Source organism: Melanerpes formicivorus, unplaced genomic scaffold (assembly GCF_026170545.1).
Source record: "Melanerpes formicivorus ecotype bairdi unplaced genomic scaffold, bMelFor1.0.p_v2 SCAF_2, whole genome shotgun sequence".
In the NCBI taxonomy this organism is placed as follows: Eukaryota; Metazoa; Chordata; class Aves; order Piciformes; family Picidae; genus Melanerpes; species Melanerpes formicivorus.
This window is the reverse complement of record NW_027142354.1, coordinates 40,157,543-40,218,490: the sequence shown is the minus strand read 5'-3', so window position 1 is coordinate 40,218,490 and position 60,948 is coordinate 40,157,543. Positions and strand designations below refer to the sequence as shown.

The following is a 60,948-nucleotide window of genomic DNA, read 5'->3' as shown; positions in this document are numbered from 1 at the left end:
TCAACCGGCCACAGTCCACCCCTTCTAAACAATTTCATTGGCTGTTCATACTGTCCATCCAATCCAAAACGATATTTACAGTTCGTGAGTAAAGTTCATAGTCCATTCCGGCTATGCTCAGATGTAGATGATTCAAAAGTCCAAGAAAATCAGAAAATGAGAAAAATGGAAAACAGTTCATTTCTTCACCGACGAAGCGAAGAAAAGGGAAACAGGGATTCTCAGGGTCTCTTAGTTGACTCAGGGCTTTCAGGGATCTCAGGGTTCGTGCACCGTAGATTCCTCGTTGATTCTTCCTCTGGACGCGATGTAGCTGTACAACAGTTCAAAGTTAACCTCTTTCAGCTAAAGTTAAATTTCTTTGTGGAATACACTGAATTTCACCATTCTCTTGCATCACCCAATAAGTGTGACCCGGACCTTCAGCTGAAACCACCCCTCGGACAGGTTTAGCCTCTCCTGAGGGTGAAAATACCCAAACAGTTTTACCTAACAGATTCTTTTCTCTAACAACAGGAACTCTATCACCTTCTACTTTCCGTAGCAAATCTGAATGTGCAGGTCCAGCTCGGTTCACTGAACCTCTACTATTTACCAGCCAGGTTGCTTGTGCTAAATGTTTTTCCCAGTTTTTCAAAGATCCACCTCCCATGGCTTTGAGAGTGGTCTTCAACAAACCGTTGTAGCGTTCAATCTTCCCTGAAGCTGGTGCATAGTAGGGAATGTGGAATATCCACTCAATACCGTGCTCTTTTGCCCAGTTCTTTACAAGGTTGTTCTTGAAATGAGTTCCGTTGTCTGACTCAATCCTCTCTGGAGTTCCGTGTCTCCACAGGATCTGTCTCTCCAGACCGAGAATGGTATTGCGTGCAGTTCCATGTGGAACTGGATAAGTTTCCAACCACCCAGTGTTTGCCTCTACCATAGTAAGCACGTATTGCTTACCAGAACGAGAACGTGGTAGAGTGATGTAGTCAATCTGCCAAGCTTCACCATACTTGTACTTGGACCATCTGTCACCATACCACAAGGGCTTAAGTCGTTTTGCCTGCTTAATAGCAGCACAAATGTCACAGTCATGGATGACTTGCGTGATAGCATCCATGGAAATGTCTATGGATCTGTCACGAGCCCATTGGTATGTTGCATCTCTGCCTTGATGTCCTGACGAATCGTGAGCCCACCGAGCTAAGAATATCTCACCTCGGTGTTTCCAGTCGAGATCAAGATTAGAGTCCATGTCTACTTGAGAAACTCTTGCAGCTAGATCTGCCTGATGGTTGTGTTGCTGTTCCTCAGTAGCTTTGCTCTTAGGAATGTGAGCATCGATGTGTCTCACTTTCACTGGAATTCTCTCGATTCGATCAGCAATGTCCTGCCACAGGTTGGCTGCCCAAATGGGTTTTCCTTTCCTCTGCCAACCACTCTTTTTCCAGTTCTTTAGCCAACCCCATAGAGCGTTGGCTACCATCCATGAGTCGGTGTAGAGATAAAGCTTTGGCCATCTCTCACGTTCAGCTACGTCGAGAGCTAGCTGGACAGCTTTTACCTCTGCAAACTGACTGGATTCTCCTTCTCCATCTTTCGCCTCTGCAACTCGGCGTGTTGGACTCCACACTGCAGACTTCCACCTTCGCTTGTTTCCAACAAGACGACAGGAACCGTCTGTAAACAAAGCATATTTCTTTTCATCATCAGAGAGGTCATTGTAAGGAGGAGCTTCCTCAGCACGAGTCACTTTCTCCTCTGGAGGTTTAGCACAGTTGATACCTTCAGGCCAACTTGAGATCACCTCCACTAGACCAGGTCTTTCAAGATTTCCCATTCGAGCTCTCTGTGTTATCAGAGCCATCCATTTAGACCAGGTTGAGTCTGTGGCATGATGTGGTGTGGATCCTTTGCCTTTGAACATCCAATTCAAAACTGGTAATCTAGGAGCTAAGAGAAGTTGTGATTCAGTTCCAATCACTTCAGAAGATGCTTTTACTCCTTCATAGGCAGCTAAGATTTCTTTCTCTGTTGGAGTATAGTTAGCCTCTGAACCTCTGTAACCTCGACTCCAGAAACCAAGAGGTCGTCCACGTGTCTCACCTGGAGCTTTTTGCCACAAGCACCAGGTTGGACCATTGTCACTTGCAGCCGTGTACAAAATGTTCTTAATGTCTGGACCATCTCGGACTGGTCCCAGACCCATTGCTTGAACTACCTCTTGCTTTATCTGGTCAAAGGCTGCTTGTTGCTCAGGTCCCCAGTGGAAATGGTTTCTCTTTCGAGTCACATCATACAGAGGTTTCACAATCTGACTATATCCAGGAATGTGCAGTCTCCAAAATCCCACTATCCCCAAGAAACGTAGGGTCTCTTGCTTGTTTGTGGGACTTGCCATGGTAGAGACTCTATTCACCACATCCACTGGAATGTGTCGGCGTCCATCCTGCCACTGCACTCCTAGAAACTGAATCTCTGTGGTAGGTCCTTTCACTTTGTCTCGCTTGATGGCAAAACCTGCATTCAGAAGAATGTCAATGATTTTGTTACCTTTCTTGAAGACTTCCTCAGCAGTTTTACCCCAGACGATGATATCATCGATGAACTGGATGTGTTCTGGAGCACCGCCTTTCTCCAGAGCATCGTGGATCACTGCATGACAGATGCTTGAGCTGTGGATCCAGCCCATTGGCAGCCTGTTGAAAGTGTACTGGATTCCTCTCCAGGTGAAAGCAAACTGAGGCCTGCATTCTTCTGCTATGGGAATAGAGAAAAATGCATTAGCAATGTCTATGGTAGCATACCATTTGGCCTCTTTGGATTCCAGCTCATACTGTAGTTCCATCATGTCTGGTACTGCTGCACTCATAGGTGGTGTCACTTCATTCAGGGCTCGGTAGTCTACCGTCAGACGCCAGTCTCCATTCTGCTTCCGCACAGGCCACACTGGACTGTTGAAAGGTGAATGAGTTTTGCTGATGACTTTCTGACTCTCCAGCTGACGAATCAGATTCTGAATGGGCAACAAAGAGTCACGGTTGGTTCTGTATTGTCTGTGATGCACAGTCTGAGAAGCAACCGGCAATTTAATGTCCTGTATCTTATGTTGTCCCACAACTGCAGATTCATCAGAAAGTTCAGGTCTGGCAGATAGCTTCAATTTTTGTCCATCAATTTCTATTGAAGCTACTCCAAAAGCCCATTTGTAACCTCTAGGGTCTTTGAAACGCCCTTCTCTCAGAAAATCAATTCCCAAAATACAAGGTGCATCAGGTCCGGTCACAACTGTATGCTTCCTCCATTGTTTACCAGTTAGACTTATATTAACCTCTACCTTACTTAACTCTTGAGATCCACCAGTGACTCCCAGAATAGTTATAGACTCTGATCCCTGATAATTTGATGGTATTATGGTGCACTGAGCTCCTGTGTCAACCAAGGCCCTGTACTTCCGAAATTGTGAAGTGCCAGGCCACTGGATGTACACATCCCAATAGATTCTGTTATCTCTGTTATCCCTCTCCTCCCCCTGGCGGGAGGCAGGGCACCCCTAGTTATGGGGAACATGCGCACATGTGCATTGCACATATTGTGCAGGGTTATAACTTTGCATGTTATAACTGGAGCCACTGTTGGAGCCATAAGAGTCGTTCTGGGGAACTGTGGAAGTAACAGCTACCCTTCTGGTATTGCTACCTTGGGTTCTGCCACTTTGCAATTCCCTCAGTCTCCTGAAAAGATTAGAAGTTGGTTGGCCATCCCAGCGGTTCATGTTCTCACCAAACTGATCACGCAGAGTTATCCAAATAGTTCTACGTGATTGTCTTGGTGGTCTGTTTTGGAATGACCTGTTTTGGAATGTCCTGTTTTGGAATGACCTCCTTGGAGGACATGTATTCCTCACAGATGAGACTTGTACCCACCTGGAGGAAGAATTGAAATTATCCTTCTGTGCCAATTGGGATATGGAATTTCTAAATTCATCTTTTAACTCTCTCATGCAATTCTCAATCTTTCCAGACAGAGTTTCAATGGCTGAAACCAAAGAACCACGTGTCATGCTATCCTCCAATTGTCTCATTTGATCACTGAATTGGCCAACCGTAGGAGAAGCTCCACCATAACTTCTTGACACAATTCTGCTTGCCAGAATGTTTGCATAATTGGAAGGAGCAAGTTTGATGATCTTTTTAGCAAGACCAATACCCACAGGAATGTCATCAGGATTCAGAGTTTCATGTTCACCATAGAGTAGCTCTCTAACAGCAAATTCTCTCAAGCGCTTAATTCCCTCATCTATGGTAGTCCAGGGTTTAGGATTCCAGGGAAGATCATCTCGGGAAGGGTATCTCAGGGCAACCGCTATTAAAAGGCGTATCCACAGATTAACCTTACCGAGAGCTTCGCCTAGATGTCTATCTATTCCATTGTCCCTTGAGAGAGTTCCTAACTGAGCTGCTGACTTGTCTCCAACTGTTAGAGCTGAAGCACCTGTATCATAACACCTACTAAGCCAAGCTAGAACTGGCTCCTTATCTGCCCTGGTGAAATCTTTACGGACATTTCTCAATTCCTCCCGTGGTGACGAACAGTCTGTAATATCATCTTGATCTTCATCTCCCTGAATTCTTTGCCCGTAAAATCCTGCTGTCATCCTCCTAAGGATCTCTTTAAGCTGAGAACCACCTTTGCCAGCTGCCTTCCTAGCTTCATCTCTATCCTGCTTTGATCTCACTAGGTTAGCTAGATCTTTAAAACAAACCTTCTCTTCCTCCTGAGCAGGATCTTTTAGAGTAGAGGGCCCCTCACCAGGATCAGTCTCCTCCTCTTCTTCTCCATCTTTGCCCTTTCCAGCTCTAGTCTTTAAAGGAGCCACCTTAACTGGAGCTGTGTTTGAATTTACAGCCACCTTAATGGAAGCTGACAGGTCCTGAGATAAATCAGCTGCTGGGGCAGTGACTTCCGGTCCCACTGAGGGAGTGGGTGGAAGTGACGTTGCTCCATTAATGGCCGACGGAGAAGAAGAAGGAGAAGGAGTAGGAGAAGGAGTAGGTGCCATGTTGATACCAGCCGATGCCCTTGGCTGCTTGCTAGAATCAGCAGAAAAGTCATTTAGAGCTGCTTTACCAATTAACTTTTTAGCCTTCTTTTTAACTGACACGGGTTCTCCACAGTCCTCATCACTAGATGACTCTGGGACTGATCGAGAGCCACGGCGTTTTCTTTTTGATCTAGTTTTAATAACAAAACACGCCCTGGACACCTTTCTCTCTCGCCGTAAAGAAATCAGGAGATACACGATAATTATCACCAGCAGCAGAATTATAGACATGAAATAAATCACCTTTGGATCCCAGGCATCACCTAAAGTTACTGTCTCCTCAGGCGGAATCTTAAAACCCTTTATCTCAATTGGGAGAGTGGTGGAGGTAACATTCCTGTATCTCACTGGCCATAATAAATTAATACATTTTCCATACCATAATTTAACTCTATACATAACCCACATATAAATTGTCCGCACCAAATATTTACCCAGGTAATCCAGAATCAAACCCAAACAATATCTGTAAATCAGAGCCCCAAAAATTGAAAAGAATAATCGCTCCACAAACCACAATACCTTCATGTTTGCTAATTCAGCTAGAAAACACTAAATCAATCAAATAATAAATTGAACTAATTATCTGCCCCACGTTGGGCGCCAATAAAAAAAAATGTGGTGGGATGGAAGGGGTAAGGCTGAGAAGCCTCCTCCCTTCCCCCTTGTAAAGTAAAGGGGAAAAAAAAAATTGAAGGGAAAGGAAAAAAAAACTCGCAAGCTGAATTAGCAAAGCAGTGGAGCTATATTTACAAAGCAATGTAGGGTTTGCAGGGAGATATTTACAAATTTACAATATCTACAATATATACAAAGATATACAACAGAGTAACACAGAAATGAGAGTGACCCCCCTCTGGACAGAGGGGGTTCCCCACCTCCGCTCTCCCCTCTCTCCCCCCTTTCCCCAGAGTGGGATAGGAAGAGAGAGAAAAGAGAGGAAAGAAAAAAAAAATGTTAGAAGCAGTTTGTGTTAATTGGAAAGGAGTTAATACAGGCCTTATCAGTTTTTTTCTCAAGGCCGGAGCCTTGGCAGAAAGCCCAGCACAGGGACAGAGAGCAGCCGCACCGTAGAAAGGCGGAAGCAAGACTGAAAATAAAATGCCAGACTGCCCAAGATATCTTTCCTACACTCCCAGTTCAGAGGGTGCTTCCTCCCACTTTACCAATGAAATAGTTTAGACTATTCCTTCCGTTTACCAACTTCCGTCCACCATATTCCCTTTCTTAAGGGGGCAACGTCAACCGGCCACAAGCTGCTAGCAGCTAGTAGCAGCTCAATTGTAGAAGCAGAAAAAAAAAAAAATAGAATAGTTTATGCTACCACTTTTATCCCTATTAGCAAGGCAATGGAATTATTTAGACCTTATAATTACTTTCCTTTTACATCCAATGGGAATTTATTTGCATGTCTACTATTTTCTCCAGAATTTTCCTAGGCATCAGCCTATAACTGTGAGAGATAGCAAGGAGCTTGGATTGCTTTCACTCTGGTGCAGAAAATTTCTCATGTTCCTGATACTGATTTTGCAAAGTAGCAGCATGTTGAGACATTCTTCTGAATTTCTTGCTACTGCTCTTTTTAGTAAGGCTGAGAGTAGCTACAGCAGTTCTCAAGCTGCCTTGTCAGAAAACTGAAAAACATGCTTTAAGTCAAGCATATGACCATGTTGGGACAGAAAAGAGAGAGAGATGGAGGACCTCTCCAGTGTTACACATGACAGAAATTTCTTGCTCACCCTGTGAGCTTAGTTATTCAAGATCCTGAAGAGATCTTAAAGGTCATGCACATCTGTAATCAGTTACTTGGAGATGTCTACTGGAAGCACTGACCCTGTTCTTGAGCACAGATGGATCGAGCACTTTCTAGTACCCATCCTCTAACAAAAATAAAAGCAAGAAGTATTGACTGAACAGCTAAGAAAAATAATATGACAGAACACCAGTCACAGTATTAACAGATGAAGGTCAAGCAACTGACATCATTTACCTGGACCTGAGCAAAGCCTTCAGCACTGTCCCACATGACATCCTGGTCTCCAAGTATGGGTTTGATGGATGGACCATTCAGTGGATAAAGAGCTGGCCTGATGGCTGCACCCAAAGGGTGGCTGTCAGTGGGTCCATGTCCAAATGGAGGCCAGTGACAGTGGCCCTGAGTGCACCCTCAGCAGGTTTGCTGAGAACACCAAGCTGTGTGGTGCAGCAGACAGACAGGAGGGAAGGGATCCATCCAGATAGACCTTGACAGGCTGGAGAGGCCCATGACAACCTCATGAGGTTCAACAAGACCAAATGCAAGGTCCTGCATTTGGGTTGGGGCAATCCCAGGCACTGATATAGGCTGGGCAGTGACTGGCTTGAGAGCAGCCCTGAAGAAAAGGACTTGGGGGTGCTGGTGAATGAGAAGCTCATGAGCCACCAGTGTGCACCCAGAAAGCCAATCATATCCTGGGCTGCATCAACAGAAGTGTGGCCAGCAGGTCGAGGGAAGTGATTCTTCCCCTGAGCTCCACTCTGGTGAGGCCCCACCAGAGTACTCCATCTGGTTCTGAAACCCCTGTTACAAGAAGGATGTGGACATGCTGGAATGTGGCCAGAGAATGGCCATGAAGATGATCAGAGGGCTGGAGCACTTCTCCTGTGAAAGACAGATTGAGAGACTGCGAGGGCTATTCAGTCTGGAGAAGGCGGCTCCAGGGAGACCTTATTGTAGGCCTGAAGAAAGCTGGTGAGGGACTTTTTAGGGTGTCAGGTAGTGATAGGACCAGGGGGAATGGAGCAAAACTAGAAATAGTAGATTCAGATTGGATGTTAGGAAGAAATTCTTCGCCATGAGGGCAGTGAGACACTAAAACAGGTTGCCCAGGGAGGTGGTGGAAGCCTCATTCCTGGACATTTTGAAGGCCCGTCTGGATGTGGTTCTGAGCAACCTGATCTAGTGTGAGTTGTCCCTGCCCAGGGGGTTTGGAAGTAGATGATCCTTGAGGTCTCTTCCAACCCTAACAATTCTATAATTCTATGAACTGTGATATCACAAGGGCTTACTATGATCCAAAACAGTGCACAAAAGGGACTCTTCCGCTCTTTTAATAACTTGTTTTACCAGTGGAGCAATCCTGCACAGAATGGAGACCACACAACCTGCTTGGCTCAGATGCATGGAAAATAGCACTTCTGAAGCCTCTGACTCTATAGCCTGTGGCAGAAGCAATAGCCCTGTGATGTGGAAAAGTAGCACATTGTCCTGAGCAGCAATCCAGCGCAGGACCAGAAGCTGATACAATGAAAAAGACCAAACTTAACTCAGTTGGGTGATAGGTTGGACTTGATGATCTCAAAGGTCTTTTCCAACCTGGTTAATTCTATTCTATCCTATTAACAGCCAAGGCTGTTAAGTTGGCATTCTTCAATCATTTATGAACAGTGCAGGACGCACAAGGGATATTTCCTCCTAAGGTATGCACCTGAACACAAGTTTTACAGAGTTAAGATACAGTCATTTGCATTCAGCTCCTCTTGTCCATACGTGGCAGTGTCTTTTGGTGGTGGACTGGGAGGGTGCTCCTCTTAGTGGCGTTTTTACTCTCCACATCTGCTCTTTTAGTTGTTTCTTCCTATTCTTCTGCTCACATCTGCAGGAGCAAACTGCTCCGTTCCTGGCCTATTTTCCTGTTATCTATACATTGTCTTAAATACAAACATTCCAAAGATTTACCTTCATCTAAACAGTGCACTGTTGTGTGACAGCTTTCTTCCTGTACAGTAAACAGGCCTTGAGCATCTAAATACAAAGTCCAAGATTCATGTCTTCCCTTCTTTCAATTCACAAATTAGAAGCACATCGCAGTATATGGTCATCCCGTCCCTCAAACATTCTGGTTTCCATACATTCATTTAGTTCCTGTTATTCTGACTTCCATACGTTGGTTTAGTTCTTGTTATTCTGGCTTCCATACACTGGTTTAGGATAGGTAAATGTGCTCTAAACAGATTAACATAAAAACTCTCCTTCACAGCAAATGTCCCTCCAGGCTTATACTTACCCTTTAAACCTATACAGCAAGCCCTTCCTCATCATCAGATGTATCAGTATCTTCCAGGCAACACCACAATATCACCTGCAAATATTTGAGCCATTCTTTCTGGAGATGTAAATAGAAAGTTGACACAAGTGACATTTCTAGCAATAGTCTAGAAAATCAGCTATGGTTCTGTGAAGATTTGTTGTGTACCTTGATCTCTTCTGTTCCTTGTCAAATAACTTATAGCAAGTATGTGCTTCACATCCTGGGTTTTCAGTCTTGCATGTAGTTGCCAACTTTAGTATAAATATTAAATGCTCTATGCTTAGGTCTGTAATGTTTTGGCATGATTATACTCAGTGTGTTTTGTATCAATTATTTGATTTCAATGCAGTTAAAACATCAACATGTAGCTCAGATGTGTGTATTTCCTGACCTATACTACACCATCTATATTCTTTTTCTCTATGCCATCTACCCTTTTTTTCCCCCTGTGTCTTTGCATCTTTTCTCTCTCTCTCTTTCTCCTGACAAAAGACCAAAAAATAAAAAAAAGACAAAAAACCCACCCCAAAACCAACAACAACCAAACAAAAAACCCACACCAGAGCAGTGTGAGAAGATACTGCCCTCTGACAATGTATATAGGCATCCCAGTCAGATATTTAGTGGAGTTATTCATCGTCTATTCTGCAATAAACCTGAAAATTACAAACTTTTTATATACCCACAATGGTTTGATTGTTTTTTCCACCAGTGAGAGAGGGATATTTGATGTAGTCCTATACAAGAAAGTAATTAATCAAACAGGTCTTGGGAGCTACCTAATGGAGAAAGCAGTCACATCTTCACTAGAAAAGCCAAACCCAAGGAAGACTCCGGTAAGCCTGCTACTTTCACACCTGTTTACATCAAGGAGTCATCACTGCCTTTTAAATTAACATACCAGCTGTGGGAAAGAGGAAACTATATTTACACAAGCTACTGGTATAGTCATCTATAACTGATACCAACTGGTTAGATAAGCAATTGCCACTGTTAAGATAGTAGTTGGGTAGCATCTCTCCAAAGGGCAAACATGTCTCGATGCCCAACTTTGTGCAGACGTATGTAACACAGAGAAGGGTGCCGCGGCGCGATTCTGCGCTCCGAAGAAGACAGGTGAGAGGCGGAGTGAAGGAAAAGGATGAGGAGGGCGAAGATGGCAGGGCAGGTGTATGGGCTGCCTGGGGGAATGCTGCAGAAACAGCTCCCCGACTCGGCATAGCGCCGCGCTGGACTTTCTTCCGCGCCGCAGAGCGGGGCAAAGGGAAGACTGGGGAACACGCTGGGAGACAGGCCCGGGGGAGGTGCTGGGGGCCGTCGGAGTACCCTGCCTGGCGCAGCCCTCCTCCGGCGGGCTGCCGCGCTCCCGCCCCCGGCGCGGCAGCTTTTTCAGCGCTGGGGGCAGTGGCAGCAGCAAGGCTGATGGTTGTGGCGAGGAGGCGGCAGCAGCGGTGCTGGCGGGTGCCGGTGCTGCTTGCGGCTTACTTGAGCTATGTGGGGCTGGGCGCCGGTGTGCTACAGGCGCTGGAGCGGCCGGCCGAGGTGCAGGCGGCCCAGGAACTCCTGCAGCAGCACTGGGAGCTGCTCGGCAACCACACCTGCCTGCAGGGGCCCGCCTTGCAGCGGCTCATCGAGGTGAGCCCAGGGCTCCGCTGCCCTCTCCCCAAAACGAAGCAGCCGTCTGATGGGAGCTGCTAGGGTCGATGGTGCCTTCGTCCTGCGGGGTGGGAGCTGCGTGGCAGCAACCTCGCCTGCCGCCCGCGACTAACTCAAAGCCAAACTCTTTTCTTTTTTCTGGCTGCGCACGGACAATTCTGTCCCGGGGAACCTGCCCGGGCAGCGGGGACAGCTTTCCTCGGAGGCGGAGCGCCGCTCTGTAACTGCGGGCATGACGGGCTGCCCGCAGGTTGTCACCCGCTGCTGCCGCCACTTTTTCCTCCTCATAAAGGGTTTCTGGGGTTCTCCGCTCTCCGACACCCCTTCCCCTCCAAGGTGTGGAGTTCGCGAGTGTTGAAGCGATGCGTTCTGACAGAGAGTGGCGGTGTCCTATTATGCGATTATTACCTGGGGTTAAGTGCAGATGGCTTTTGTTTTCTCTGTTGAACTCATTAAGAAAGAGTTACAGCGTGTGACATTTTGCAAGTGGTAAACTCGAATGGAAAGGCTTTGTCGTGGTAAGTTTGGGTTTTACTATAGTTTAAAACTTTTTTCCAGCTTTTCTTGTTTAAAGGGGAAAAAAAAAAATCCTTCTAACATAACTTAAGATGTCCTTAAAAATTACACTGAGGATGCTTCCAAGATGGTGCAAGTGGATGCACTTGATATGGATGTGAGCAATGTGGGATAAAAGGCCTTTATCCTTGCTCAATTTTTGCCTGAAAAACTTAACAATATTGAAATGATTTGAATATTTACCCAAATAATTCTAGTTCAGTAGATGCTGGTGGTTGAATGCATATTGCTTGCTTTTATCTCTCTGTATCAAATGGCTGTTGCCAAATGACAAGGAAAACTTGGTGGGTTTTTTTATAAACATAGTGTTTGGTGGCAGAAACTGTAGCAGCTATTCACCAAAATTCAAAGGACTTGACAGAGACCTGGGTATTCCATGTTTTAGGGTTTTTTCAAGCAGAGAGAAAAACCCAGTAACCATCAAACAGTTAATTTTGTGAAGAGTTTCAGCAAGGCCTTGGAAGATGAAATTAAGCTTGTAACTGATTTCAGGATCTCATTCCTTGACTTTCTTTGTGGTAAGTTTTCAGTGGGTGTCAATAGTAATACTGAATATGTGATATGAATTTGGGCCTTGTAAGCTACCATGGTATCTACTCTTAGCACTGTGTACTGTGCTACATATGAAATATAAATAGAGAAAAGTGAGAAATAGGGAAGTCTAGCACTTCATAAAAGCAGGTCCAAACTGAGCTTCACTTAGTGCTGGTGTATTGAACAGCGATTGCTAGGTGTGACTCTTTCCCAGGGTTTGATAATGACTAATGAGATTATAGTAGTGGAGATATGATGATGATAATAACTGAACAGGTAAAAAGGTCTTTTTAATGTCATTCTGATGGTTGGTTTTACTGTAAGGTGACTTCTACTAGTTCTTGAAGGGTTTGGAGCACAAGCCCCATGAAGAGAGGCTGAGGGAGATAGCGTTGCTTAGCCTAGAGAAGAGGAGGCTGAGGGGAGACCTCATTGCTGTCTACAAGTACCTGAAGGGAGGTTGTAGCCAGGTGGGGGTTGGTCTCTTCTCCCAGGCAACCAGCACCAGAACAAGAGGACACAGTCTCAAGCTGTGCAAAGGAGGTTTAGGCTGGATGTTAGGAAGAAATTCTTCATAGAAAGAGTGATTGGCCATTGGAATGTGCTGCCCAGGGAAGTGGTGGAATCACCATCACTGAAGGTGTTTAGGAAGAGACTGGATAGGGTGCTTGGTGGCATGGTTTAATTGATTAGTTAGTGTTGGGTGATAGGTTGGACTTGATGATCTCAAAGGTCTTTTCCAACCTGGTTAATTCTATTCTATTTATACTGTCTGGTAGTCAATGGAATAGGACAGCTGCCCAAATCACTTCAGAACAAACTCTATTATGATACACCATGTGAGTACTTAATTGTGACCTGGAAAATCCCTAGATGAGAAAGTTAAAACTTTAATGGAGTATCTGCGCATGCCTTCATGCTCAGAGAAACCATAATCTGACTTGAAATGGCTTTGTGTGTTATTTTCTAATAACTTTCACAGTGAGACGTTAATCTTAAACAGATAATCCACAGGGCTGCTTCTTTCCTGTACTCTTTCTTTTAATTTCCTGTGTAGCAATTGCTTGGATACTGTAAAAGTGCTCAAATTTTTTTTTTTCCTTTGCAGTAAATTGCACATAATTTATGAGGTATTGTCATCACTAGCCCTCTTAAGATAACAAACTTTTATTCTAGATATACAGCTGATTATTTGTTAATTAAGAAAGATATTTAAAGAGTGTTTGTGAAAACAAAGCATGTGTGAATTTTAATTGCTTTGGCATTACTGGCAGTTCTTCATTGTTTTCTTACAGATTTTTTTATGCTAGATAATAATAAACTCTGTTTATTTTAATTGTATAGGGGCCAATATGGAATAAAATCCCAGTTTGCTAAGCAATGTACAAACATTATTTTACAACCTGTTTATTGCTTGGTTCCTAGCTACAAATGCAGAGTGAAAATCGACTCTTCCAGCCCTTGCACAGATGGAGAGCAATAGGGAGCTCCTGCTTTGAGGAAGTACCAGGAAAGCACCCTGTAAGGCTGGACAGGAGGAAAGGCAAAGGCAAGCAGACTGTGCTGTGGTATCTACACCAGTGAATTCTCATTTGGTAATTTCTATGGCCCAGATTCTTTCCAGGGAAGAATTTCCTAGTGAACAAATGACAGAAGAAGGAATAAAAGACCAACAACAAAAGCTGAATGGCAGAGGATAAAGTGTTAGAAACTGTGTGACATCTGTATTGGTGACTCCCCGCTTCACACAGCGGTTGGTTTTGTCTGGAAGGGACTGGCTGGCTCTTACCCTGCAGTATGGTGAACAGTTCCACATTTACTAAATAGTTGAGGGTAGCATGTGCAAATGCTTTATGTGTAAGCAAACAAAAAATGCATGCTCATGCATACATATATATGTGTGTGTGTGTATGCATATGGGGAAGGCTGATGTGCATTTTTCTTGGCTTCTGTTATTTAGAACAAGGACAGCATAGGGGACAACAAAGAGACTTGGCCATGTGTCCCTGTACTGTGTGCCCAGAAACATCTGCTCAAGGAAGACCTCAGTTTGGGGTTGTTGACCCATCTAGTCCTAAGCTATTTCTCTGACATTGTAGATAGTTTGTGACTTAAACACCTATTCACAACAAACAAGATCGACAACAAACAGTTGCTCAAGAGCTATCAAGCAACATACAAAGAGGACAATATCTGCTTTTTTATTATAAATATGATGGTGGTCTTCACGTACCAGAATTACTGCCTGCAAGTTCACATCAAAGAAACTCTCAATCAGACTTGCAGTAGATGGACGCAAATGCAATGAGAAGGCAGGTTTCAAGTCATACACCCTCAGTCCAGTGAAGAACAGTAGCTGTTCTCATCTCAGGGAGGGGGGATAAAACACATAACAATCTCTGTCCAGGCAAAAATTATTTTGATTCCAGATTTGAGATGTGTCCAAAGAGTGAGCTGCACATGAAGAGGGTACTTCCTACAGTGACATATCTCTTAAAGCTGAGATGCTCTCTGACTTTCTGGGGATGGGAGGCTCCTAGACACACTACCCAGCCTGATGTCCTTCCAGTGCAAAATCATGGCAGTTTTACTGCCTAGAATGAGTGTGTATGTATATATCTGCCCCAGCAAACTTTGTGGGTCTCCTGAATTGCTGGTTACAGGCACCAGTGTAGCTGTAGCAGCTGTACTTTTGAGCATTTCTTTAGCCAGATGACTGGCAGGCTTGCAACAGTGCATTTTCTCTGTTAGGCTATTACCATGACATCTTTTTCACACTGTCCTTCCTTTTTTTTTTTTTTTTTTTTTTTTTTTGTTAATTCCCTTATTTATTATATTCTGTCCTGGGTTTCCCTCTAGAGAGTTCATTTTTGTCCTAGTAGCTGAACAGTGTTGTGTAGAAGGAAAAAAAAATGAATGGTGGGATGAAAGGAAAAAAAAAAATAATTCATCTAGTAAGATTTCAGGTGTAGCTAAAAGGACTTAATTCTAAAGGGCAGGCCATAAACTAAAAGCCTGCAGGTGGGTCTAGATACTGTTATCTCCAGAGTCAACAGCTAGAGCTACATAGAGTTTTTAGTTCATGTTTACAAAAGCAATGAGATCCTATGTGACTAAAAGATCCTCATCACTGCACTGACATTGACCCAGCAGAGATTTGTGCCACCTGTCAGGAAATACAACTCTGCAAATATAGTTTACTAAATCATCTTGCCTACAGCAGTGAGTATTAAAGGGTGAGCACCAGAGATCACCTGTTGGTGATAAGGGACTTCAAGGAACACCATTCACTCTAGTATCGTGAAGTAGTGATGTCTTCATAGAAAATAGTTTATTCAACTATTCATTGGCTTGTCACAGATTAAATAGGTCTTCTATTATTATTCTTGTATACTGTTGGACTTTTTGAAAGGTGAGGCGAAGAGGATGAATTGTTGTTTCTGATTAGCTCGCTCACTCCTAGGTCTTCTGACCAATGGTGTAATGTGCCTAGCACTTCTGTTTAAAAAGAGGAGGGGGAGGATGGCACAGGAACTGACCTATGTACTTCTCAGTTACAGCTAACCAAGCTTAGTGGGAAGTAACAAGTGAGGAAGCATAGCAAGCTGGAATTAACTGATGACTGTCTCCATAACCTGTCCAACCAGGAAGGTTTGAGAAGCACTGCTAGCATTGGCTATCTAAAGGCCAGGGGAATGCCTTTTGAAAATAGAAGTGGTAATTCATGTCAGTTGTTTAAAGATGTCAGTTACTTTTATGGGTACTCATTCATCACAATCTACCCTTCTCAAATGCAATTAAAAGAAAAAGTAACTAATGGAGAAAAGATGTCTCAATTTTACAAGGATGATGCAATGCAACCTTCTGTGCTGTGTTTCTTAGACTACAGGCAGCTGGAAATCACCTGCAGTTCATCAGTGCTTTGTCCCATGAATCATGCCACAGATTCTTTCTTAATGTGAAAGGTTAATTTTCAGGAAAAGTGCTAGTAGTTTAGGTAGTGTTGGTTGCAGCTTTACTGTGCTTCACTTTGTATCATGCTTCTGTTGAAGAGTAAGTTTAGATGAATTCTAGAAACTGTAGTTCAGACCCAGCTGCAAAGTAGAAGTGATCTTGTTGGTAGAATTCATTTAGTTTAGAGGAACTAGTACTAATTATGTTACCAAACATGGCTGGAGGAGGTGGGAAGGGAAGCTATTTGATCAAGTCCCAAATTGTTCAAGTGACATGATGTTAAAACAGTTTGATTCCATTCTATTCTTAATGCATCTTGTGTCTGATCCTCTTTTGATCAGAACCTTGTGACCGTTTGAGGCTGCGCCTTTAAGAAAGGGAATATGGTGGACGAAAGTTGATAAACGAAAAGAAGGATCTAAACTAATTTCATTGGTAAAGTGGGAGGAAGCACCTTCTGAACTGGGAGTGCAGGAGGGTATCCTGGGCATTCCAGCACTTTATCTTCAGTCTTGCTTCCGCTCCTCCGCAGGGCAGCAGCTTTCTGTGCTGGGCTTTCTGCCAAGGCTTCGGCCTTGAAACTGATAAAGGCCTGTATTAACGCCTTTCCAATTAATACAAACTGCTTCTAACTTTTTTTTCTCTTTCTCTCTCTTTCTAACCCACTCTGGGGAAAAGGGGGAGAGAGGGGGAGAGCAGAGGTGGGGAACCCCCTCAGCAGGGGGGGGAACTCTCATTTCTGTGTTACTTTATTGTATATCTTTATATATATTGTAAATATTGTAAATTTGTATATATTCCCCTGCACATCGTACATTGCTTTGTAAATATACAGCTCCACTGCTTTGCTAATTCAGCTGTGAGTTTTTTTTTCCTTTCCCTTCAATTTTCTTTCCCTTTACTTTACAAGGGGGAAGGGAGGAGGCTTCTTGGCCTTACCCTTCCAACCCCTCGACATTTTTTTTTTTTCTTGGCGCCCAACGTGGGGCTCTAAGTTTCCAAGCAGGGATGGGAAGATCAGGCCTCACATCTGGGAGAGGTGTGATTCATCATGTACTACTTTAAAAATATTTTGAAGTTAATTTGCCTTTATCCTTGCAATCTGAGCTCAAGGTTAATGTTAGCTGTCTTCTATTGATTTACATCTGATATTCTGAAACTTAAATGAATGCTTTTATACCAACACTGCATAGAATTTCCAGGACACAAAATTTATGCATGTTCATATTTTTTGCATTTATCTAAATGGTAATTTGGTGCCTTGGGAACACTGCCTTTACCTCCCTGATCCATTGTGAAGGTGAGGAGAGAATGTAAAATGAAACAAACAATGTGCAGGAGGGCACATGTTCTTTGGCAAAGTTGATTTTGATATTTGGGGGTGGTGGGGTGGTGGTATTGTATATGGATATGTAAACTGCAACTAAACTTGGGAATGAAGTGTCCTACCCTAGTCCATCTGCATGCTTTTTTGACTTCCTTGAGAAATGTTTTCAAATACAGTTAGAAATGCTGATTGTGCCTGTAAAGTTATCTCAAGATTACTGTGAACTCTGGCCAAAATGCTGTAATTCAGAAGCACAGAGCAATGACAGTGACTGAAGCTGTGGTTTATGAAAGGGTTATTTATATGACTCTTTCCATGATACTTTCCTCCAGGGGTAAAAAAAGTGGGTATGTCCCTTTTCCCATTATATCCTTGTGGGGAGCAGATAATTACAGCAGTAAAACCTTTAGAATAGAATAGAATTAACCAGGTTGGAAGAGACCTTTGAGATCATTGAGTCCAACCTATCACCCAGCACTATCTAATCAGCTAAACCATGCCACCAAGTGTCCCATCCAGCCACTTCCTAAACACCTCCAGTGATGGTGACTCCACCCCCTCCCTGGGCAGCACATTCCAATGGGCAATCACTCTTTCTATGAAGAACACTTCCTAACATCCAGCCTAAACCTCCCCTGGCACAGCTTGAGACTGGTCAAAGATTAGAGAAGGAAAGAGGAGCAGTGTTCTGAAGAAAGTAGAGCTTATAAGGAAAATAGTGTTTTAGTTTTCATGTATACATACATCCATTCTTATTTGCTGATCTTAAATGCCTTTTCTGAAAGTCACTTGCAGCTGTGATGACACAGAGGTGAAAGATGCAATTTTTGGTTGGTGTTGAGGAGGTCAGAGTAAGTAAAGTTTTGGTAAACTGAGGCATGGTTTATCGTCACAAAGGTAACAGGACAGATGTCTGTATTTAAATACACTACTCTGAGTGAACTCATGCTGTCTTTTAAATCACCAGCTATGGCAATATTGGACCACATAAGTGGGCTTTGGTATTATCAAGGAACAGAATGGCCTACTTGATGTGACAATGTGGCAGCCTGCATGTTTTCATTGACTCTAAAATACTGTAGTTTATAAATCCTTTAGCAGTTACAGCAGTTTCTATGGAAAGTTTTTTCTGCAGTTTAATTACCATTTTATGGGTTGGGGGGAGAGGGAATAAGTGCAGAGAAGTGAAATTACTTCTATTTGTGGTTTGTCAGTAGAAACCAAAGCAAACCTGAGTTCTGTTTCTGATTATTTTTAGCTACCCACCTGTTTCTTCAAATTCTTTGAGTTGCACATGTGACCTTTCAGGTTCCAAAAGATCAAGCCTAAACTGCAGTTTCAAGATTCACTGTGTTTGAGCAGCTGGTGATATTGACTGAGGTCTTAGATCAGAGTGATACCTGCTTTTGAACACTGGATTTGAGATGCTGCTTTGCTAGGTGCCTTTTAATCCCCTTGGTTTTGAAGAAGGCACTGTGTAAATGACTAACCTTATCATGATGAATAAGAAAGCATCTAGGATTTCACCTCAGTGTGAAGAAAAAAAAAAAAGTCTCTGGTTCTCAAAAAGACAGTCAAAAGGAAACAATCCCACTAAACCCTAATTACAGGGTTTTTTGCTCTGCTGGAGTCTCCTGGTGGAGGTAATGAGCCCTTTTGCTCCAGGCCAGTTGTCAAAAAGACAGTCAAGGGGAGCCAATCAGCTGTCACCCAGTGTGGCATCTAGTTCCTCTTTAGTAACTTTTTGAACCCCACTGGTCAAAATATACCGCAACGTTTTGAAAACCAGAGGCAAGGACTTAGCAGTGCCTCTTCAATGGGGAAGGCAAAGATTCCAGCTGTTTCTTCAGTGTTTATTAGCTGAGGTTTCCCTGTGCTGAATCAAAACCAATAAACCACCTTTTAATTTTTCTGTGAAAAAGAGCATTAGCCAAAAGCAGAACTCTAGAAGAACCTATTAAATTAGGGCAAGTGTAAACAGGTAATTCCCTGAATGCATTCTTGGCCTTTAGGAGTTTGCAATCCAATGACTTCCTGCACCAGAAATAATTTCTATGTATTAACAGCTATCTATTGATTTGTGTTTTGTGAATCTGCCTCTATGGGCTCATCATTAGGAAAGCAAGCTCCATTAGCTCTACTCTTCTCAGAAGAATCAATCTTTAGTTTTCTGTGATTGTTGCTGTGCCAAAGGTTGATTCTAGGTAATATAACATTTTTTACTCCCAAACAAGCAAAAGTTGATATCCTTACCTACCTCTGAATCCTCCCCTTTAAGGATAGCATAAATCTTTCTTCATAAGAATAATGGACTTTACATTTCCTCTGGAAGTGTCTGTTTAATCAAGCAGCTTTGATTTGCATGAGTATTCAGTAGTCCCCACACCAGGCTCTGACAGGTGCAGTGGGCCTAATAGCCAGTGACTTTTATGGATGTTTGATAACAAGATTTAACAAGAAAATGCTTAGCCAGAGACTTACTGCTGAAGGCACTTGAAGATCTTCCACAAACATGTCAAGTGCCTCAATCCCAGAAACAGAAAGCAGCTGGCATGGTACAAGCTCAGTGCTTGCCATGTGCTGATGGTTAACTTTCCTTTCCATTGAGACAGGTATGGGATGCAGTTTAGTGCAAATACTTTAGCCTATCTACAGACTCTTAAGACAAATGCTATGCTTCTGTCACTAGCATCACCTCAGGGAGATTTCAGGTCATGACTCTGAGATGATGCACTGTTATAAATCACTGCAAAGCCAGTACAGGTGCTCACAACTGCCCAGTCTCTTTGCCTTAAACCATTGTGGTGGTTTGAGCCTTAACTGGGTTTTAAGAGCTCAGATGGGGGGCAAGAGTGAGAATCCCTCCCCTGCTTCTCCCTCACCCTCCTCTAAAAAAAAAAAAAAAGGGAAGAAAGGGGGATAAGTAAAAAAAAAAAAAAAAAAAAAGAAAAAAAGAGGAAATATATCTACTGAGAAATAATTTGGAGTTGGTTTGTAAGTAGAGAGGTAAAAATTTCTCTAAGCAATATGCATATATGTAACAATAGCAGGAAGGGTTCACAAGGGTAAGAAAAAGGATACATAGGGAGAATATACATATACAAACCCAACAGTCCTTTGGAGACGCAGCAGGGAGAAAAGACCAGGCCTGACCACGTCACAAAGCAGCAGCAGCACCTCTCTTAGTTCTTTTGTCCCTGAGAGGCAGAAGTAAAAGAGAGCAAATGGCTGCAGTGTCTTCCATTTTATAGGCTTGCTGGACAGGAAGGGGGAGTGGAACAGACTGATTCAGTTTCCCAGGGGGAAAGCCCCCTCCAGGGAGAGCAGGGCTTTCACAACCCCTCCATCCCCTGCTTTCAGGATGGGCATAACCCACCACAACCATGCAGAGTAGAAGTGACGGAATGATATGATCTCATATTGTTTTTTCTTTGCAGGGTATCATCCAGGCCTACAAGAGTGGCATAACCCTCCAGGGAAACACCACTAGCTTGGGCAAGTGGGACTACAGTGGGTCTTTCTTTTTCTCCATTTCTGCAATAACAACTATTGGTAAGTGTTCTCTGCTCACATGTCTGCCTCACAGGTGGGAAAGGTGTAGCAATGAGGATCTGTACTATGAAATACTACCCCAGCTCTATGTGGCTTCATGTAGCTTGTCTATATCATGGAATAGATATGCGCACATGAACCTAGCTCTAGATGTGCTTTGTCAGTGCAAGCACAGTAATGATCCCCTAACTAATCCTGTTACAAGGAGAGGCAATGTTTCTGAAAAACTCTTCATGTTGGCTGTTCAATCTCCAGAGCCTACATTTATTAATTACTCCTTATTACTACCTGTACTGGATGAGGAATTTCTTGTTTAGGTAAAAGTCAAATAGCTGAACAAATGAAATAATTCACTTTAGTCTCAGGTTTCAGTAAATGAGTAATGCAATGTCATGAAGGAATGATGGAACTAGGTGAGGTAGGAGAGAGAATGGAAACAATAGAATGTATGTAGGTACAATGTTACTTAAGTCAGACGTTATTAATTCTTGTCAGTGCATGTCTCCAGTCTCCAAAACCATTAAAAACTTTCCTTGATACCTTTTTCATAGTGTGTAATCCAATGTTCTAAAAACCTTGAGGGGTGAGGGGTATGGGGTATGTGGAGAGATGGTGGTTGAATATCAAAAACCCTCACAGGTTTCCTGATTTGTGTTGAATTTGGTAGCTCTCTTCAATTTCAAGATTGCATTTTAGGTTGAGAATTTTCTTTGTGTGCCCAGGTGAAGCATAGTTTTGAGTTCTCTGATTGTTACTGAAGATACATTTGTTGTAAAACATCACACTGCCAAACCAAAGCTCAGAGAGGGATTTTGTATATGGAGGTGTGTGGAGTGTGTCACCTTCCTGTGACTCAGGACACCTTTTCACCTTACTCTTTTGTTCATGCATTATTCTGTTGAGGAACTACGTTTAGTGTGTTGCACTATCAGGTAGAGGTTGTGCCAGATGATGGCAGTGGAGGCTCATTAGACAGGGCTACACAGGCTGGGGGTTTCCAGTATACAGCCCGGGTAACTCCTTTCAGCCTTTGTTGCATTTGCTTCGAGTTAAACTGTTGATTGTGTATAAGTTAGTGTTCTAATTCTCAGTCAATGAAAGTATGTTGAAGAGATAGAAATACAGACATGCTTATTGCTGTCTACAACTACCTGAAGGGAGGTTGCAGCCATCTAGGGGTTGGTCTCTTCTCCCAGGCAACCAGCACCAGAATAAGGGGACACAGTCTCAAGCTGTGCCAGGGGAGGTTTAGGCTGGATGTTAGGAAGAAGTTCTTCACAGAAAGAGTGATTTGCCATTGGAATGTGCTGCCCAGGGAGGGGGTGGAGTCACCATCACTGGAGGTGTTTAGGAAGAGACTGGATGGGGTGCTTGGTGCCATGGTTTAGTTGATTAGATAGTGTTGGATGATAGAGTCCAATCTGTCTCAAAGGTCTCTTCCAACCTGGTCTGGTCTATTCTATTGCAACTGCGCAAAGATTTTGCTGAAGAATGTAGGTGGACACTTCATGCTTTCAGGCTGATGCAAGTCCTTTGTCCAGTTTGTTTCTTCCCTGTTCTCTCTGCAACTAATGATATTTATGCCTTGCTGGCCTCTTATGCAATGTAATGTCTTTGTGGCTTTTTTGTCAGCTGTTCTTCCTTGGCCTTCTCAAACAGCACTGCAAAAGCCATTATCACTTCCAGCTTCATCACTTTCCATTATGAGGTGCTTTGTCTCTCTGTCAGTTTCTGCTCTCTGCTTTAGGTGCTTTAACGCCTTTCTGAAGGCTTGGTATTTTTCTCAAGTCATCCTCAGAACATTCTCTCACTGGGACACCAGAAGGGACCTTAGGACCTTTCCCCACTGACACAGTTTGAATCGCTGTGTCTTCTCTTGCATCATCTTCTATATGTACTCTTTTTTCCACATAAATGAGCCTCATACCTTTGCTTAAAACATGTATGCAAGGTTTGCTTTAAAAGCAAAGTTCTAACCTGAAGACTGTTCGCATGTTGTACTCTGATCCCAAAGGCTTAAAGATGTCCTAGACTGAGCTAGAACAAAACTAATTCTACTCAGTACTACACAGTACTCGAGGTGTGGCCTAACCAGTGCAGTGTACAGGGGCAGAATGACCTCCCTGCTCCTGCTGGCCACACTGTTCTTGATGCAGGCCAGGATGCCATTGGCCCTCTTGGCTGCCTGGGCACACTGCAGGCTCATGTTCAGCCTACCATCAACCAGTACCCCCAGGTCCTTCTCTACCTGGCTGCTCTCCAGCCACTCTAACCCCAGCCTGTAACACTGCATGGGGTTGTTGTGGCCAATGTGCAGAACCCGGCACTTGGATGTGTTAAATCTCATGCCATTGGATTCTGCCCATCTGTCCAGCCTGTCGAGGTCCCTCTGCAGAGCCTTTCTACCCTCCAGCAGATCAACTCCTGCCCCCAGCTTGGTGTCATCTGCAAATTTACTAATGATGGACTCAATCACCTCATCCAGATCATCAATAAAGATGTTAAAGAGCACTGGGCCCAGCACTGATCCTTGGGGCACAGCACTAGTAACTGGCCGCCAGCTGGATGTGGCACCATTCACCACCAGGCTCTGGGCTCAGCCCTCCAGCCAGTTCCTAACCCATCGCAGTGTGCTCCCGCCCAAGCCATGGGCTGACAGCTTGGCCAGGAGTTTGCTGTGGGGGACAGTGTCAAAAGCTTTGCTGAGGTCCAGGTAGACTACATCCACAGGCCTCCCCACATCCACCAGGCGGGTCACCTGATCATAGAGGGAGTTCAGGTTGGTCAGGCAGGACCTGCCCTTCCTAAATCCATGCTGGCTGAGCCTGATCCATTGGCCATCCTGTAAGTGCTGTGTGATTGTACTCAGGATGACCTGTTCCATGATCTTGCCTGGCACTGAGGTCAGGCTGACAGGTCTATAATTCCTTAGCTCCTCCAACTTCTTGTGGATGGGCACCACATTGGCCAGCTTCCAGTCTTCTGGGACCTCTCCAGTGAGCCAGGACTGTTGAAAAATCATCTTCAACGTTCATTTAAAGCTGTAGTACTAAATATGATTAAAGATCCAGATCATCACGTCCAACACTATCTAATCAACTAAACCATGCCACCAAGCACCCCTTCAAGTCTCTTCTTAAACACCTCCAATGATGGCGATTCCACCACATCCCTGGGCAGCCCATTCCAATGGCCAATCACTGTCTCTATGAAGAACTTCTTCCTAACATCCAGCCTAAACCTCCCCTGATGCAGCTTGAGACTTTGTCCTCTTGTTCTGGTACTGGTTGCCTGGGAGAAGAGATCAAGCCCCACCTGGCTACAACCTCCCTTCAGGTAGTTGTAGACAGCAAGAAGGTCTCCACTCAGCCTCCTCTTCTCCAATCTAAGCAACCCCAGCTTCCTCAGCCTCTCCTCATAGCCTCACCTCTCCTCGCCTCCAAACCCTTCCTTAGCTTCATTACCCTTCTGTGGACCATTCCAGCAAGTCAAAATCTTTCCTAAACTGAGGGGCCCAGAACTGGACACAGGACTCAAGGTGTGGCCTAACAAAGGCTGAGTACAGGGCAGAATGACTTCCCTGTTCCTGCTGGCCACACTATTCCTGATGGACACCAGGATGCCTTTGGCCTTCTTGGCCACCTGGGCACACTGCTGGCTCATGTTCAGCCTAGTATTGACCAGTACAGGTTTGCTCCTTGGGGTTTTTTTGGGGTTTGTGATTTTTTTTTTTTCCACTTAGATATCTTTTTTTCATCTAATCAAATCTGATTTTTTTTTTTTCCCAATTCAACCTTTGAATTCATCATGAACAAAAACTTTCATTTAGCCTAGATTTAAAACATTCAGGTTACTCTTAAGGAACACAAAGGAAAGAAAAATTTCAATTTCCTGAGAAGTTTAAGAGGAGGATCTAGTGATGGGAGCAGCTTGGTGGCTTCAGCACACTCTAAGTATGTGGGATTCCTCATGCCTGGGCAAACAGGATTGTAATTCACTTGTGATTGTTACAAGATTGTAACTCACCCCAGCTGTCAAGTGGAGCACCTTTCTCTGATTGTTTGAATTTCTAAGTAATGTAAGTGTAACATTGGCACCCCTTGATCTGCCCAGTGGCCTTGTGGATCAGACACTCTTAAATGAGACACCAAGCTACCAGGCTTCACTGAATGTCTGCATGTTCAACAAGAACATTCTGTGAATTTGAGATTAGGTCATTCCTAGGGAAAGTGATGGTTTGTACCCACTCAGGTAGGAGTTAAGAATTTAACCAAATCTCCCCACAAATATGTTTGAATGCTCAAACCACTGATAAAATTACTGGTTGGAGAAGCTACTTTCTTCAGTTTAGGAAAGATGTTGAGTTGCTGGAACGTGTTCAGAGAAGGGCAACGAAGTTGGCGGGGGTTTGGAACACAAGTCCTGTGAAGAGAAGCTGAGGGAGCTGGGGTTGCTTAGCCTGGAGAGAAGGAAGCTCAGAGGAAACCTCATTGCTGTCTACAACTACCTGAAGGGAGGTTGTGGACAGGCAGGGGCTGGTCTCTTCTCCCAGGCAACCACCAACAGAACAAGAGGACACAGTCTCAAGCTGTGCCCGGGGAGGTTTAGGCTGGATGTCAGGAAGAAATTCTTCATAGATAGAGTGATTGCCCATTGGAATGTGCTGCCCAGGGAGGTGGTGGAGTCGCCATCATTGGAGGTGTTTAGAAGGAGACTTGATAGGGTGCTTGGTTCCATGGTTTAGTTGATTAGATGGTGTTGGATGATGGGTTGCATGCGATGATCTGGAAGGTCTCTTCCAACCTGGTCTGGTCTATTCTATTCAGCAGGCTTTTTTAAATCTAATTGTTTTACCCACACAGAAATTATTTGTTGACTTTGCAGTTGTTTTTCAGCCTATGAAGGACACTTTTTTTTTTTTTTAAATTTATTATTTTAAGCAGTTTTTGCTCTTTTTTACTCTCTTATGTCCAGTCAGTGAGAACAGGAGTCAAAAAAAGCCTCCCATTTTGGGTAGCCAGAAGTGCTGTGTGGGGTCCTCAAAGTCCTGCAGTCTGCTGTGTTTCATAGAGTGACCTGAGATCATGGACCTTTCTTTCTCTCTTATCTGATGGTTGTCTTCAGAGGCTGGATAAGCCTGGAAAGTTATGGTGAAAAGAACTACCCAAACCATAACACAATCTTTTAAAACTTGATGCAGAAGGCAAAGAAGTGGGGGTGGCAGGGAACCACAAAGAAAACCTTGGGAAACCTGGCCATAAATGTGTGACACTCATGTTCAGATGCTAGCCTCGTAGTAAGTTTCCACACAACCCCTCATACCATCCCCCCCAGCTCTTTTTCCTTGCGCTGCCAGCCAGCAAAACACCCTAATTTCATAAACGATATAACCTGGATCCAATCTTTTGAAATGTAGGACAGGCACTGTGGAACAGGTGACACCAGGCACATCTCCCTTAAATTCATTTAGATGGTACTTGCCTACATGCCTCATTTACCGCACTTGTTAGTCTAGAAAGAGTGAAAGCTATCAGAAGTCAGCAATTACACATGGGAAAACAAAAATGTGTAAACATTGTGGACTGCTCATAAGTGAAGAACATGGCACTGGAATTAAGATAGCTCTACAGGCTTAATTTAGCCCCTTTGTTTGACTGTTTTTGAAAACAACCTCCAGTTACATAACAGCATCCCATGCTTCTGTGGAATGCGCTGCCCCATTGCTTTGGAGTTCTATTACGTGTTCACAGATTGCATTGGGTAATTGCAATTGCATCTTGTCCAAACCCTGAGCAGGACACCTGCAACTAGATCATGCTGCCCAGGGCCATATAGATTAAACTCAGAGGCTCACAAATCACTTAAGCCTGAAATGGTTGGAGGGAAATTTCTCCACAAAGTAAAGTTTTGAATTTGTGGAATTAGGAATGAGATTAGAAGGTAGCCTATATATATACTGTGAACTAGTTTGCTGCCAGACATCTTTTCTGGGGTTAGTTCACTGATGTGTGCGCACAACTCTTTGTGGAATTGTCCATGTTGAGAGATTTTGGCAGCACAGAAAGCATAGATATTCCAAGCTCATAGTGGCACACCTTTCTATCTTTTTTGATCAGCAACTTACTGCAGCTAGTGTAGGACAGAGGTTAGTGAAGGAATGGGAGTCCATGCTGGATGTTTGCACTCTCATTTTTGCCATATACAGAGCCCAACCCTGGGACCTCTGCCCTCCTATGGACTGCTCTCTTGCCCTGGGGCTATACCACCTAGTAGCAAGGCATCAGCACCTTTCTGTTTGCACAGTGATGATAACTAGGTGTCACTGGAAAGTGACAACATTATTTGTGGTGAAAGTATAAGCTTTTCCAGGTTATGAGGTGTTCAAAAGGGGATTGGACATGGCACTTGGTGCCATGGTTTAATCATGAGGTCTGTGGTGACAAGTTGGACTTGATGATCTTTGAGGTCTCTTCCAACCTTGGTGATTCTGTGACACACACAAATCTTTAATGAATGAAATACAGTGAAGGCAATAGGTCTCTGACTGTCTGTGTCACGGCTGAAATGCTTGCCATGTGCTAGTCTGTCCCCTGTCTTAAAAATCATCCCGTAAAATAAACCAAAATTAAGTCTGACTTTTCAGGTACTTTATACTACAGGAATTACGGAAGTGCAAGTTGGCACATTTAGAAAATGTGAGGAATAAAGACAAAGCACTGATGCTGAAAGCATGATGGTCTTGATATAGGTATGGCTGTGCTTGCAGTGCACTGTTGGTTTAGTAGACCTGTTCATATGATGGGAGAAAAGGGCAAAATGTCCAATGCTTTTTTCTTTCCTTTGAGTCTGAAGTAGAAGTATTTTACTCCAATATAATTTCTCTAGATTTATTGACTCTAGGCAAACATTTTGACACTTGTATTTGGTACTTTGGGTGCAAAAGAGGAGTTTAAGCAAGGGGGTGGTGTTCAGTGTGCTGATCCTGTAGGACAAAGGTGGAAAGAGGTATTGTTTTAATTTAAGCTCTGCTGTGGTGATTCAGAGACCACCTAACAGTCATGCTAGATCATTTACCAGCAAGTCCCATGCCAGCAATGCTTACGAAAACCAAACTGAACGGATGTTTTGCATTTACGTCAGATCCCAGCCAAGACAGTGGGCTGGGGAGAGGAAATTCACCGGTAAATGGAAAAGGAACTAAAAAAAATTGGCAGGGAAAGAAATGTTATTTTCTGACCTACAATAGGATATGACAAACAATGGATGTAGCTTACAGTTATTTATACATATTTTTAAAAAAAAAGGATTTTTTAGAGCAGTGACCCTTCTTGTCTTACTTTTGCAGAAGATGGAGGCTCACTCCTCCCTGAAAGGAGAGAAAGCAAAGAATATTTTATTTTTAACACCTTATTCCTTCCCTACCTAGGCTATGGGAACCTGAGCCCCAGCACTGCAGCTGGTCGAATCTTCTGCATCTTGTTTGCACTGCTTGGGATCCCTTTGAACCTTGTCCTCCTCAATGACATTGGGCAGCTGATGCTGTTGGGAGTTCAGCATTGCGCCCGTTGCCTAGAGGAGGTGTTTCACTGGCAGGTAAGCAATGTGGATGGATATGTCTCACCCTCGAGTTGAGGGAAGAAAAGACAGAAAGATGGTTGTCTGGTATTTGGGATCCTCTGACTAAAACCCTGCTTACCTAATTGGCTAAAAGGGCAATAATTCACAGGAGTAACTGAAAGCAAATAAATCGATTTTATGAAAGCTGTATGAAGTGCCAGATAAGGTTGTTTATTAATTGAGGAAGCCTCTGTGATGAATGGCTTCCCCTAAAACAGGAGTGCCAGAGCCTTAGAGCCATGCACAGTCCTAGAATATCTCATCTGTTTATCATCAGTCATAGTTAGAATTGCCCATGGAAGTTACATGGGGACATTTGTGGACAAGGCTTTAAACTGGCATTAATTTAGTACTCATAGAGGTGATGCCCAGTTTCTGTTAAGTGGGAGAGCTACACCACTTTTCCTAGTGGAATGTCATGAATGTTACTGTGTTTTATGGAGTCTAGCATCATCTTCAACAAGAAACAGAGAGAGACACTCCCTGCCAACCTTTTTGTGACAGTCTGTTCTTTTTTTTTTTTTTTTTTTTTTTCTTTTTTTTTTCTTTTTTTTCTTTATTTTCCCTATTTTACTAGAAAAAAGCTTCCTTTCTGATCAAGACCTGTGCACTGGTAACTGGCTTGTTATTGTTCCTCCTGCTACCTCCCTTGTTGTTTTCTGAGAAAGAAGGATGGTCTTATGAAGAAGGCTTCTACTATTCCTTTATTACCCTCAGCACCATAGGGTTTGGAGATTATGTGATTGGTGAGTACATGTTTCATTACTACTAAACATCAAGGCCAAATGTCTGGCATATGAAGTTTCCAGCTTGGTAGTTTTACACCACTAGCAATCTACAGACCTGGTGATGAATCTCTCCCCTTAATTTAAGAAGGTCATTGAGACTCTTGAACATGTACAGAGAAGGGCAACAAGGCTGGTGAGGGGTTTGGACCACAAGCCCTATGAGGAGAGGCTGAGGGAGCTGGGGTTGTTTAGCCTGGAGAAGAGGAGGCTCAGGGGAGACCTTATTGCAGTCTACAACTACCTGAAAGGTAGTTGTAGCAAGGAGGGGGTTGGTCTCTTCTTCCAGGCAACCAGCACCAGAACAAGAGGACACAGTCTCAAGCTGTGCCAGGGGAGGTTTAGGCTCAGGGTGAGGAGAATGTTCTTCACTGATGGAGTTGTTAGCCATTGGAATGTGCTGCCCAGGGAGGTGGTGGAGTCGCTGTCCCTGGAGGTGTTCAAGAGGGGACTGGACATGACACTTAGTGCTATGATTTAGTAGTCATGAGGTATTGGGTGACAGGTTGGACTTGATGATCTTTGAGGTCTCTTCCAACCTTATTGATTCTATGATTCTAAGTATGTTGTGGTAGGCAATTGATAGTTTGAAGATGACGTGATTTCTGAGATAGAAATGCTACCTGTGGAAGAGCAAATAAATTGTTTCTCAGTCAGTGACTAATATTCCAGCATTCAAGTGACCTGCCACTTGAATGACTACAACATCAGACTGGAGTGACACTGTTTTAATCAAAGCAGTTACTGATGGTGCACTTGGTGTGCTTCAGTGCACTGGAGGTGGTTTTATGCAGATGCTACTCTGCATCACCATTAACATACTGTGAATATTTCCTCTTTCAAAACCCCAGACGACTGCTTTCTAAAATGCAGCTTAAAGCCACTTAGGTGTAGACTGTCGGGCACCAGCCACAGCCTAGTTTTGGTTGCCAAAACCCCTTGCCGGAGGAAATGGATTTGGACCCATGCCCAAAGCATTTGCTTAAACACAGGACACACCTTTTTGACAAAGACTTTCTCATTAAAACCAAATTGATTATAGGAGCACATGCACCTCTGAATCACTAGAATATAGAAAGACTAAAACATCTTCTTATGGACTCTTTTCTTCATAGCAGTTGCATGATACTTACACAATTTAGTGGTGGTTACCTTAGGACTTGTTAATAATGTACTGAAGTGACAGCTACAGCTTGTGTAGGCACACTTAAATGAGCTCGAGTCAAGGTAGCTTGGGTAAGGATAATCAGCTAGCCAGTTCAGCATTTCCCTATGCTGATTCTACAGATGATACTGAACTCTGTGATACAGCCCACTTACTTCTCTTAGTTCCTGATAACTAGTTTTCAAGCTCTTCACTATATACATGCCATTTTCACATGTACCTTCAGCTGTGCAGTGCCTTTAACAGGCATACCATCATAGAATCAATAAGATTGGAAAAGACCTCAGAGATCATCAAGTCCAACCTATCACCCAACACCTCATGACTACTAAACCATGGCTTTAAGTGCCATGTCCAATCCCCTCTTGAAAACCTCCAGGGACGGTGACTTCATCACTTCCCCGGGCAGCACATTCCAATGGCCAATCACTCTTTTCTGTGAAGAACTTTTTCCTCACCTCCAGCCTAAACTTCCCCTGGTGCAGCTTGAGACTGTGTCCTCTTACTCTGGTGTGCCTGGGAGAAGAGACCAAGCCCACCTGCCTACAGGTAGTTGTAGACAGCAATAAGATCTCCCGTGAGCCTCTTCTCCAGGCTAAGCAACCCCAGCTCCCTCAGCCTCTCCTCATAGGGCTTGTGCTCAAGGCCTCTCCCCAGCCTCGTTGCCATTCTCTGGACATGTTCAAGAGTTTCAATGTCTTTCTTAAATTGAGGGGCCCAGAACTGGACACAGGACTCAAGGTGTGGCCTAACCAGTGCTGAGTCCAGGGGCAGAATGACTTCCCTTCTCCTTCTAGCCTCAGTATTCTTGATGCAGTCCAGGATGCCATTTGCCTTCTTGGCCACCTGGGCGCACTTCTGGCTCATGTTCAGCCAGTTGTCAACCAGTACTCCCAGGTCCCTTTCATAGACGCACTACGTTCAGTATAGGAGCATTTGAATTACATCAGTGGCCCTACAATCCTGATCACAGTTTGTCTTAACTGAAAAATAAACAGGGATCTGGGTATGTGTTCAAGCATCTGTTGATGCTTTTTGAGTCTGTTGCACTGTTTCCCTATTGTGAACGCTCCTGCTGTTCTGGACCAGGTTAACCCCTGGGGATATCATGTGCCAGGAGTGATGCCCAATGTTCACTTTGGACACAACTGCTTTGTTTTAGGGGAAACATATGACTGCACCGGGGGAAGTTTAGGCTTGAGGTGAGGAGAAAGTTCTTCACAGAGAGAGTTGTTAGCCATTGGAATGTGCTGCCCAGGAAGGTGGTGGAGTCACCATCCCTGGAGGTGTTCAAAAAAGGGTTGGATGTGGCACTTGAAGCCATGGTTTAGTAGTCATGAGGTGTTGGGTGACAGGTTGGACTTGATGGTCTTTGAGGTCTTTTCCAACCTTATTGATTCTATGACATTTGGGTTTTGAAGTCACAGAGTGGTGTCCAGTCTGTTTCATTTAGTAATATTGACGACATGTCTCTTATTGGCTCTGAAAACTGTTAATTTACATGCTCCATAAACCCTCCTGTTGGACAGGTCTGTAGGTGCTAAACTTCTCATCTTCTTATCCCTAAGGCTGCACTTACCAGATGGTCTCTGTACTTGTGTTCTACATGGAAGCATCATACAGCCCTTCTCTTTGTTTTCTTTTCTTATGCAAGAGCAAACAATGTGTAAATCTTTGAATTTAGCATTGCTGAAAGGTGCATGTTTGGAGGATGAATCCGTGATCTTCCTGGTTGAAGTTCTCCCCGATGTGGAAACTCAGACCCTTTAATGTGTAGTTACCACAAAAGTGGTTGCCTGCTCCCAAGCTTTTGCCAGTGGCTTAGTGACAACCTCAATGTTTTTAATATAATGGGAGCACAGAATACATGTGTATTGTATAATGTCATATATAGATGTTAAACAAAATTTGATATTACTATAAATAATATCAAATAAATGGTTGTAAAAAAATGGCTGTGCCAATGTTGTAGACAGTAACAGTTCATGGACCATGAATTTGGAACTGCTAGTCTGTGCTGCTAATGACAGGACAGTGTTCCTACATACAATCACCCACACATGACAAATACCTAAGCATCTGTCTTTGCAGATGTCTCATTTCAACCAATCCCTATATGCAATTTTTGTTTGAACATGGTAGAAGCCAGGTTCCTGGAGGTACCACCTCATAAATGTTAAAGCCTCATACTCTGTCCTGAAAATTTTGGGTGTTCTGTAGTATCTGCTGTGCTGTAGGCATTCAGTCATAAAGCGAAGAGCCTTTGTAAGGTAAGGAAACTGATTGATGAGACCTGAGAAACAGTAGACAAAAAGCCCAAGCAAAGACTGCTGCCACTGGTTTGTATCCTGTACCTTAGCTGTGTTTGCAAGGATACTGCAGCCTGCTTTTTAAATACAGCCTACTCATTTCATAGGGATGAGCCTGCTTCTATGTTTTGTCTGTCTTAATATTACTACTGACACTAACTTAGCATGCAGAAGGCTCTTTGCATTAAGTATTGTGGAAATGCAACCAAAGACATGACTTTGCTCTGAAGGGATCACGAATAGAATAGAATAGAATAAACCAGGTTGGAAAAGACCTTTGAGATTGAGTCCAACATATCACTCAACACCATCTTATCAGCTAAACTATGGCACCATGCACCCCATCCAGTCTCTTCCTAAACACCTCCAATGATGGTGACTCCACCACCTCCCTGGGCAACCCATTCCAATGGGCAATCACTCTTTCTATGAAGAACTTCTTCCTAACATCCAGCCTAAACCTCCCCTGGCACAGCTTGAGACTATGTCCCCTTGTTCTGGTGCTTGTTGCCTGGGAGAAGAGACCAACCCCCACCTGTCTACAACCTCCCTTCAGGTAGTTGTAGACAGCAATAAGGTCTGCCCTGAACCTTCTTCTCTCCAGGCTAAGCAACCCTAGCTCCCTCAGTCTTTCCTCATAGGGCTTGTCTTCCAAACCCCTTCCCAGCTTTGTTGCCCTTCTCTGGACTCGTTCCAGCAACTCAACATCTTTCCTAAACAGAGGGGCCCAGAACTGGATACAGGACTCAAGGTGTGGCCTAACCAGTGCTGAAAGAAGTACGCAGCTGTGCAACCAGCCAGATGTGTCTTAAAAGACACAAAGTAAAAACTCCCTGCCTCCCCTCACCTTCCCCGCTGCTCTTGGAAAACAGGTATGGGGCACTGGAGATCGAGGGTGAGGTGATCCTGATGCTGGAGGACACACCATCTGGGGTTTTCCCTGAGGTTAAACAGCCTAAGGTTAAGCAGCCTTCCCCTGGCATCCAGACTTGCTCTCTCGAAAAAAAAGAGGAGGGTACTTGTTATTGGTGATTCCCTCCTGAGGGGAACAGAGGGCCCCACATGTTGGCCAGACCCATCTCATAGGGAACTTTGTTGTCTCCCAAGAGCCCAAGTTAGAGATGTTACCAGAAGGCTGCCTAGCCTGGTGCACCCCTCTGACTACTATCCCTTACTAGTTATGCAGGGAATGATGATGTTGCAACCAGAACTCCCAGAGCTATCAAAAATTACTTCAGGGCCCTGGAGACCTAATTGAAGGGTCAGGTGTACAAATAATTTTTCAATCAATACCCTTAGTTGCAGGAAGGAATACCATAAGAAACAGGTCAGCAGCTACAGTCAACAAGTGGCTTAGAGGCTGGTGCAGTCAAAGGAATTTTGGGCTTTTTGATCTTGGAGAACTTTCTACTGCACCAGGTCAGCTGGCAACAGATGGAGTACATCTGCCCCAGAGGAGGGGAAAGGTCACAGTATATGAGAATGGCCTATCCCCCAAAGGTTAAAAGATTCTAGGAAGTGAATTGGCAGGTCTCATTGACAGGGCTTTAAACTAGTTTCGAAGGGAGAAGGGGCTGAAACTAGTCCCCTCAGGAAGGAGTCTGGGAGTGATAAGATAGAGTCAGAGGTGAAACAAGCAGCCCAGCTGCAGTGCATGTACACTAATGGACAAAGTATGGGCAACAAACAAGAGGAGCTGGAAGCCTTGTTGCAGCAGGAAAGTTATGATATAGCTGCCATCACAGAGACATGGTGGGATGACTCACATGACTGGAGCGCTGCAATTGATGGCCACAGGCTCTTCAGGAGAGACAGGCAAGGAAGAAGGGGTGGTGGGGTGGCCCTTTACATCCGGGAGTCACTAGATGCCATTGAGATAGAGATTAGGGACGACTGGGTTGAGTGTTTGTGGGTAAGAATTAGAGGGAAGACCAGCAGGGCAGACTTCCTGGTTGGAGTCTGTTATAGACCACCCAACCAGGAGGAAGATGTTGATGAGTCATTCTATAGGCAGCTTAAGGCTGTCTCAGGATCACCTGACCTTGTTCTCATGGGCAACTTCAACCTGCCTGACATCTGCTGGGATCTTAACATAGCAGAGATGAGACAGTCTAGGAGGTTCTTAGAGTGCATGGAGGACAGCCTCTTATCCCAGGTGCTGTGCGAGCCTACCAGGGGTAAGGCTATGCTTGACTTCCTCTTCACCAACAGGGAAGGGCTGGTGGGTGATGTGGTGGTCGGAGGGTGTTTAGGGGCCAGTGACTACGAGATAATTGAATTTTTGTTACTTGGCCAGGCTATGAGGGGCAGCAAGAAGACCTCCACTCTGGACTTCCAGAGGGCAGACTTCAGGTTACTCAAGGAACTAATTCAGAGGGTTCCTTGAGATAAAGCCCTTAAAACCAAAGGGGTCCAGGAGGGCTGGACCTACTTCAAGGAAGAATTGTTGAAGGCTCAGGGACAGGCTGTGCCAATGTGCTGGAAGATGAGCCGCCGGGGCAGATGGCCAGCCTGGATGGGTAATGAACTTTTAATAGAACTAAGGGGAAAAAAGGAGGGTGTATCATCTTTGGAAGAAAGGTGAGGCAACCCATGGAATGTTTAAGGAAGAAAATTAGGGAGGCAAAAGCACACTTGGAGCTTAAACTGGCCTGTACTGTGAAGGACAACAAAAAGTCCTTCTATAAATACACTAATAGCAAGAGGAAGGGCAAGGACAACCTCCACTCCTTAGTGGACTTGGAGGGAAATGTTGTATCAAAGGATGAGGAAAAGGCAGAGATACTTAGCACCTTCTTTGCCTCAATTTTTACTAGCAGGACAGAATGTCTTCCAGACAGCTGGCCTGCAGAGCTGGCAGAAGGAGCCAGGGAGCTGCATAGTTTCCCTGGGTTCCATGAGCAGGTGGTGGGAGCTCTCCTCAGCAGCTTGGTTCCCCACAAGTCCATGGGACCAGATGGGATCCATCCTAGGGTGCTGAGAGAGCTGGCAGATGAGCTGGCTAAACCACTTTCCATCATTTTCCATCAGTCCTGGCTCACTGGAGAGGTCCCAGAAGACTGGAAGCTGGCCAATGTGGTGCCCATCCACAAGAAGGGCCAGTTGGATGAACCAGGGAATTATAGGCCTGTCAGCCTGACCTCAGTGCCAGGCAAGATTATGGAATAGGTCATCCTGAGTACAATCACACAGCACTTAGAGGATGGCCAAGGGATCAGGCCCAGCCAGCATGGATTTAGGAAGGGCAGGTCCTGCCTGACCAACCTGATCTCCTTCTATGATCAGGTGACCCACCTGGTGGATGTGGGGAGGCCTGTGGATGTAGTCTACCTGGACCTCAGCAAGGCTTTTGACACTGTCCCCCACAGCAAACTCCTGGCCAAGCTGTCAGCCCATGGCTTGGATGGGAACACACTGTGATGGGTTAGGAACTGGCTGGAGGGCTGAGCCCAGAGCCTGGTGGTGAATGGTGCCACATCCAGCTGGTGGCCAGTGACTGGTGCTGTGCCCCCAGGATCAGTGCTGGGCCCCATGCCCTTTAACATCTTTATTGATGATCTGGATGAGGGCATTGAGTCCATCATTAGTAAATTTGCTGATGACACCAAGCTGGGGGCAGGAGTGCATCTGTTGGACGGTAGAGAGGCTTTGCAGAGGGACCTTGACAGGCTGGACAGATGGGCAGAATCCAACGGCATGAGATCTAACACATCCAAGTGCCAGATTCTGCACATTGGCCACAACAACCCCATGCAGTGCTACAGGCTGGGGTCAGAGTGGATGGAGAGCGGCCAGGTAGAGAGGGATCTGGGGGTACTGGTTGATGGTAGGCTGAACATGAGCCTGCAGTGTGCCCAGGCAGCCAAGAGGGCCAATGGCAACCTGGCCTGCATCAAGAACACTGTGGCCAGCAGGAGCGGGGAGGTCATTTTGCCCCTGTACACTGCACTGGTTAGGCCACACCTTGAGTACTGTGTCCAGTTCTGGGCCCCTCAGTATAGGAAGGATGTTGACTTGCTGGAACGAGTCCAGAGAAGGGCAACAAAGTTGGTGAGGGGTTTGGAACACAAGCCCTATGAGGAGAGACTGAGGGAGCTGGGGTTGCTTAGCCTGGAGAGGAGGAGACTCAGAGTGACCTTATTGCTGCCTACAACTACCTGAAGGGAGGTTGTAGACAGGCAGATGTTGGTCTCTTCTCCCAGGCAGCCAGCACCAGAACAAGAGGACAGTCTCAGGCTGCACCAGGGGAGATTTAGGCTGGATGTTAGGAAGAAGTTTTACACAGAGAGAGTGATTGCCCATTGGAATGGGCTGCCAGGGGAGTTGTGGAGTCACCATCATTGGAGGTGTTTAGGAAGAGACTTGATGGGGTGCCATGGTTTGGTTGTTTAGGTGGGTTGGATTGGTTGATGTGTTGGACGCGATGATCTTGAAGGTCTCTTCCAATCTGGTTTATTATTCTATTCTATTATTCTATTCTATAATTTCAAGCTGTTTTCCAAATCTTCACCCTTCTTACATGTTTGAGGACTACTCAGGCCTGTTCTCACCCAGCTCCTAGAGGCTCACTTACATCTGGTTTAACAAGATACACCAGTAGCTGAGACCCCCTTACCTCTCTGCCTGCAGGGGACTGCTGTTACATACAATAATGTCATGCTGAATTCTAAGTAGAGAAATGAAACTCTGCTCTTAAATGATATCACTTTGTCACAGATGCAATTTGGCATATATTTTTTTTGTCATATGGATGATCTTTACCATTCCTAGGGAACATACTTGCTTACAGTATCTGCTCACATGCCATGTAGATGTCATACTCATGCTTTATGTAGAAATCACTAATATTAGGTCATATATTCGCTTTGTTTTACATTTAATGTTTCCTTTGACGCATTCGTAATTCAACCTGGAAATGTTTTGGGCAATTGTCTTCTAGGGATGAACCCAGACCGCACCTATCCAGGTTGGTACAAGAATGTAATCTCTCTGTGGATCCTCTTTGGGATGGCCTGGCTAGCACTGGTTATCAAATTTTGCATCAGCTTTCTAGAGAGCTCCAGTGACTTCTGTCAATGCAACAAGAAGAGCACAGAGATGGCAGATGACTTCATGGATGGCAACAAAAATAATATGACAGGACTTCACAACGTGGAGATGGGCAATGACAAAGACACAAAGCCAAAAGGACCAGATGAATCTCATACCAACACTGGTCCTACAGAAGGACTGTAGGGAAGAAAAATATCCTTGGTGCTCTTAGGCTTTAGTGCACCAGAGACACACCACTGATATGCAGGAATAGAGCTGCTCTGATATTCACGTGATGTGGAAAGCTTGCATACTCAGCTGAAATTCTTCTGTTCTGAACTGAGCAATGACAACAAAACGTTTCATTTGCAGCACCACCAAGAACTGTCAGACGGTCTCTTAGCCAAAGTAGATAGACAGAGATATTACTTACCCTGCCACCTCAGTATGTGAAGTAAACTTTGATATCCATACACACTAGCTGTTGTCCTTTTCTTGCATGTAAAGTTCTTGTAGCCTTTAATTCTCTGTATAGTGCTTTGCAAATACCACAAGTAGAAAAGCAAGTGCCATTTAGTTGGGGAAACAAATTGCAGGTTGCTAAAAGGCTTAATAAGAAGCACTATTTAAAGCCACCTGGCAGTCAGATTGCCACCTCTAACAAGGACAAGTGCAGAGGCAATGTGCTTTTGCTCTCTGGGGTGGCCACAAGGTAGAGGCACCTAATGCAAACAGGTCACTCGATTAAAAAGAAACTAAGTAGTTCAAGCTGTTTCTTACTCTCTTCTGTAGGTACTTTTTTTTTTTTTTTTTTTTTTTGCTAAAGTTTTAAGTAGAATGAATGTCTTCAGTTAAATTTGACAGTTCACTTAGATAGATTTTTATTTTGCTACATCTTGGAAGCTAGAAAAGTTGGACCAGAGGCCGTTTCAAGTGACACTGGATCCCAAGTGCCACATTATCCCAAGCCAACGTTAACAAGAGCTACTTCAATCTAGACACAGAATTAACTGTGTGATCAAGAAACGATATTTTGATGGACTTCTCATGTCATTTAAGCACAACTGTCTTATTGGGGGGGTTTGGTCTGTGGAATGACAGACCTGCTTTTGCGTCAATCATGAAACACAACTGTTGTGATTTTTCAAAAACCAATTACATTCTCAGAAATCTTTTGATAAATTATGCCATGTGTAAAGGTTAACCAGTCTAACTCCTGCTGCCATTTATAAACCCATATCTGAGCTAATTTTCATATTCCTGTTGTGCTACTTGCATCCTAAAGTATTAAGCTTGAAAACATGACTGTAGCAGTAAACCAGAACAAAGCATTGGGGTGAGCCTTCAGCTTCTGCACTGGACCAAGATTCTACATGGATGGTGGAGAGTATGAGACTCAAATCAGAAATAGTCATAGCTGGGTTCACAGACATGCAGTGAATTAAAAGTTTGCAGACTTCAGGTATAAAAGTTCTGGAACATGTAATGCAAAAGTATTTCCAGAGGAGGCTGCTCTGAGTGTTGATGTGTGGTGGAACTGACTGCAAGAGAAAATGAAGGAAAGAAATCTGCTGGATGAAATTTAGCCTGTCAACCTTCTGCCAGCATTTTTGTCGTCAACCTGTTGCTGACTTCGTAGTAATAAACGTTCTCTCAAATATCATTTAAATGGGCAGGAGAGATGGGAAGGGAGGTAGTGGAAATCTCAGATCATGGGTGGGAAACTGATGCAAAATAATGGTTTTTAAATCTTTTTTTAACATTGATAATTTCTTTAATAGCCCTTAGCAGAACCTCTCCTGCTTCTTTTATGTTCTGTCTTGTTTATTTTCACCAATGGATACACAGTGGGGGTTTTGCTAATGTTTATAATGGCTGGCCTATAATACAGCCAAAGTGTATTTCTTTAAAGCTAAGTGTATTTTGATTCTACAGCATAAAATGTGGTACCCTCTTATGCATATCTTTTTGCACTTTCTTTCAGGTGCAAAACTTAGAAAATAGAACTGCATCTTAAAATCTGAATGCTCAGAGGGTAGCAGGAATGACTATGTTAAATCTATTTCAACTTTAATTTGAAATGGGACAGGCTGTGGGGACTTCTGCCAGCTTTGCTCTTTGACACTGCTTAGTGTGAGAAGAGTTTCTTATCTTCAGTTTGTCTGTTGTATTAATGATATCTAATTTATGTTCCCATGTATTTGTTCTCAAAAGTGCCTTAGAGGTTTGGGCACCCTGATCCCACTTAAGTGCATACAGAGTTGCATGCCTTAGGACAGCTACTACACACTTCTGGGACCTAAAAGGAAGAGGAACTCTAGGTGTAGTGCTTTTAAAAAGGAAAAAACAACAATTCTTTATAGACCTTAGTGCTTCCACAGAATGTCAGGGTTCAACCACAAACCTACGTATGTGGCTGGGTCTCAAGGTGACTCAGTGTCTGCCTCAGCAATCCTTGTTGATTCACTTCCTTCTGCAGTTGTGCTGTTTTACTACCCAGCAGCTCACCACCAGCATACTTTATGGGAGGTATATCTGAACTGCTTGCAAGCTCCAGAGCTGCAAGTTGTTTGCTTGTGCCCTGGATTATCTAAAAAAAAAGAGATGGAATAATTGTGTCAAAGACTGTCTCTGGTGCCAAATTAGCATGTTATCACTTATGATTATAATTTTATTGGCAGCTCCTCAGCTGGCTTTTCAATATTGACAATAGCTGTTATTGTATTGGAGTATCCCCAAACTGCTGTGCCTCTAGCTTGCCTGTTCTTTATACAGCTGTGTTGTGGTTAAGTGCTGTGGATGAATTTGTTCCCAGAGGGAGAAGAAGAAAGTGAAATTTTGTAACATCACAAAAAAACATCACCACTGATGTGTCTTCTCTACCAAAATATGAAAGGTTATCTGCTCAAGGGTAAAATAAAGAAAACAAAAGCATGGTTCTGATATCACTTGTGTCACAGCTGACTTGCAGTCCTCTGTAATCTGCATTGGAAAATTACAGATGCTCCTTGAATTTGTTTTTTATTTTCTTTTATTTTTTTTAATGTTTCTTCCTGTTCAGATAACTGCAGTTTCCATTAGTGATTTTGCATTACACTTTCACTGCTCTTATTCTTCACAAGTTAATCCTTCTCTGTTAACCTGTTTTCTTCCTTGGGAGCAGCAGGGACTGGGAGCAGGTTTGGTTAGTAATGGTAATTGTAAATATTTACGTAACAGCAGTGTCCAGAGGCTTTTTCACAATCACGTAGACCATAATCTGCTCTGACCTTTATACAGTTTCCCAGGAAATCAATCCTTTAAAGCTAGAAATTAGGCCTCTCTCTAGCTCCCCTACTCAAAGGATAAGTCCAAGCTTCAGTGTTTTTCATGCTGCTGCTTTTAGCTAGTCCAAAAGAGACATTTACCCCTTGGGGAGACATACATCCAGTGAACGTAGTAAGATGCTACAGCAATGTAGTACATACTTCTCAGAACTGCACAAATTTTAGTAGTCTAGTTGTCTAGTCTCCAGACTAGAACAAAGCAGCCCTTTTTCCCTGATGGCCCCCAAGTCAAAAAATATTCCACGATGTCATTTTTCTCAGTGGTTTGCTGGTAAGACCTTACAACTGCTATCTTATTGTACAGCTGCTATCTCAACTCATTTTAAAGCTAGGACTGTTTAGCCTAGGGAAGATAAGGTTCAGGGTGATTTCATCAATGTATGTAAATACCTGCAGGGAAAAATATAAAAGGGCTGAAGCCAGGTTTTCGTCAGTGGAGTCCTGTGACAGAGCAAGAAGAGTCCTGTCCTGGGTGCAAAATGAAACACAGGAAATTTCTCCTAACCACCAGGGAGCACTTTCTCACTGTGATGATGACCAAGCCCTGGCCCAGGCTGCCCAGAGAGGTGGTGGAGTCTTCATCCTTGAAGATGTTCAAAAGCTGTCTCAGCACAGTCCTGGGTAACCATCTCTAGGTGGCTCTGCTCCAGCAGGAGTGCTTGACTAGGTGACCTGCAAAGGTTCCTTCCAAAATCAACCATTTTGTGATTCTGTGTTTCAAGGTCAAGCTGTCTGTATGAGGAAACCTACAGTTGAATCCGTGTCTAGACTGCCATACTGCACAGTTCTAGACAAAGATTCCAAGAGTTCTCTGAAAGATGAGTGAGTACAATGGGATAATATCTAGATTATCTGATTTTCCTGTTCCCACTCTCTTCTCTTAATGATGTTCATTTTGGGATTCCAAGTCTGGAAAGGGTTGGGATCTCTCCAGTACCTGCACCTATTCTGATCTGCTGGTCTTCTCCATGAGGGGAGCAAAGGTGTCCAAAGCCTCTGGTGGATTGCTTTTGTGTTGGTTGTAGTTCACTGGGAAGCCAAAGCTTTTGTTGTCCGCTACAGTCATGCTCCAAACTCATTTGGCTTTTGGAGAATTTGAAGGAACTGACAATACTGAGGAAAAACCTGAAGGAATGTAGTGATGGCTTCCCACAAGTTTATCTTTCTTTTGAGGCAGTGTTAGCTACAGTAATCAAGGAAGTACTGTTTAGCAAAGAGTGATGCAGGGAACTGAGCAGGGAATAGTCTCTCTTGAGACCTGACAGCTCTGGATGTTATTGCTATTTGTTCCATTATACTCCTTTTGAACTCAGAACAGAATGTTTCAGCTGAGCAATGAGCTGAAGGCATAAGAATTGAACATGAGGATGTCTTTGATGTGACATATAATGATGACAACTAGTAGCCATATAAGTGTACTGGTTAGTGTTCTTGTTACAACACTGGACTAAAACTTTGAAAGTTGGGGACCCATCATAGAATGTCTGCATGATTTCACAAATACAGCTATTTGCCACTCTTTCTGCATCAGCCCTGTATAACCTCTAATTCTCAGAGTAACACTGCAGTATTCCCTGCCTGTAATGGAGTAGCTAACAATGGGATTCACTAATTCCAGAAAATAATGAGCGGTCATAACCAAGCCAGTTTAAATAAAAGAGTGAAACAGGTGGACAGGACTCCATTATTAAGAATAGTGAAGTGCTTTTGTTTGGATTATGTCCAGATATTAGATGTAAAGCTGGTGCTTTGTTTTGAAAAAAGAAAACTTCTTGAGCTCCTATTTGTGAAGGAGGGACTAATTTTCAAGTCTCCACTCTGACTCAGGTAGGGCAGGCCATATGAATGCCATCTACCTAAAGTTCATGGGCAGGCTATCTCAGCCACTCTCTAAACTATTTCACTGCTCATAAATTATTAACTTGGCTGTGAGATAGGGAACCATTTCCTACCCTCTCTCTCTTGCTTGATGAATCACTACATGTGTAAATCTTTATGTGGATTTAGCCCTTAGGGAATGACTACAGTAGGAAGAGAAAGAATATTCCAATGCTTGAATAGCAGTAGCCAATGATGCGAAGAATTGCCGTTACATACCAAGTTAGCTCTCATGGGTCTAGATGCTTGTTGGTTCTCAAGCACTGTAACATCTTGGTGTTAGATGGACTTGTTTCATAGTGGTAAGCATGTTCCTCATGTAATGTATGAGAATGCTTAAATACATAACTAGGAGATCTCCCTTGTTTTTCAGCAAGGAATTATTCACACAAAATGTGAAAAACCAAGCAGAAATGAAAAGAGCAAAGGATAGAAATGTCTGACTGACTCAGAGAGGCAACTGTTTCCACACAGCACTTGGCCACAGTTCCTTTGGCAGAGACAGGCACCTACATGTGACTTCTCTATTTATGGGAACCCAAAAGAGGCATCACAAAACAACCAGCAACTAATTGATTAGGGAAGTCATTTAGGCTGAAGCCATACAGATTCATATTTCTGTGTGATTAAAATCAAGGGATTTAATTCTATATCACAGCAAAGACCCCAGGCTAAACAGAAGTTAGTGTTCTTAGCCTTCTAAGCTAACTACTTGTTGAGGAACAGAAAGGAGACACAGGTTGACTCTATAGCTCATTTGTGAGTGGAATGAGAAAATGTTCAGGATCCATCCCCATGGACACTAAATCGTTACACCAACTGGGGCAAGTTGGCCTGCAGAGACTGAAAAAGGCTCAACTCAAGGTACTTAGCAGCTCCAGTTCAGGAGGAGCAGAGGCTTCAAATCCTGGCCCCAAATGCCAGGTGAGAACCTGCACAGTAGCTTGCAATTTTGAGAAGGTCCTTAGCTCACAGAGGGGCTGAGGCACTTACAAGGCAAATACCACTGGAGAGCCCAGAGGATGCCAGCTATGATGCAGTACTGTGGAGTGTGGCTAAGCTCTGCTGAGTTCAGTTAAGTTACATTAAACCTGAATTATCTGTTTTAAAGGATGTAGCTGTACATACAGATGGAAGAACTGTGCAATGCCAGTACACAAATAAAAGACATGCAGAAAGTCAAACTGTGGGTGGGAGAGGAAGTTTCTTGCCTATAATCTTCCCCACCATTTGCTTTGCAATAAAAGGCAGCTGTCAGAGACTGCCAGTAGGAGCTGTGTCTCCCAGCCTAGCCCTCCCTTATCATATTTCTGAGCAAAGCTAGCTGATTAAGCATGATCTGGTGTAACCGACTTTGCATCTGTTTTGCAACCTGTAGAACAATCAGTTGATTCACTCTAACATACGTAGGTACAAACTTTCAAGTTTGCAGCCCTAGACACCTTCACTCAGATGGGCATGAGAGGATTACCCCAGGTCTTTTGTTTAGATGTCTGTTAATTCACTGTACAGTTGAGGGAGTTGTTCTGGGTCAGGATACTTCTAACTTGAGAAATAAGGAATGCTGAAACTGTATGCACACAGATACACAGCAGTACACCATACAGCAGGAACTGAATTTGGGATGCAGTAGGTTATATGTATATTGGAAATGGTCATGTAGAGTAGGGGTGAAGCATGTTGTAGGAGCATGTGTTCCTGGAGTAATTCAAACCTTATCTGCACCAGGAAGTATTTGCCAGTTAACTTCAATTGGTATTACTCTACCAGGAAACCCTCCTAACAAGTGTAAAGCTCATGTTACTTTCCCCAAGAAAATAAAGGTTCATCTTATTGCAATAGCTGTTGTATTCTGGACCAACAGTTAGGCTGACAAATCTTGGAAGGAGGAATAAGACCTCTCTTTAGCCTTTCAACTTTCTGTAACTCAACATTTTCAATAATCAGATGGAATTAATATTCCTTATTCCTTATTCAGAAACGCTGAGAGAAGTCACTGCTTAAGATTTGTACAATGCTTTTAGAAGTGAGATCCCTGATGCCTTCTGCTAATGTGATGGAGTACTGTTAGCATGCTGTGAGCACTCAAACGATCCCTTTGACAAACCATTGTCTCTAGCTGCATCCACACATCTCTTGAGGAAAAGGAGATGTGGTCTGCATGGCTGCCAGTTTCTCAGAGGTAATCTACTTCCCATCTATTGCATTTCTGCAGGGGCAAAAAAAGTCTGAGCACACCTGAAGCTTCATCAGGCATGTCATGCTGTTTTTTAGCTAGTGTGTGTGGCTGTAGGCACGCAGTCCTGGGCTACAAGTGAAAGGTAGCTTTGGTGTACAAGAATCCTGGAGAATTGCTGTCACTGCACAGATAACCACAGGGCAGCTCTAGCCTTCCCTTTTCTCATTCACCTCTAAAATGTGATTCTTGTTTCTGCTTCTGCTGCTCATTAAACTGCTTAGTTGGACTGAAAAGGACACTGTAATATTGCAGATTGGTTTGTTAAACATTAGTCAAATAATTAATTTAATGGAGTATTAGGCATCTATATATAAACTGATCAAAGGACTTCAAGGGTGTGATTTGTCTGGCCCAGTTTCACCTGAACAGTGTGTAGGTCTTTCAGTTGCTGGTATTGTGCACATTAAGTTGTCTGATGAATCACATCCTAGAGGTCTTTGCTTGTGCTGCATTTTAGGCCTCTGACTAGTCTGCTGTGTTGCTGCAAATAAAGCCATCACTTTTGCTTTTGTTTTAGGTCAGTTTCACACTTTGTTTTTCAGGTACTTGGCAGCTGTCTAATGTTTGGTTTGCAAACGCTCCTAGGGAAGGGCTCGATCCAAGCCAATTATTTCCTTTACAAAGAGATAAAAACTCAAACATCTTTCTTCACTCGCATTTTGCAAAACATTTTTATGTTTTTCTATCCCAAAACGTAGGCTCCAGGCTCACATTACTTATTCATATGCTCTTCATATGTTTCAAGATCTCTTCACATTTCACATAGGATTTTTGTGGGGTTCTGTGCTTGATTTTGGTGGAGGTGGAACTTTTTTTTAAAAGCCTTTAACAGTCCAGTTATTTTGGGATGTGGAGAAAGCATGGACATATCTACCCTGTTCAACACAGGCACATGGGCTAATACCGACCTATACTTACCTAAGCTGGTATGTCTGAAATAGTACATGGCAGCTGTCTGTGAAGACACTAGATTGGGTTTAAAAGCAGCAGGCTACCTGAAGACCCTCCCTCCCTGGTGCTTCCAGCTAAGGTGGAATGGAATGGAATGGAATAGCATAGCATTAACCAGGAGGAAAAGACCTTTGACATCATCAGGTCGAACCTATCACCCAACTTCATCTTATCAATTAAACCATGGCACCAAGCACCCCATCCAGTCTCCTCTTAAACACTTCCAGTGATGGTGATTCCACCACCTCCCTGGACAGCCCATTCCAATGGCAAATCACTCTTTCTGTGAAGAACTTCTTCCTAACATCCAGCTTAAATGCTCTCATGCTGCTTCTGCTAGCTGCAGTGCCCCATGAATGAGGTGTCTCTGTGCTCACACTTTGCTGTGTGATGTAGATGTGCTAGCAGCTGTCACCTGATACTACTGTCATCCCCACTTCATTGCCATGCAGTGGAGAATGCTGTTCTTAGGAGCATTAGTATGTACTTAGGAGTCTCCAAAGAGGAGTCATAGGGAGTGTTTAAAGCCAGCACTGTTTGTGAATTTCTTATGCAAGTCAGGTCTCACTTCAGACATTTTCCTATTGAGAAGTTCTCAGTTAAACTGTAGATCCGATGTGCAGGCTTCCCCTCCCTCATAAAAGTCTAGACCATGATTAATGAAGGAACACTAAATATATGCCAGATACTTGATGGGATAAATGAGCATATTGTGATTAAAGGCAGTGGATCATATCTATGAACAATGTAGATTTGTACAAACATAGCCAAGAGCATAGGCCCACAGTACATTTCCTGCTGGAACTGAAAGCTAATGCATAAATGTAAGAGATTTAGGTATCAGGTCAGTCAGGGTTCTGCAGTCTTTCTCACACTGAATACCAGATAGGAGGTCTGTACTCCTTCTATTTAAAGCCCAAGTCAACAATAATGGTGTCTTATAAGTTCCTGGTGCAGGAGAGACACCTGTGATTTCTACTCCTATTTTTAATTCTCTTTTGTGGGCACAGCAGCTGATACATCCCTTGAAGCAAAAGAGGGATCCCTGTGACACAAAGCAGGCACTGGATATGGACAAGACCACTCACCTGTTTGGTTGGTCTGTGCTGTTGTTGTTCAAGGAATGTTTTGTGTGATTTTCGTATTCTTCTTACCACAGTATATCCCAAATATAGTCATGCACATAGAGCCCAAGAGCCACTTTGAACCCATCAATGAGTCTGTGCCCTGAGGAGTTTCTCTTTATCAGTCAAATAGGTTTAATTTATGTATTCACAGAGAGAGTTGTTAGCCGTTGGAATGTGCTGCCCAGGGAGGTGGTGGAGTCACCATCCCTGGAGGTCTTCAAGAGGGGATTGGACGTGGCAGTTTGTCTTTTTTTTTCTCTTTTTCTTTTTTCTTTCTCTTTTTCTTTTTTTTTTTTTCTTTTTCTTTCTTTTTCTTTTTCTTTTTCTTTTTCTTTTTCTTTTTCTTTTTCTTTTTCTTTTTCTTTTTCTTTTTCTTTTTCTTTTTCTTTTTCTTTTTCTTTTTCTTTTTCTTTTTCTTTTTCTTTTTCTTTTTCTTTTTCTTTTTCTTTTTCTTTTTCTTTTTCTTTTCCTTTTCATTTTTCTTTTTATTTCTTTTTCTTTTCCTTTTGTTCTTTCTCTTTTCCTTTTTCTTTTCCTTTTTCTTTTCCTTTTCCTTTTTCTTTTCCTTTTTCTCTTTGTCTTTTTTTCAATAAATACATTAAATGGTATAACCTTTTTTATTTCTTCAGATAAAATGTTTTCAAAGATTTTCTTCTAGTATTTTTTTCCCCACAGTATTAGAGATTGCAGAAATCAACATCTTTTGGCTTTCATGATTGCTGCACATTAAACAGCAGTCTTCCGGTGTTAATGGAAAGTGCCAATGTAATTGGAAACAAGTTTTCCATCTCTTGGCTCTGTGAAATATGATTTTAAATACAAAAGAGAGTCACACCCAAAGGGATGATTCAGATTGATAAATTTAAATTAACATCACGTTTTGAGTGGATGCACTTGTGTCAGTTTCTAAGTGATTTCTGAGGTGGTTAGATTGGGAAGCAGAAAGATACATGAATAAGCAGGTTAGGGGGTGAGATACGAGCCTAGCACAGAAACCATGGCTACCTGAATGGAAGAGAGCACAAAAGGAAGGAGCTGCTGCCTACGGGGATGCTGGTTCAATCACTCTTTCTGGGAAGAACTTCTTCCTAACATCCAGGCCATTGGAATGGGCTGCCCAGGGAGGTGGTTGAGTCACCATCACTGGAGATGTTTAAGAAGAGACTGGATGGCTTGGTGCCATGGTTTAGTTGATTAGATGGTGTTAGATGATAGGTTGGACTCGATGATCTCAAAGATCTTTTCCAACCTGGTTAATTCTATTCTATTCTATTCTATTCTATTCTATTCTATTCTATTCTATTCTATTCTATTCTATTCTATTCTATTCTATTCTATTCTATTCTATTCTATTCTATTCTATTCTATTCTTTCCTGACACTATTAAGTAATTCAATACCAATAATTCAATATACAAAGGTGACCAAAGATGTGTTCTGTCAATGAAACAGACACCTGTTATTCACCACAGCAAATGAATTATTATTTTCAAGAGCCGTTTACCTCGTGGATTATAATATAACACTTATCTGAAGTGTGAACCAGAAACCTAAATGGTGAACGGATAGTTAAGGAAATTAAGGGTTGTTTCCTCGTTCCTCCCAGGTGGTTAGGAGAAAATTGATACTATACCTTCTGTTCAGCTTGCCCCCCTCCTTCTCCTGTTCCAAATCAGATTTGACCAATGCCATGAAAAATTACAACATTCAAGAAGGACTTTTTTCACAGAAAAGGGTGGAGAGCCAAAATACTTTAATTCAGAGGTAAGTGGCTCCTGAATGATGCCTTCTCAGGGCATGGCATGTTGCACATGGATTGGGCTGGTCAGTTCTTGAAAAAAGACACACATGTATCAAACTATCCATTAAGTACCTTGCATTTTGTGGGTATGGTTAAGAACAACATATACAGAGTCCTATTGCTAGCTGTGACTCTCTTGACATCAGTGAGATTAGACCTGAGGTTGTTATTTCTTGTCTTTTTCTAGGTCACAGAGCCTTTTATGACTGTGATAATTAAGTCTCAGATCTGTTCTCTGAATTGTTTTTCATTATAGTTACCAGCTGAATCCAAGACTTTTGTTAAACTCATTTTCAAGATGCTGAGAATTCGTTTTACTTCTTTCATGTCTCTGCTGCCAGTACACATATTTCTGGGATGCTGCCTGGCCATAAGTGGTCTCAAGGCCTCAAAGCCAATGCTGCACATAGCTGTAAGACTCAGAACTCCTGTCTCTGTGACAGTTCTTCCAGTCTTAAAAGGTTGCTTACTCAGCAATGTGATTTTTAAACACGTGACACAGATTTCTTTAAAGAGACATGTCATGAATAACTTTTTTTCTTAAGTTAGCCTACTCACATACCTTGAGAACCCTTTTCATTCTGCTTTGTAGATCAGATTCATTCCATTACCCAAACAAGTTCATCATGGGAAGAAAATCCCTTATTACCTTCAAAATAGACCTAATTAATGAGATTTTTAGTTATGGTTATGTCAGTGAAAACTAAATTAGGTCATAGATATTGTTATAAGCACCTGGCAGAGGGAGTCACATCTGAGTGACATACTAAGTGCCCTTAGTAATAAATGGAAGGAGAAAAAAGATATGGCAAAAGCATAACTCATTTCCTCCTCAACTTGCTGATGCAAAGAGAACAGATAAATCTCACTATAAAAGTATCCCTTTCCACTACCAATAAAGTGAGCTAAATCTGACTACCTCAGATAGACATTGATATTATAAACTTCTAAAGTGGATGAGATAAGCTCCCCCAGAGGATGAGATCCCACAGAAAAGGTCAGTACAAATGTGGAGGTCACCTTGTGAAACAAACTCTGTAATCAGAGCACACAGTCAGAAAAGAAATTCTGTTTGCGGGATGCTGGAGAAGCCGCCGCTTGCAAGACAGTCAGAACCTCTTGTGCCCACAGGAAGCTTACACTTAAAAAGCCAGTAACGAGATTTGCAAGATGCTTGCCAGAAAGCAAGGTATGGCATAGGCAAAAGGGGCCCTGGTTATCCACCAGGTTGATTAATTGAACAACAACACAGGTCAGCAGGATAAGGCCATAATCACCAGAGCAGTGGAGTACAGAGGGACAATCACTTCCATAATCACAGAATCAAGCAGGTTGGAAAAGACCTCAGAAATAATCAAGTCCAATCTATTACCTAACACCTCATGACTAGACCATGGCACCAAGTGCCACATCCAATACCCTCTTGAGCACCTCCAGGGACAGTGACTCCACCACCTCACTGAGCAGCACATTCCAATGGCAAATTACTCTTTCTGTGAAGAACTTTCTCCTCACCTCCAGCCTAAACTTCCCCAGGTGCAGCTTGAGACTGTGTCCTATTGTTCTGCTGCTGTTTGCCTGGGAGAAGAGACCAACCCCTATCTGTCTACAGCCTCCTTTCAAGTAGTTGTAGGCAGCAATAAGCCCTAAGCCTCCCATTGTCCAGACTAAACAACCCCAACTCTCTCAGCCTCTCCTCATAGGGCTTGTGCTCAAGACCTCTCACCAGCCTCGGTGCCCTTCTCTAATGCCCTTCTAATGCTGCTGGTCACACTGTTTCTGATACAAGCCAGGATGCTGTTGGCCTTCTTGGCCACCTGGGCACAATTCTCGCTCATGTTCTGACAGCTGTCAATCAACACGCCCAGGGTCTTTTATACCAGGAGCTTTCCAGACACTCTGCCCTATGCCTGCAGTATTGCATGGTGTTCCTGTGACCCAGGTGCAGGACATGGTACTTGGCCTTGTTGAACATCATACAATTGGCCTTGGCCCATCAATCCAATCTGTCCAGGTCCCCCTCTGTAGAGCTTCCCTGTCCTCAAGAAGATCAACACTCCCTCCCAGTTTGATATCACCTACAATCTTATGGAGAATGTGCTTAATTCCCTTGTCTAGATCATTGATAAAAATATAAAAGAGAACTGGCCCCAGTGCTGAGCTTTGGGGACTACCACTTGTGACTGGTTGCCAACTGGATTTAACTCCATTCACCACAACTCAAACACACACACAACCTTGCTATGGAAAATACCTGAAAGTTAAATTTTGTGAGTGGCTTTAAGAAAACCGTAAGAAAATGTAATGTCTTGTGTTTTTCAATCTGTTTCATAGAAGAACAGGTTACTACCCTCATATGTATACTTTATCCAGACAGTCATAGAATCATAGAATCAACAAGGTTGGAAAAGACCTCAAAGATCATCAAGTCCAACCTGTCACCCAACACCTCATGACTACTAGACCATGGCACCAACTGTCACGTCCAATCCCCTCTTGAAGACCTCCAGGGATGGTGACTCCACCACATCCGTGGGCAGCACATTGCAATAGCTAACAACTCTCTCTGTGAAGAACTTTCTCCTCACCTCAGGCCTAAAGCAGGTTGTGTATCTTGGCTGTTGGCCCATATTATAGAAAAAAAAATCAGGAAGATTTGGCAAGTATTAATGTAATATAAGGATATAATTTGACATGCAGAAGCCTAGCAAAAAAAAAAGTCCTTTAGTCAGAGGAGTAAGGCGTGTTTATGACACTGATACACCTAGCCTGTAAATGCCTCCATGTCAGTGGTGCTGTCAGGAAAGCCCTCTAAACACTTGCATGTGCAAGGATGTGATGTTCCTCACAGCAGCAACAGAGGACACAATCTCAGGCTGCACCAGGGGAGGTTTAGGCTGGATGTTAGGAATAAGTTCTTCATAGAGAAAGTGATTGCCCATTAGAATGGGCTGCCTGGGGAGGTGGTGGAGTTGCCATCACTGGGGGGTGTTTAGGAGCAGACTGGATGGGGTGCTTGGTGCCATGGTTTAGTTGATCAGATGGTGTTGGATGATGGGCTGGACTCGATGATCTTGAAGGTCTCTTCCAACCTGGTCTATTCTATTCTATGCTATACTATGCTATGCTATGCTATGCTATGCTATGCTATGCTATGCTATGCTATGCTATGCGATGCTATGCTGGTCTAGTCTAGTCTAGTCTAGTCTAGTCTAACATGTTGTGGGTTAGTCTTATTCCAAGGGCATTGGGACAACCTGAATGGTGTTTCAGTTTCCCTTTGATTGTTGAACTCCAAACTGCCATTTCCATGTCTTTATTGTCTCCGTATCCCAAGTTTTGATCTCTGTGATTTTGATGTCCCAGAAGGAACAGATGAATGTGAAATATTTACTCTAAAAGTAAGCTCCTGGACATCCTCCCTAGAGGTCAGAAAGGGCTAATTTTTAGGCACCGTAGCCAGACAGCAATTACTGTAACATTTCTTTTGAGGCTGGGTAAGTGTTAGCTCATGCTGAGCTCTTTCATACCACAACTACACTGCCATCATCTGCACTAATATTTACCTGCACCCATGCTAACAAGTTTGAAGTTAGTTCAAGCCCTGCTGCATTAGTCTCTGTGACTAGAGCTCAGGCATGTGCAGAGATTGTCCATAACTTTGCCAATATTGTAAACACAGCTATGGCCTAGCTAAACAGCAGCAGGTGAAATCACAGAGGCAAGCCATGGTCTACTGGTGAAGCACAGCTCTTCTAAAACTCATCACCACAAGAGACTTCTGCTGGCATGGCCATCTGGTTCAGGGACTGGTGGTCTCCCAGCCTTACCCCACTAGGCAGGGTTGTAGGGCTGAGCTCTGGCTGTGGTGTTTGAGTAACCTAACTAATCTTGTCCAATGTCTTCATTATCAGCATGAGCTGAGTTCTTATGATATTCCAGGGAAATCTAGCTACTTTAGAAGGCCTTCTATACACCCACATGAGGACAAGAGCAGTTAACAAGCCAGAAAAATCTAAGCCAGCAGTTTCCCAAAGACCAGACTTGTGGGCCTTGCCATGAAAGTAAGACCTGTTACAATATCCTCTGCACCTATTCTCATGGAGAGAGACAGGCAAAGTGATGAGCACACAATACAATGTGTGAACCAGCTGCACTGGGGTCCCAATCAACAGTTTTGGATGCTGTTCTGAGACACCAACATAATGCTTGGGATCCTGGAGTTCTGACACCTCACTCTGATTTTTAGCTCATTTCTGTAAGTCATAATTAGGAAGAAAAAAAATGGGGGGGAAAAACGCAACAGATCAAAACCCATGTGTATTCGTCAAGGACCATTACTTTAGTGACAGGCTGTTAACACTCTGAGACATATCCTGAGCAATACAGAGATTTGTCTGTTAACAAGAACTTAATGAAATGTTCATTATCACCATGTACCTACCAGGGGAGCTAACAATTTCACACTCCTTTTATTCTTAGCTACACATTATACCCTCCTAACAACGTTCTAAGAATAACTGCAGGAAGAACTGAATCACACATAATTTGAACAATTAGAAGTGACAAGCTGTTTTTCTCATCTAGTAAAATATGCCCATTTGGCATACTCTGCTGTCTAGCAGAGCTCTTTTATTCATACCACTCTAGTCTCTAAGGAAGACAAGCTATTATTATTAATATTCCATTCAAGAAATGGATCTCTGTGCTTTCAGCAGGATTAATACATTGAACACACCAGAGTTATTTTACAGAGCCCAAAATTATTGTTATGAAGCAGACTCAGGAAACTGAAGACATGAGGCCAAGTCAAGTGAATCCTTGTGAACAGCCTCCCCTTTTGGTCCACAGAGTTAGCCAGATGAAATGAATCAGCCCTCCTGCATGTAGCATGTCATATTTTAAACTTGCCCTTGTAATAACATTTGGTTCTTCATTTAATAAACCCTTAAGGAGTTTGAGAGTTTGCATTCACTGCATGTCAGAGGTGGTGTAGCCATTGTTTAGACAAAGCAGGGGCTCTGATTTGAGAATGTTGTGCAGTCATCTTTATAGCAGCTCTTTACAACAACCTGAAGAGAGGCTGTAGCCAGGAGGGGGGTGGTCTCTTCTCCAAGGCAAAGAGCACCAGGACAAGAGGACATATCACAGTATCGCAGTATCGCTAAGGTTGGAAGAGACCTCGAGGATCATCAAGTCCAACCTATCACCACAGACCTCATGACTAGACCATGACACCAAGTGCCACGTCCAATCCCCTCTTGAAGACCTCCAGGGATGGTGACTCCACCACCTCCCTGGGCAGCCCATTCCAATGACTAATGACTCTCTCAGTGAAGAACTTTCTCCTCACCTCGAGCCTAAACTTGCCCTGACGCAGCTTGAGAGTGTGACCTCTTGTTCTGGTGCTGGTTGCCTGGGAGAAGAGACCAACCCCTTCCTGGCTACAACCACCTTTCAGGTAGTTGTAGAGGGCAATGAGATCACTCCTGAGCCTCCTCTTCTCCAGGCTAAAAAATCCCAGTTCCCTCAGCGTCTCCTCATAGGGCTTGTGCTCAAGGCCTCTCACCAGCCTTGTTGCCCTTCTCTGGACACGTTCAAGTGTCTCAATGTCCTTCTTAAACTGAGGGGCCCAGAACTGGGCACAGTACTCAAGGTGTGGCCTAACCAGTGCTGTGTATAGGGGCAGAATGACTTCCCTGCTCCTGCTGGCCACACTATTCCTAATGCAGGCCAGGATGCCATTGGCCTTCTTGGCCACCTGGGCACACTGCTGGCTCATGTTTAAGCAGCTGTCAATCAGCACCCCCAGGTCCCTCTCTGTTTGGCTGCTCTCCAGCCACTCTGACCCCAGCCTGTAGCTCTGCATGGGGTTGCCATGGCCAAAGTGCAGCACCTGGCACTTGGACTTGAGCCATGGGAGGTTTAGGCTGGGTGTTCGGAAGAAGTTCTTCATAGAAAGATTAATTGGCCATTGGAATGGGCTGCCCAGGGAGGTGGTGGAGTCACCATCACTGGGGCTGTTCAAAAAGGGATTGAACTTGGTGCCATGGTTTAGTAGTTACGCGGTGTTGGGTGACAAGTTGGACTTGATGATCGTTGTGGTCTTTTCCAACATTATTGATTTTATGATTCTGTGATTCTATGTTTTTTTCTTTCCATCAATGAATAGTCAGGTCAGGGATTCTTGCTGAGCAACTAACTTGACCTACAGACAGACTGAGTTTTAGGACTCACCGAGTTTTCAAACGCTCAGATACCTAAGGATGTTTGAAGCCTAATTCCCATGACCTTCCTCCCTGTAAGCCTACCATAGAGCAAGCTTCTATATCAAGCTTCTACCGAGCTTCTATATCACTTTTAGAAATGAGTCACTTCTGTTTCGTTTTTTAATCAAACGACTGTCAGATGACATAAAGCTTTGGAAAATCCTAGAAAAGTGTGGCAGTTTTAGGATAGGATAGGATAGGATAGGATAGGATAGGATAGGATAGGATAGGATAGGATAGGATAGGATAGGATAGGATAGGATAGGATAGGATAGGATAGACCAGGTTGGAAGAGATCTTCAAGATCATTGCATCCAACCTATCATCCAACTCCACCTAATCAACTAAACCATGCAACCAAGCACCCTATCAAGTCTCCTCCTAAACACCTCCAATGATGGTGACTCCACCACCTCCCCAGGCAGCCCATTCCAATGCCTTTAAAATTAGCTGCAGATTTTGAGCAGAAAAGTGGAAAAATATAAATAATTCACTATGGGGTGTAGAAAGGAAAACAAAAGATTATTCTGAATTAATTTCATTGGACAGAATGTCTGGTAGAGGAGCAGCTGTTCTATAAACATCTTACACATTTTACTTCCATTCCCATTCCCTCTTTTCTTCTCTGGTCTGGCTGTTCTGCTGGGAAGATAAGAATTCTGGCTGACCTTGAGATAAGACTAACACTGCTTTCTTCCAATTTCTCTCTCTCTTGGTACAGTGGGGTCTGGGAGGCTGGGTGGGTGGGGGGAGGGGGGAGGCAGTGGAACAGCCTCCCTTGTCATTTTGACCAGGGGGAGTTCTGTGCTATTTTCTGATTGTAAATATCTCTATAATATTGTAAATCCTGTATATTTTGTGCATATTCATTGCATTCCATTGTAAAGTGTAGTTTTTGCTTGTCAATACAGCTTCCATTTGCTTCTAACTGAGCTGGTTGTGCTTAATGTGAATGGGAAACTTTAACCCACCACAAAAAGAAAACTCTACAGCTGAATACATTTACATTTTTAGCCTGTTAACCCATAAATGAATTCAAAACTATCATAACTGCCTATTTCCTTGGGTTGGTGACAAGCTTTGGCTAGGAAATAAAGAGGTCTGGAGCACAAGCACCACTAAAGAAGGTTAAGTAGAGATGAAGGAGGTGTGAAGATTCTAGTTTCTGATTATTTTGTGTCATGTAGGGAAAAGAGGAGGTAGTGAGCTGAAGTATTTCTTTTTGCTGGATCCTTATTTCTCATCTTTTCATACTGGTTAGCTTCTTGCCTCTCTGGTCTTCTTTGCTCTGTTCCTCCCACCTGCCACATACACAGTTTATCTCATCTCAACCCCTTGGACAGTAATGGAAGGTTAAGTATCCAGTGAGAGACAGTATGACTCCTTTCTTCTGTCTCTCTGGGCACTGATACAGTGCTCATAATTATCATGTCTCCTTCAAATAGCTTGCTAGGTATAATGGCAAATTCTTCTTTGCTTGATCCAAGTATTTTTTCATTTGTTTTCCAGAAGCAAAACAAACATGTTTTCATTCTGCATTCTGTTAGCAGAAAAGTAGATGTCTGGTTCATAAAAATGTGTTGTTTTCCTGTTACATTCTGTCCCTTGAGGCTAAGTAATCCCTTGAGAAAACTCTGACTCTGATGGAACTATAAGCTCAGAAGAAGTCAGTAAGTGTCCGCTTGCTGGTGTGCCAAACAAATCTGGGTAAAGCATATCAAAAAGATAAGACTAATTCATGGCTGTGGTCCCAAAGGGAGAAAGCATATTGCATTGCTGTTCTTCCTTGCATAAACTGTAGTGACTACAGAACAAAAGGATCTGGATGGTACCCAGTTTCTGCCTTTCTACAAAGCACTAGTCCTATTCATCTTAGTTCTTCACAGAGGAAATCTTTGTCTGGTACTCCAACAACTAATCCTGTTAGTACTTTGGTTCTGTAATGTAGTATGGCTGAAACTATGAAATGCTGATGTTCCTTCACTCGTACTGGGGGCAATGAGAACTGATAGTCCTGATTACATTGCAGGACCAGATTGCAGAGAATTAATTCTAATAGTTATATTTTATGCCATCAGCACTGCCTCTTTTATTTTCCTTGTTATTAGACATAAAATTCTAATGTTTTTAGCTAAGAAAATGTGTATATAAATGCAGGTGAATCTGAAGTGAGATATTTGATTCTGCATTTGGTTCGAGAAAGGTAGGAAGGGGGACTGCAGGCTTTGCATCTGAGAGGAACTGGCTGCAGGAACAAGAAAATGAAGGAAGGTATACTATGCAGTTGTGGACTGGCAGAGATTTGGAATGTGATGCTGTTCAAAGAATCACAGAATCATAGAATCAACAAGGTTAGAAAAGACCACAAAGATCATCAAGTCCAACCTGTCACCCAACACCTCATGACTACTAAACCGTGGATTCAAGTGCCATGTTCAATCCCCTCTTGAGCACCTCCAGGGATGGTGACTCCACCACCTCCCTGGGCAGCACATTCCAATGGCTAACAACTCTGTCTATGAAGAACTTTCTCCTCACCTCAAGCCTAAACTTCCCCTGGCACAGCTTGAAACTGTGTCCTCTTGTTCTGGTGCTGGTTGCCTGGGAGAAGAGACCAAGACCCTCCTGGCTACAACCTCCCTTCAGGTATTTGTAGAGAGCAATAAGGTCTCCCCTGAGCCTCCTCTTCTCCAGGCTAAACAATCCCAGCTCCCTTAGCCTCTCCTCACATGGCTTGTGCTCGAGGCCTCTCCCCAGCTTTGCTGCCCTTCTCTGGATATGTTCAAGAAGCTGTGAGATTCTCAGTCCAGTCACTGAATGAGCATAGGAAGCAAACCTATGTTGGGCAGGGACACCGTGTCTAGGTATACCTGCCTCCAGCTGGGGATATATGTTAATGGCACTGTTACAGGCACTGTTACAAGAAGGATCAAGACAGTTTGCCTCTGGACAATAGCAGCCTTTCTGCCTTCTTTTCACTTGGTGCAAGTCATAATTTACAACCATACCAGCAGTCACTGAAGCCCTCAAGCAATTGTATTACAACTCCACCTCACCAACCTGATCTCCTTCCATGATCAGGTGATTGCCTGGTGGATGTGGAGAAGGCTGTGGATGTAGTCTACCTGGACTTCAGCAAGGCCTTTGACACTGTCCCCCACAACAAACTCCTGGCTAATCTGTCAAGGAGCTTGACAGGCTGGACAGATAGGCAGAGTCCAAGGGCACATGTGCCAGGTTCTGCACATTGGCCACAGCAACGCCATGCAGTGCTACAGACTGGGGTCAGAGTGGCTGGAGAGCAGCCAGGCAGAGAGGGACCTGGGGGTACTGGTTGATGGCAGGTTGAACATGAGCCTGTAGTGTGCCCAGGCAGCCAAGAGGGCCAATGGAATCCTGGCTTGCATCAAGAACAGTGTGGCCAGCAGGAGCAGGGAGGTCATTCTGCCCCTGTACACTGCACTGGTTAGGCCACACCTTGAGTCCTGTCTCCAGTTCTGGGCCCCTCAGTTTAGGAAGGATGTGGACTTGCTGGAGCTTGTCCAGAGGAGGGCAACAAAGCTGGGGAGGGGTTTGGAGCACAAGCCCTATGAGGAGAGGTTGAGGGAGCTGGGGTTGCTTAACCTGGAGGTGAGGAGGCTCAGGGGAGACCTTATTGCTATCTACAACTACCTGAAGGGAGGTTGTAGCCAGGAGGGGGTTGGTCTCTTCTCCCAGGCAACCAGCACCAGAACAAGAGGACACAGTCTCAAGCTGTGCCAGGGGAGGATTAAGCTGGAGGTTAGGAAAAAATTCTACACAGAGATAGTGATTGGCCATTGGAATGTGCTGCAGTGGGGGGTGGTGGAGTCACGATCATTGGAGGTGTTCAGAAGGAGACTTGACAGGGTGCTTGGTTGCATGGTTTAGTTGATTAGGTGGTGTTGTATGATAGGTTGGATGGGATGATCTTGACAGTCTCTTCCAACCTGGTCTATTCTATTCTATTCTATTCTATTCTATTCTATTCTATTCTATTCTATTCTATTCCATTCCATTCCAGTTAATGCACAAAGGATTGAGCGAAGCTGCACCCATTCTCTACTATATATATTATACAAATGGCTTAAACTAGTGACAAATCCTACAAATTCCCCTTAGTTCTATTTTTATTGCTGCTTTAGTAGTTGAAAATTACTTATGATTTTGTGGGATTATGTAAACATTGAAACCTGCGGCACAAATTATCTCAGGTTTAGCTTCACTCAAATCCTAAGAGCTTGTGCTGCTGGAGCTCGTGCTTACTTCCTGATCCCTATTGAAGCAGCACAGCATCCAGAGTGGAGCCATGTGCCTTGAGCCACTCATGTGGGTCCCAAAGAGGCAGAAGGGTGCCAAATGCACAAACCTGGAAAAGCTCACTCAACAGCTGTGTTATGAAACATCTGTTTATTCTTTTTGTGTTGAGCTACAGTCTGGGGAATAAATTAAGAGTTGCTGGGTTTGTGGGTTTGGTGGTGTGGTTTTTTTTCCCTGTATAATGATTTTTTTTTTATGAACAGAATTAAAAAATGGGGAATATTAGTTATAATATGAGGAATAATCTGGCCAGTAACAAGCCAGTAAGAGGCTGTCTGCTCTGGTCTGTAACTCTCTTTTTCTGCAAATATTGATAGTCTCCTGTTTCATTTTCTCTCACAAAACTTCCATTAAAATAGTCCACATTTTTCAAGGTGAAAATCTAGTGCAGAAGTTGGACACTCAAACCTCCTCTGAAGAAAGTATTGCCAGCTCAGAAGAATTCCTGATAAGGTAGAAGACCTGGTAATGAGGGACACGGAAAAGGCTGAAGATCTAATTTCCTTCTTTTCTGCTGTCTTTAATATCAGAGTCTGTCTTCACCTTCCCAGAACTATGTGTCTTGTGACAGTTTGAAGGAGACAAATATTGCCATGGTAGGGAAAGCTTAAGTCATAGACTGTGTAAACAAATGCATTAGCATAAACATGGGGACATGTACAAGTCCCTGAGATGGCATGGATCCAAGGTCTAGCACCTTGGATCCATGAACAAGAGGACACCATCTCAAGCTGTGCCAGGGGAAGTTTAGGCTTGAGGTAAGGAGAAAGTTCTTCACTGAGAGAGTTGTTGGCCATTGGATTGGGCTGCCCAGGGAGGTGGTGGTGTCACCATCACTGGAGGTGTTCAAAAAGGGACTGGATGTGGCACTTGGTGCCATGGTTTAGAATCATAGAATCATAGAATCAATAAGGTTGGAAAAGACCTCAAAGATCATCAAGTCCAACCTGTCACCCAGCACCTCATGACTAACTAAAGCATGGCTTCAAGTGCCACCTCCAATCCCTTTATGACCACCTCCAGGGATGGTGACTCTACCACCTCCCCAGGCAGCATATTCCAACTGCTAACAACTCTCTCTGAAGAGCTTTCCCCTCACCTCGAGCCTAAACTTCCCCTGGTGCAGCTTGAGACTGTGTCCTCTTGTTGTGGTGCTGGTTGCCTGAGAGAAGAGAACAACCCCCACCTGTCTACAACCTCCCTTCCTTCAGGTAGTTGTAGACAGCAATAAGGTCTCATGAGGTGTTGGGTGACAGGTTGGCCTTGATGATCTTTGAGGTCTTTTCCAACCTTATTTTTCCTATGATTCCATGATAGCTGGCTGGTGTCAATGTAGGGCCAGGCTCTATCATATT

General features: G+C 43.6%; 1 protein-coding gene across 1 annotated transcript; it reads left to right on the top strand.

The window, feature by feature from the left end:
• The first annotated feature begins 10,581 nt into the window (after window positions 1-10,581).
• Window positions 10,582-40,628, top strand: KCNK17 (potassium two pore domain channel subfamily K member 17). Its single transcript, XM_068147766.1, has 5 exons — window positions 10,582-10,794; window positions 20,644-20,758; window positions 28,185-28,351; window positions 28,953-29,121; window positions 37,574-40,628. Exons 1-5 carry the CDS (start codon window positions 10,582-10,584, stop codon window positions 37,867-37,869), a joined length of 960 nt encoding a protein of 319 aa, XP_068003867.1. The 3' UTR covers window positions 37,870-40,628.
• Window positions 40,629-60,948: the final 20,320 nt, after the last annotated feature.

Coding starts and splice junctions, on each gene's coding strand:
- KCNK17 (XM_068147766.1), top strand. CDS start 10,582: ATGGTTGTGGCGAGGAGGCGGCAGCAGCGGTGCTGGCGGGTGCCGGTG. Junction 10,795..20,643: donor CCTTGCAGCGGCTCATCGAG/GTGAGCCCAGGG, acceptor TTTTCTTTGCAG/GGTATCATCCAGGCCTACAA. Junction 20,759..28,184: donor TTCTGCAATAACAACTATTG/GTAAGTGTTCTC, acceptor TTCCCTACCTAG/GCTATGGGAACCTGAGCCCC.